The sequence below is a fragment of the Zophobas morio genome, unplaced genomic scaffold, assembly GCF_036711695.1.
Source record: "Zophobas morio isolate AGI-343-1 ecotype UQ-CSIRO unplaced genomic scaffold, CSIRO_AGI_Zmor_V1 ptg000206l, whole genome shotgun sequence".
Taxonomy (NCBI): domain Eukaryota; kingdom Metazoa; phylum Arthropoda; class Insecta; order Coleoptera; family Tenebrionidae; genus Zophobas; species Zophobas morio.
In genome coordinates, this window is record NW_026972310.1 from 104,461 (window position 1) to 172,345 (window position 67,885).

The window sequence follows — 67,885 nt, forward strand, 5'->3', positions numbered from 1 at the left end:
TTTATCAAAATAAAGCCTAATCTATAAAGTGGATGAATATAAAAATATAAGTAAGCTTGTAGCTTTTATACATCCAAACCGTTTTTTTCTAACCACACTTTGTTTGTACGTCAGCCAATACTGGTTATTCTCCATACAGTTTATATATAAGTGCTAGTGATCGTTTATTGCCTTATAAATTGAAAAAGTGTACAAATTACAATATTTTTGCTATCCCCCTCACTACTTTTAAAACCCATTTATAATAAATTAAATGGTGTCGGAGGGTCTGTGCACTCTTGCTTGGCTTATAAATTGTGGCCACGCTGCCACAGAACCAAGCTTTTAGTGTCACACACGGTACAACCATTCGAAGAAGATGGCGAAACGCAACGTTTTTGAGAAGTTAGTAGCAGCTTAGAGGATTTAGGACTGCTCCAGGATTCTTTTGGAGCCGTACACTCGTCCGTTGAAGCTTGTCCTTCTCTTCCGACTTTTAAAAAATTTGGTAAGAAAAGAAATAAAAGGAGCCATAGCCCATATTGCTGTTATTTAATACCTTCTATTCCTCGGCGCAAAGCGCAAATGCCGGGCTACAGAGTTAAATTAGTTAGACAGTTTTTATAAAGTAAACAAAAGAAATTACCCTCCTCTCTAAGTTAACTTTTTGTGAGGGACAAATCTCTTTTCGCTGGCGTCCGAGTATATAACGATATTTAGTGTTCTCAATTTTTTTCCATTTGTAATAGTATTGAATAATACATGAGACCGTTTTGGAGGGGATCTATTGTTATTTGTAATGGCGTTTAAGCTGATAAACTTTCTACTCGACTAATAAGAAAACCAAAAGCTGAATCAAATGAAATTTTTTTCCATGCAATAAAAATCCTTTTTCAAAATTAGCCGTTTCGAGTTCGCTCCATTCCGGATATATACCCCATTCTTCAGTGGCTGTACCACTAAAAAGATCGTACAGAGCATTCTGTATTAAAGAGAAGAGGGAGCAATAGAGTAAAGTAAACATTAAGAAAAACCATACTGGGAAACTGTATTTGTTCTGATGGAGTGAATACAAGGCGTACTCTAATCGATATCTGCTGCACGTCAAGAGATTGGAGCGAACAATATTGCAGAATTCATCAACTAAAAAGCTCTACGTTAGTAAACGAATAATAATATATCAAAGATATATAAAAAACAAAAAAAAAATTACGTCTTTTTTCAAAAAGGAGGGGCACAGGGGACCATATGAGCAGGCTTTTGGACTGAGGAGAAGAAAGCAGCCCTGTTGATTCTTTAAGGTTGGCTTGATACTTTTCTCCGACGCGCATGTTTGTTACCTCTACTTTTCTAACTCGCTCACCTGTTTCCGTTTCACATAATTGAAGATAACAGTCTTCTTGAAACATTTCTTCTAGGTGTGACAAAAAAATAAAAATTTAGTATGGCATATAAACTTTTTAAAAAATAAATGGCTCAGTAATTAACTTTTTAGTATAAAGATAAATATGAGCATACTATAAATCATTATATAAACTAAAAAAAAATTTATATATATCAGGAAAACAATTTGAACTTTGTGAACACAATACGGTATTTTTTTTAAGCGCTCTTTTAAAAGTTATACCGGAATTACTGCCTTTTTTTAAGTCCTGAAAAGTCGTTCTTAATATTTTTGTTAACTTGAAACATATTTATTAAGTTACAATCTACCCAAAATTGCGACTGCAACTTCTTATAGCGCTCAATGGCTAATAACTACAGCCTAATTTATTGTAGGCCACTAAACTGAGAACTGTAAACCCCAAAGTGTCTATTCCCGATGCTTCGATTAAACAAAGTTTGATAGTAGGAGGTTAAAAAAAAGAGCGAGTTACACAAGCCACTTTCACATACAAAGCTGCTACAGGAAAATTTGAATCCCTTACGCATAAATTTTGAAGGTCATCAAGTTGTGGCAACAACTATTAATAGCCGAGTGATTATTAGCGTAATCACCCTTTATATATCAAATCAAAGTTGCAATAGTATACATTACCCTTTTTTTTTAGGTTAAAATGTTTAACGTAATTTATTAATTAACTAATATTATGTTAAGTTTTTTAATTCAACCACTACTGTGCTCAGAGTCAAACGGCCAGTGTCAAAGCAAGCCATTGGTGGTAGCATTGCGTCTAAGACGGTAAAAGGATGAGAAAATTGTGTCCGGCAAATCTTAGTTTAAAGCATCAGACCGTATTCATACACGGTCAGCCATACAATTAACAAATATATATAATCAAATAATTAGCAATGTTTTAAAAATAACAAAGCACATGTAAAACACAAATTTTCTATATTTACAAATAAGGAAACTTTAAAATATATTTGTTATACTAAACAGGAAGTGCTCAATCTCATTGGACAAAACTGCTTAATTTGATTAACCAAATCTATTTGAATTAGTGGCAATAGTACTATATTTAACCCGAACTGCTGTTTCAAGCAAGTGTTATATACTTCATAGCTATCATATTTTATAAGAAATAATTTTTTTAGCTTTGAATTTTTTACTTTGTAATCACGAAGAAGTTACCAAAACACAGGGTGTGGATTATTTAAAAAGCTAATTACCACCCCAAGTTGGTAAAGGTACTAAGAGAGAGCAGTCAACTGCGGAAGTGGTTTTTAAATATTAAATTAGTATTAAATGAACAGAAAATAAATGATCTTTTCTTTATTAGGGAGCAGATAGGTGAAAAACTAACTTTTAAATACAAATTACTAAAGAAGGCTGCACTTGGAATGAAAGTTTTGAAGGGCAGCTTACATGGTGACGTAAAAGCAAAACTAAAACGACTAAACCGTTAAAAGTGCAATGGTCAAAAATACTAGTTACCCTGATAGCAAACTCAAAAGCACTGAAAACAAGAAAAAATGAAGGTAGCATATAGCGATCTGCGAAGAGACTTGATCATCTAGTAGCCATGATACGGTAGCGGTGTAAATTTAAGAAGATGGCGCCGTGCCAACCTAAATTTAAATATTTACTCAAAATGACTGTTTAATCTATCGAAGAGATGAAGAATATAATTATGACACGACATCGCTGTAACAAAATTACAGCAACGACTATGACGCATATACAGATGAAAGCGACCTTTTCGAAAACGCATGGGCCGCCACGACCCAATAAAGTATACGTCGTAACGCCAAATGCTTTATAAAACTTAATGCATACGTTAAAGTATTGGACACAAAGAGATGGCATACAAGTGTTATAGATGTAACGCGTTTCCAGATCACGAAAGACAGGTTAAATACGTAAAAACATCATACTGGGATCGATAGTTGTTGCCGTAGCTTAGCGATTAAGAGCATTGACGCGCAAACTCAAGGCCATGGGTTTGAGTCCCACCGACGTAGCTCTCTTCTCGGTCTTGGATGGTTGCGCATGTAACCTCACCCTCAAAAATTCTAGTATAATACTAAAGAATTTAGAGAAAATTATAGAAAGATATGAACTAATATAAAAATAGTATCGAAAAGTTTGAATAAAATACATAAAAAAGAAATAAAATTAAAAAAAAAATAAAGTGACAAAGAGATAATTAGATTAACCTATGCGTTTCTTGTTTACTCTAAAGTTTAATATATTATTAAATTATCTAAAATATTTAGTTGGTTCATAAATCATTTTTGATTAGATATTGAATAGGTACTTTTTTTATGCATGCTTTTAATTACATTAATTAAAAATCTTGTTAAGTGCTCGGTTTTAAACTCTACACTTAGTTGTTTTGCAATTGGTCGGAACAGGAGGCCTTGAAACTTAAACTCCTGTTGTAATTATATTTTAACTTGACTTTGCTTTAACTCTGCTGCCATAAAAAGCTCCGCTCTATGACCACCTCCACTTAGCAAGTTAACATACCAACTTGTTGGCCAAGACTGCTGAGCTAAGAAAAGAAATATACACTTTATAGACGAAATTAGGTCCTCTGAAGAAGGTAAGTTGCGGAAAAGTGATTTTTAGAAGAAAGGGGGCCTGTGGGGTTATCCACTATAAATAATAAAACTAACAACAATCCATAATCACTCCTTTAACGTAAAATGAACCTTGCCCTTTTAAGGAAGGGCGTATAGAGGATAGCGTTATGCTAGAAACCAGTAAATTTAACAAATAGTAGTATTAACATAAAAATAAAAAACATTATAATAATGGTTGTAAACAAAATAAATAAAGCGATCTCAAAAGCTACAATATATTTATGACTAAATCATATCAATAAAAAGGCTTTTGACATAAACAAAACCGTCATGTTCAACGCTAAGAAGCCTGATTAAGATTTTAAAAGATTTCTTAAAAACAAAATAAATAGTAATAATAATCTTGTTAGGCGTGGTATAGATAATGCTACTAATAGTTATACTACTAATACTAATAATAACAATTGTAAAATTATATCCACTTCAGAAACCACCAGCCTTCAGAATTAGAAGACTTCTCATCACTACTATGGAATTTACTAATAAACAAGTACTGACCACAAAGTAGAAACATAGGCGCTTAAGGATTAATACAAGGAATCCGTGTCAATGTCTCCTTGAGTTATTACGTGAAATATTATACAAATCAGGTTGCCTAGAGAGAAAGAGTTTAAAGTGGTTATTTGAGGTATTTTTGCAGAGAGTAATACGGAAAATGTTAAGTCAGATTTTGTCTCTCGGGGGTTTAACCCGTTTAAAGTGGCAAGAACGTAACAAGAAAAACGATATACTGAGAGCAAGAGCGTATAAACTTTGGCGAGTTATTTGCTAACAAAAAATTGTATTTATAAACTTCCAAAAGGTTAAAAAATCACTTTTATTTTTGTTTATAATTTTCTTTCTTAGATTATTTTTACAAATATTGCTCTTTTTTTGTACCTTTTTAAAATAAAAACGTGTTAATTAACTTTTCCCTATTTGTATTTCCGTCCCATAAAATTAGTTGTACGGAACTTAATTATTTGTTTCAATTTAATTCAAGTTAATTTGATAATAAGGTTTTTGTTAAGTTGACATGGAAACAACATTTTTATTAGTCGTAATTCTAATTTCAAAATGACCATTTTTTTATAAATTTTTTGGTATATTCATTGTTTGTTAGTTAGTTTTTGCGTTTTGTTTTATACGTTGCCTTTAAATACCTTGTTCATATATATGCAGTGTACATGTTTAAGTTCGTATGGTTAATATATCAAAGGTTTCTTTATGTAAAAGTGTGGAAGTTTATATATTTGCTATGTTTTTTCATTTTAGGGTGCGTTCATTTAAAAAAGAAAGACCACTACTTCCTCTTCTTCTTGTCAAGTTGCCTAAAGGCGAATTTTAAAGATCTTTAACCTAAAGAGTCTTGCTGTGTCGGTTAATACCTGAATTGAAGCGGGAGGACAGATCAGTGCCTACAACTGTGTTAACTTTTTGAACATACCGAAAATTACTGTATATTAAGCTATAAATGTGTCAAATGTGGTAATTCTAACGAATCGAAGACCTGCAGTAAAGGCGCGAACGATTAGCCAACCTGCGCCAATCGCAATGGAAGTGGGCATCCTTTAACTATAGAGGTTGCGTATACCATCCGAGAAATCCATCCATAAGAACTCAATAAATATATATAAAGCCTCAGAAAAATTAGTTTACATCGGAAAAATTGTAAGCTATGCACAGCATTTTAAACAGGTATTAATATAACTAATATGTCTCCCTCAAAGGATATAACGAACAAGTTTGTAGCACCACTCACAAATGCGATTAGCTTTCATTTAGCAAAAACTATACAGGGGTCATGTCAAACTTAAATAAATATTGTTATAATCAAGCGAAATTAGCTCGTAGATCTTTAAGAATTTGGCAGGAAATGCCAACGACTTCCGTTCTAAGATTCAAAATTAACAAGAACTTATTGACTTAATGGAACTGGATATAATTCTTAATTTTAAAACACACCTAAAGAAGATGACCGTCCTTGGCTATCTTTCAATCTGGTTACAAGTGCTGCGAAAGATAATGGAGAAGGGGGCGTGGTTGTATTATATGGAACATTATCACAATAAAGCGAACTACTTTTTCCAAATGGTAAGTTTATAAGTTGTCGTCGCCAAGGCAGACTCTGTTGCGAGGAGAAAGAGGAAGTCGATAAAATTACTGCTTACAAACTTCTTCCCAAGTTATATATAACATTGATGTTAACTAGATTATTGCTGGTTCCTTCAGCACGTTAGCGTTAAGTGGTAAAAACACTTTGTGAAGAAGCAGGGTTAAAAACCCAAAGTAAAAATGTTGCCGAATATCGGCTCAAAAGGTCCCAAAAACCCTGTAATCATCGCTCAGAACGACGTTTAGACATCGCGGTAATAATTATTTAAGAACTGGCAAATTAATCTTTTATTTGAACACTCTTTTGATTACAACTTCATCCTCTTAGCGATGGGAGATAATACTGCGTCGGTTAAATGTGTTAGCAAGGTAAATAGTTGGTCAGTCAACATTTCGGGAGCATGACAAAAACATAGGCTTTATTAGGGTGCACTCTGTTAAGAAATCTTTGGACTTAGGCAGGGCCCCTTCTCAATTGGAAGTAGCTATAAATGAAACCCATTGGAGGTTCACCTACATGCATTACACAATTCATTATTATAACCTTCCGGATCATATTAGGTAACTAATTAAAAGAAGGCGGAAATTGAGAACCAAATTTGACTTTTTGCTTTCCTGGGGATCAAAAACTTTAGTCTCGTTTTTCAACTCTCGGTAATTAAACCAAGCTTTTAGTTCCTTAAAAAACCCTAAATGTAAAAGCTATCTCCCTGATGTCAAGGTTAATTAACCATATAATTACCACCATGAAAGTTAGTTGAAGATAAATAGAATGAAAGCTTAAGTTTCGTTAATTCCATTTATAGTCTGAGGTTGTCCTTATTATCTATCCTATTGTGTTCTTAGATAATTAATTTTGTTCTGTGCTTGTCACTTTAATTGTTAATGGCACGCCCTTCCCTCATATAGAAGAAACAACTTCTGTCTGGCTCGTTAAACTATAAAAAAATTTCATATTTTCTAATTTAGAAACTACTAACTTATACTTATATTTATCGCTATTTTTTTAATATATATTATTGTATTATAAACTTACTATATATTGATAACTAGAAATTTTGCGTATATAACCTTTATATTATTCAACTAACTATTGGAGGTCTGATATTTTTTTCTGGTTAGTATAAAAAAAAGTCAATATAAGTGCAAACTTCTTTTATCTCCAGTAAAAATGTCACTGGTAACTAATGACCTGGGAGCACTATTAATTCTTACCTGTTTTACAAAAGTTTTAACAAGCTGCAAAGTTTCTTTAAGATGCTTCGTACTTTATTTAACAACCCATTACAATAAGTTATTATCTAAGCAAATATTTTTCTGGGTCTGCTCTAAAGTTGAATGCTTAGAAGACTTTTTATAAAAATGTTTATTGGATATTAAGGTACGACTAAAAGATGTTTAATTGTTTTCAAGGCAAGACAGCTCCGAGCAGGTAATTCTAAAATTTTGCTAAATGTAAGTTAGTTATATGGCTCCGCTCTTAAGTTGTTCCAAGCTAAGGAATAATGACTATTAAATATTTCTCATGAACCCATAGGATTTTAATTTTATGAAACCATTTTTGCAAGAAGTCAACTTTATTACGCCAATTACTTCCGGGCTTTAAGTATGTGATGAACTTAATTTTCACGCATTAGTGTCTAGGTACAAAAAAGAAGCGACCCTTAAATACTATTTGTACAATGGATTTATTGAGAAGATCAAGTAACTAATGTTTAAAGCCTCCAAGTGATTTTTTAGACTTTCAAAGATTTACTATTCGGTTGGATGAAAAATTTGTAAAACGAGAACGTTAAAAGAAAGATTCATAACACCTACCGCTGTTCTACGGTTTTGACTGCTCCTTAAGGGGGAATAATTGGACAAGGGAAGCCTCCAATTTGAAATATTTAAGTTTTAGCATCAATCACAGTAATTCCTCTAATAATCATTTGTAAGAAACCTTCTGTAAAGTTCCTTTTGTCGGTTAAAGTATTTTTCGTTTAATAAAATTACCTTTAAAGACTAAGAACCCTTTTGGTATTAAGGTAAAATTTTTTCTTGAGCGTGGAAGTTCCCTCTATGAATTTGTTAACCCGCAAGTACTTTCCCCCATAAAAGTAACATCTCAACCACCCACGTGCCATACTGTTTGGTTATGAATGTTAAATTAAAAATGGTATATAATAAACTGACAGTATCAACTTAACTGTAACGAAAGGTTACTATACATTATAATGGTTAAAAAAAAAGCTTATAAATTTCGGACAAATGCGTTTTTCAGTGTCCACAAGTTAAATGGAGCGCATGTAGAGTTTATTACTTGTCTTTTTTGACCATAGCACTGGGACAAACGCCACATCTCTTTCGTCTAGAGGCTTTAACCTTTTATTGAGATTCAGGTGATCCTAAAAGATGCGACTGTGGTATTTTTGTATTGTTAAGAGTCATCAAAAACACTTAACCGAAACCTCGAAATTCATCGAAGATAACAGGAAAAAAAAACTTTAAAATTAATAACATTGCTAAAAAGCTCGACGGAAAAAATTTTCTATAAATACCCTACAGCAAAAAGTACAAGGACTTACAGAATCAAGAAGTGTTTAAAAACTTAGAAAGATGCTTAGAAACCAAACGTTTTTAATATTATGATAACAAAAAAACAGTACCGATTTATATTTAACCAGAATCAGACACATTAAAAACAAAACAGCGAAGAAAACGCTAGAATATATGTCATAATAAAAAAATAGCAACAGAAAAACTCTCAGTTCTGAATTAAACGGGAATCTACCAACATGATATTACAACAGAGTAAAATAGGACTCTTGGGTAATTTTTGATGAGGTCTTGTTCTAACACGGGAAGCGTAAGAGTCCCCAGGGTAATAGTATCGTGGGAAGTAAACACAAAATAGACTTTGTTAACTGACTGACTTCCGTGCATATTAATTGTAGCAGTGATACTGGCTGTGTGCACCTCCCACGATTAACACGTGCTGAGGGACAAAAAGCGCTTTCGTGCATAGGGCTCTCGAAACTCTCACCGCATAGTATACTGGATTCAATTTGGGTAAATAAACCGTCCTGCAACTAAGGGAACGAAGAGATCTATATGAAAGTCGAATATAGCTCATTACTTAACAATGCTTAAGTATTGAAAAAACGGCAGGAAGGACAATTTGAAAACCGCTATGTTAGAGTTGGAAACAATAATGGAAACATAAGAGATTTACATTTATTCGTCAACTTCAACTACACCCTAGGAAGTCAAAATACATTAAACCACGTGAGAGTTTCGCGCAAAATAGCGCACCAAGTTACAACGACAGACCTTTTTCTTGCGAAATCTGCATTTATGTTCATAAACAGTTATTTTATTCGCAATATATACGCACTTTCATATATGCATATTTAGTATCCAAATATGGCACGTCTAAGTACATAGACATATTTAATAAAAGTAATAGAAATCACTATAACAATAAATTTTTGCTATAAAAGTTCTAAAAATAATTAGAATAAAAGAGGTTTTAAATACCTAATATCACAATAAAAAATAAAAATGATTAACAAAATATATAGATGCAAAAGATACGCTCGAGAGATATGTATTTGTTCGAATGGATTTTCTCTAGTGTCGATTAAGTCGCTTAACCATAGAGAGCTGGAATACTACACCTCTCGCCTACCCTCCAAAAAATAATTATAAGTTTTAATCAAATTATTTTTATTGAAAATGAATAAGAAGGGTATTAAAAAGAACGAACTCCATAGACTCCTCCGTGCGAAGTAATCATAAAAAAACCTCGTTGCCTCTTGTCCTTGTAAAATTCCTCAAGTCAAAATCGAAAAGTAATATACTGAAAAAAATAGGATTTATCTTAGCTACAAACATCTATAGAAATGAAAAACCGGCAATTTTGGTGTCAGTTATACGGACACACTTATTAATCTGCATTCAATATTCTGATGTATAAAATGTGGCCAGACTCACGATACCAACTTTCTACAAAAAGGGGCCAACAGGTTCAATATGTAAAACCATCATGTGGGAGCGAGAGTTGTCGTCGTAGCTCAGCGGTTAGGGTCATTGAGGCGCAAACTAAAGCTCGTGGGTTCGATTCCTCTCTTTTTAAGATCTTAAGTCTTTGAATGGTAGAGTATTTAGCCTCGCCCTCATAAATTTTATAGAAACCACCCCAAATTTTGTTTTCTGTGTGGAAAACACCCTCCCAATACCGTGGCTATATTATTATTCTATGAATGTACCTTTTTGGAAGGGAATAGCTAAAGACAGTTCTACTAAAGCGCGGACCTCGACAAATCTAAACAGGTTACATCTTTATTAATAACCATTATTACCCAAGTCGCTAAAGTCATTAATGATCTTTGAATAACCTAGACTGCCACTGATGATTAAAAATGTCATTATAAATTCTTAAATGCCAGAGGAGTTCAAGAAACGAAGAATGAGCTATGTAAGTTAATAACACCACTAACCCTTAGGCCTTAATATATTTTTTATCTTGAAAGCGTGTCTACAAGAAAAACTTTCGACCCAAATATAAGTATGCAGGAGACCGTAAAAATTACGAATGGGGTGGGGGGAAGCGGATATATTGAATTGGAAACCAAGACACTTGAAGCTATTGATATACAACTACGGTTGTAGGACAACGGCCAAATTAAAATATAAAACTCCAGTTATGGCACTATATTAGATAGACTTGGGCAATGTAGTATAGAACTGAGGGCTTGGACCACAATTTACAGACTTGTAATTACCCTCTTACAGATAATTAAGACGGTTTTACAACTTAGAAAGCCATAATTACTTCATTGTCAGCTTTTACATCCGTAAAGCGCCTTCTATTTTTCAATATTTATTTCCCTATATTGTAAAGATTCTTATTAAAAGAAAAATCATGAAATTAATATGCTCGACTTGAACAGCATCCCCGATAGAGTAAATTCACCAAATTATTTTTATAAAAATGCAAATTTTTCTCAAAAGCGAAGATGTTAACAATGTTATCATTTTAATTCTTTGAATGCTATTAAGAATGGCACTTATAAATTGGGCAGTTCTTGCTTCGCTTTCATTAATTCATATAACTAAGTTTCCTTTAGAAGCATGAATTCTATCCCATTGTAACTTTTCACCCTTATTTTATACGCTGCCGTAAGAATTGTTTCATTGTTTTAAATTTTTCGTATAAGTGCATTGTTCGTTAATTTTTAATTGGCTTCATCGCTATAGTTACATTATAGGAATTGCTTTCACACTTTAGACCTTATCACTTTTCATAAATTGAGTATTGATTGAATTATAATCACTCCAGCACAGGGGATTTTTGAAATTAGGGTTTGACCATAAAAGAAAGCTGATTTAGAGGCCTTAATGCAATAATGAGTAAACTTTCGGCAGTTGCGGCCCTAAAACCTTTTAACCCGCTTTCCTCAGCCAAAACCTCAAGGATCTAGCCATCCCGGTTTGCAACCCGACTGTTCTACGCAGCATGTTTACATTTAAAATCTTCGCATAGAATGACTGGAAAGTCATGCACTAAAGAGGGTCGAGATTGCACAACGTGAATGACTGGCCGGACGGTTTATAGATTGGTATTACATAATGGGCCCCTAGCTAGCCAGGTTAAGGGTAAACTGCCTCGATCCCTTGCAGAGCTGGTGATGCCCTTAAATGGTGCTGGATCTCTCGCTTGATAAGGATAGATACACCTCCATCAATGGTGTACAACCAATCATGACGGTACGTCGCCAAGTTGCAGGTGTTTATTGGTACATTAGAAGAGTGGTGCATTTTCGCTGACCGCACAGATATCTATTCATTCACATTGCATTGACTCCTGTGACTCGTGTTTTTTTTCTTCTAGACGCCTCCGCGTTCTAAACCAATAATCGATTGTGATTAAACGTTCGAATTTTAAAAGCCCTTGCAAACAAATTCTAAGCCTTTCAGGCCTCGAGCATGGTCGAGGGGTTTTGTCGTCAAATAGCTAACAGCTGCCTTCGAGCCTTCGAGCCTTCAAGCCTTCGAGTCGGTTACGATAGCTGTTCTTGTTTATGTTGAGTACCTGTGCCAGCATTATCAATGTTGGTATCAATGTTTGGTAAGATTATTCGCAGGGGGCACTTGGTGCTGTCTCGCTCTCATGCGGGAAGCATAGAATATGGTTGTGGTAATGCTAGGATCCGAGGTGGTAATCGGATGTCGTGGTCAAACAGGTAGGTCATCTGCAAAAAGTGCTCTCCACGGGTTTTTCGCCTCGCTGCATTTCGCACATCTAGCAGGCGAGTCTCGTGTTTTTGGTATACTACTAGGTCAAATAACCCTTACCGCATATGACGCACCAAAGTGCTGCAGTGCAGAAGCTTGCAGAGTAGCCAAAGATCTGGCAGCATTGGCACTGGCCAACGAGGTTGCTTTTTCGAAGTTCATCTATTTTTTAATTTGAAGATGGGAAGTAGTTTTCATTTCTAATAACTTTCGTCGTTCCGTTCTGGGTATATGCATCTGTACTAATGTACGGATGCTTCTTCCGCTCATCATTGACCGTGTCTCCTTGTGCGTTCGTGACACTCCAAGGGGTGTGAAGCCTTGCGCGCTCAGTTCCACTTCGACAGCGAAAATGTCGATTCACAATAAATTCCACCAATAACAATTTGAATGACCTTGTCTACTGAGAATTAATAGGTGAAATGTTGTAATTCTTAATTGCGCATTATCGCTGTTGTCCGAAATATTTTAATTCTGAGATGAGTATCCCTTGATCTCGGGGCCATGGCACCGGTGAATAGCAAAAGTTGTACAAGAAGAGTCCACTTTTATATTTCACAAAGGGTAATAGGGGCAATTTTCTCTTTACGAGTTCGCAGGGGAGGTGGGGGGAACCGCAGTAGCTAGCCCTTCATTGATAATAGGGGCAGTGTCAGATGCGCTGACCATTTCTATGTCAACGGTGTCGTGTAAAGCTCTTGAAGGCTTCTCTGAGTCTCTAATGACTTTCAGGTTGTCGGTCCCCTAATGACTGGACTATTATTATATCTATTTTAAGGATTATACTTATGTCTATTTTTTCTTATTACTATGAGTATTTTTATTTCTATTACTGTATATATTATATCTGCTTTACTGTTGTTGATATCAGTTATATTATTATTAATGACGCTATTATGGGAACTATTGACCATAAGACTAATGCTCTACTCTACTACTATTATTCTTAATATTAGCTATTTCACCGTGATAGCCTGGACTTTGTAACCTTTAGAGCCTCACAATCTTTCAGCACCACTTTGGAAGCATGGTTGATCTAAAATTTGACAGGTCGAAATAAATTTTTATTGTTAGTTATATTATTAAACGGTTCCTTTCGTCTTTTAGACTTATTTTTGTTCTGAGTGATTTTAGTAACTTCAAAAAGTTTTTCCTTTGTAGTCTTCTTCATTTATAGTTATAACTTAACAATAAATGCTCAAAGTCCTTCTTCAGAGGAAGAACACAAAATTAATATAAAGATAAACATATATTTTTAAAGAAGTAGAAACTAAAAGAAAATAAAATTATATAAAAAAGATAATTATGGTAATAAAGAAAATTAATATATATGTAAGGTCTGTAATATAAGGCCAGTAGTTATAATTTACGTATTTTAAAATTTCTAATATGTATAAGTATATTTTAAATAAATCGTTTTGTAAATAAGTCAAATATTTTATTGCAAATTCTAAGTTGAGATGCGCAGGCCACAGTTCATAGCCTAGCGGTTCGACAGAGCGAAAAAAAGTTATCCAAGGCGTAAGCCAAAATAGGGCGCACATATATATTATGTAGGCGCAATTTATTGCGAAAGGAAATTGTGCTTTTAGTACACAGTAGCGGTTAGAGGGCGTGAATTGCTGTTTTGAACTTAGTCGTAACAAACCCTACGTGTTGCCTCCAAGTTAGTTGCTTATCGATGAAGACGCCCAAGTAGTTAGTCTGAGAGGCCCATGGGTCTTAATACCTTCTGTGGTTAGCGGGGGTAGCGTGATGCATCTTGAGATGGTGATCGCCTTGCTCTTGTTCCCTTTATATTTACTCCCTACTGCCTATACCAGTGGGCAAGTGTTTCCAAATAACCTTGTAGGTGTTGGCGTAGTAGTGAGAGGCTCTTTAAGGATGCGTAAACAGCAGTATCATCGGCATAGAGTTCAACGCGGAAGTGAGGGCGCGCAGGGAGTTGAATATCTTGCATGTATAGCGGGAAGAGTAGGAGCGAGAGCAGAGAGTCTTGCGGAACAGCAGCTAGCAGTTGACGGTATGGCGAGAGCTCAACCCCAACTCTCACCCGAAGGGTGCGTCCGCGTAGAAACGACGCAAGTATGCTGTAGAGGGCAAGCGGCGTACGTAACGTACATTATTTGCGTGTGCAGTCAAAGATCTTTTTCAACATCGAGAAATACGACGGCCATGGGTCTCTTAAAATTGAATTTCCGAATTGTCTCAATAAAGCGGAAAAGCTAATTGTGTCGTCGCGTGACTTCTTCGGAATTCATTTTGAATTCTAGAAGCATTTTGTGTGTTTCTACATACTCTTCTCCTGTTGCATTCCGTCGTAAAAATGCAGAAACGATATCAGTGATTTCATCAAGTGAACTCGGTTTAATAAACCTGTCAACAGTAATAAGGGAGAGGGGTCCTGCGGAGTTTTACCTTCGTCCTCAAAGGTTAGCTAGTTGGAGATAAGGTATTGAGAAGCTAGATGGTTAAGAGCGTCGCCTTGTCTTCGTCGCTTATAATTATTTAGGCACCACCCTTTATTATATATAAGTAAAGAGTGTGTTTAATGCCACAAGTTTTCGGTTTTAAAACCTGACCGAATTTTTTTGGATAATACTGGTGCCCTACAATAACTTTTCTAGGTAAACAGATTAAATTTGGTTAAGAGCTAATCACCACCATACAAACAAGTTTGTTTATTTATTTATGCTGGCATAGTATGCAGTTTTCTTTTGGAATGACTTCCGGCCTTTCGACCTGGGGCCCCGGAAGGTTATGGGGCCACAGAAATGAGAAACGGACCTCTAAAAACTAACATTCACCACTATCTTAATTTCAAATAATTTTTACATAAGCGTTTAAACTTTTATAACTTTTATATATAATAGAATATAAAAGCTTTAATTCTAGTAGAAAGACTTACTTAAGAGGTATTCTAATTTTGCATTTAGGTATATAAAAAATAATTATTGCGCCAGCTGATGCTCAGGGAAATAGGTTAACTTTTTGTAGATTTAATTCTTTAATTTATAGACAAAAATGTGCTAAGTTTCTCTAAACCAGCCAGAACTAATATAATGCGGTTAACATAATTATTTTAAGAGCAGCTTTTTCAGAAGCTGAATTCAGCTAGTACAAGGTAAAAAACTCGATAAACTTGGTATAAAGACCTCCTCTTCGCGTACATCTTACGGATTAACTATAGCGCCGGATTATTAATTTTTAAGGGAAGGGTATTAGAACTCTTTTACCCATTGACTGCACTAGACCCAAAAGATTTTAATTCCTCGAGCGAGTGCATTGCTTTAAAGTTTATATACGCTACTTGAGCGAGCGCATATTATCAACGTGTTTATAACTAAAGGAATTGATTCTTACAACTTTATACACAAAATATTTAAATCTACTTTTAATGGGCTACATAATTATCCGTAACATATCATAAGAGCTCGTTATATGAAGTTCACACATAGCTAACAGTATAAAAAAAGATAAAAACACTTCCGCTAGATATAAAATTTATCGGACATTGCAGTGGAAAAACTTAAAATATAATATTTGAATAAGTTGAAAACGTTGCAGTTACATAACTTTTTACGTTTTCACCATTGGCGAAAAAATAACTCAAACAGCTATAACAGTAGGAGGCACAGTAAACGGGTTAAAAAGGACATTAAAATACCTGGAGAACATTTAGTATGTATAACATATATATTTGTATATCAATGCTGTGAAGGCTTAGGATACTAATGATGGCCTAGCAATTATGTTCAAATTAAGAATCTAAAGAGTTTAATGGCATCAGGAAAATTAATTATAAAGATAGCTACTAACGGCTTATGTTTAAAACCCCTACATGGGTACTTTCTAAGTTAAGCTTTTACAAAAATATATAATATTGTATTGCAGGTGTTATGTGTTAGATTTCCCACCGTAAAAAATTGAACGTCCGCCTTAAGGGGGAGAGAATTATTTATTAAAGTATCGACTCTTAACACGACCTATTACCTTATTAAATTAACTACAACTTTCTCATTTCTTTTTAAATACGGCTCATAATCCATTTATATCCTAATTTTAGTAAATAAAAATTTTTCTTGAGGGCGGCGGTGTTCTCGAAGCTGACTGATTAGACTCTTAATTAGTTAGATTTCTGTCGCCAAACAGGAGCGCTCACAAATTAAGAGTGAAACTGCTCTAGTTGGTGTCCAGCTACCCCCGGAATTTTAATTTATTTGTTATGGTAATTTAGAGATATGGAATTCGGCATCTGTGAATTTTTTAATCAGGTGAGGTGTGTTAGGGCTTGATACTTTAATAAATGATTTCTTGCCCCGTTAAAGCGGGTGTTCACTTTTTGGCGTGGTGGGAAATTCTAACATTACGAGGCACATGTTAATACTTCGACCACCTAATTTTCATGTACCCTGGTCAACTCAGAAAAAAAGGCTATAATTCGGCGTGGGCTCCTCATTTCTTGTTATATTCTTTACATTAAAAAGCGTCTTGCGATCTCTTTATATGATTTTGTTCTGGTTTTAACCTTCTTGTCTTCTAAGTTTCCTTCGTATAGCTGATTCTTTCTCTGTTTTGTATATAATAAGTTGAACTTAATATGCTCTTTTACACTTTAATTATTATTTACTTTTCTGTTTGTAACTTGGGCGCGCTTTATTATCTTCATAGAACCCTCAAGGTTACTTAAGTCATATGAGCAGGTACTAGTAGATGGTTATTCATCTTAAAGTTGCGTTTTGTAAGTATATTAATTACCCGGAAGAGCCTAAAATTTTTTTTATTAAAAGTCTATTTTAATAAAACTGACCTTATATACCTAAAAAAGAATCTTGTCAATTGAATCAAAGGCACTAACGAAGGACATTTACTTTCTTGTTATTTTACGTTTTTTACCTTTTCTTTTTTATTTATTATCACTAAAAACTGTTAACAGATTAATTATTTGGTTGAAAACTATATTTATGCTAGAAATAGTAAAAAAAAATTGCACTTAAGGGAACTACAATCTGAAACATACGTATTAAAAATTTGATTTGTTCACTTTTACTAAATATATTTGGGGTCAAAAAGCTGCTGTCTATCTGATTTTGTTCTTCTGATCGGTAGATCTAAAATAGCGTTAACATATACAACACATTTACAGCAAAGTAAAAGGAGTCGAGTCTCTTTAATGCTTTAATGACGAAAAGAAAAGCATATAGATTTTTTTTAAAACAGTTTATAAATAATTTTTTTTTTTTAGGCACAGTTCTCAAAATAAAAAGAAAAAAATAGTAACATATGTTGAGAAAAAGTTCGAGTTCATAATTATTAACGCAAATTGCCAAAATTAGGCCATATTTGTTTATAATTTAGATTGTTTCATTTACTTATTTTTGTTTAGGTAATCTTTTTACTATATAGTGAGTCGCTTCTGTTTTTATCTACGCTTTTTTGCTTGTAGCTTTTCACGTATGCTTCGTGTACATCTTTACTCTTTTAAAAGGACTTAAAGGTTTATATACCAGGTCGGAGGTTTTAATAGCAGCAAATAAAGGTTTAAATACTCTAACAGATAACAATAACGTCTGCAACAAAAAAGATTTCCTAAACCAAGAGTGTTAACAAAAGTGAGAAATGGGAAACGCTTAGATGTGACTGTTTTATTAAATAGTGCTTCGAGCTATTAGTAACCCTTTAGACCACTAATTAAGTTAGTTTACTTTTTTTGTTTGGCTTTGGTTTGAGTTTAATCAATTACTAAACCCTGCTGACAGAACGAATAACGACAAAGCAGAAAAGCGCGAAATACGAAAGAAATCCATCGATTTTTACTAAGTGTAAATTTTTACATATGTGCTCCGCTAGCGCAAAAATCGTACATGTTTTAGATTTAATAATATATATTTATAAAAATTGTATCATAGAATTCTAGCAGTATTTTAAAACCTCCAAGATTGGCTACCAAGGAATCTTTAAAACAGTGACAGACATCTTTGCAGATTATTGCTACCAAGTTAAGTGTTAAAAATGCTAATAAAACTATTAACTAGAACTAGTAAAAAACGTGTAAATATTTATATACCACTGTTATAATTGAGCAGGAGAGTGTAAATTTCTTTAGCGCTCGCTGTACAGTCTATTGCTTTCTTAATTTCTCTTTTGTAATATATTTTAACAGATCTTAACAATTTTCTTAACTCAATAAGAAACTTTATGGTTGGCTAATTGATCTCTACAAAAACTATAAACATTTAATTGCAAAGATTACTATGTCGTCTAATAGATTATTGAAAATCCCTTACTCTTTGCTAAAGCAATTATTGAAAAAAAAAATTTATAATATTAATTTTTAAAAGTATGATAGGTTTGGTCTTTAGCAATAAACTCTGATGATAAGCCATCACAATCCGCAAAGACAAGCAAAATTTTTCTTACTCCGTTATTTGCTGTGGCTTTACTACGTGTAGCCATTTACCTACAGTATAACTTTTTTTCTCGTGTAAAATTTTTTAACTTTATATTTATTATAATAAGTTTTTTTGAATTCTTAGTTGTTATAAAAAACTCCTTAGGAACCAATCATAAGGGCCGAAAAGCGAGCAACATGCAATGTATTTTTAAGTTAAAAGGTCAACAAATGACAAGATGGTACAGCAGTTAACTGAAAAAATTGTGATTAATGCACTGACGGGTCATAAAATACACAAAATTATTACTCAGTAAACATAACAGAGTATTATCCTACTTTGCGCTCAGCTGTTTGTTTTTGTCTGCAAGACTTAATATCAGTTGAAACTAAAATTAAAAAAAAAACCGAAATAAACCAAAAAGAAAAAACTGGTAGCACCCCGTTCATCTTTTTTACTTCAGGGAGGTATCCACCAAAGGTATTCCTGCGCTAACTAAAAATATCGCTGCCATAAATTGGGTAGCCACGCTCTGAACCTCGAATTGCGTCATGGTTTTACCCCCTTTTTTGTTCATTGATGGACTTTTGCTTGGATTCTGAATAGTATTGATAAAACCATGTTTCGTTACAGATTACACGGTGAAGACAAATCACCTCCAAATCATTCTCACATAACGAAGATAATCAAGCTAAACTTCCACCTTCTCCGTTTTAGCGGAGTTAACGTTTTGGTGCCCAACGCGCGCACACCTTGCTCTTTAGTAAATGAGTATGAAGGCTCAGTTCCTCTGCTGTTTTACGAACAACAACCTTCAAGGAGTAATGTTTCCATTTTTTAATATTTTTTTCTTCCGTAACGACAGTGCAAGAAGGTGTTGGGCGCTCATCTTTTATTGACTCTTGTTCTTCTTTAAAGAGTCGAGGCTATAGCATATGATGAAGTACATTGTGGATAGGTGTTGAGGAAAAGATCCCACCTCATAAGTTTTAACGCAAATTACTATTTTTAGGCGATTTTATGATTATTATTGATTATTTCATTGCTTAGTTGTTAGTATATAATGAAGGTTCACGAAAAATAAACCGGAAGGCGTGTAGATTTTTTAGTGCTTTTTTCGTTTTAGTCACATCTGTACATCTCTATATTTATAAATTTGTTTACAATTAATTCTAAAGGGCTTAAAGGTTTAGATACCGGTCAGTAAAGTTTTAAATACCCTAACATAAGTGGCCAATAATTTTTCGTGGATTTCTTTGACTCATTCACTTTTTTGCACAAGGTACTTATTCACAGTACGGTATTCAAATTACCAAAATGACAAGGTTTTCGCATGTCGTTGTTAGTTTGACGTTTGCTAAATAACTATTACGCCTATCATAATCAAATTCGACACATCAGCTATTAACATGTGTGTATACTTAAATTCCAAGTTTTTTAAATAACTCTCTAGGAAAATGTACATGTAGGTTTTGATTATATTAACTAGTTTTTTCTGTAAGGAATTAGGTAAATTTTAAAAACCGTAAATTAATAGTTGTTAGTCAGTACAGTCGATTAACTTGCTCTTACAACCGTTGGTTTTTCCCTTCTAGTTTTAAATGAGTAATGTTAAGATAGCGCTGAATTACTAGAAATATTGGACATTTCGCGCTCGCAGTTTTTGGCGGCGCGTATGAGTATATATCACTAGCTTCCGTTGCGCATTACCAATCCCTTTATTCTTGAGCCCAGAAAAAGGGGACAATAAGAAAGAAAGAAAAATAGAAACTAAAACCGGATTTTATAGATTTTGGGTTTTCCTTATAATCTCTGTGTTTGAGACGCGATTTTTTAGCACTTATCTTTTATAACTCTCATATGTGTTAGCCTATTCAAGCTATTTTCTTTAGTAAGCACTAGCGAATAGAGATTAAAATAACCTATAAATTATTCAATTAACTTCTCGTAATTATACACTAAACCCATGTGAACTATGAGCACCCCTCAAAGTTTTTATAATGTAATTATCTAATTATAAGTGGATTATTTACTTATAAAGTCAATTTGGTCTCTCACCTGTCTATTTACACCGCTGAGCAGTAAAGTAAAACTATGTAGAGTGTCCTACTTACAAATTCATTATTAAATAGGTCCACAAGTTTTCACGTTTTCAAACTTTGTTTATTAGTATAAATATAAGAAAAAATTGACTATGCGAAAAAAAAATGTGAATTCCTTCTTTATTATATTTTTTAATCTGACAGGCGGATGTATCCGGTGCATGGTTATTTTAACATTCCGGTTATTAGCCAAATCAATTAACCCAGAAAAGGAGCATAGTATTATTGTCGCCACTCATGAAATACCCTTCTTTCACCAAGAGCTTTCAAGCGCACTTACTCGCTGAAAAAAAAATTAGTGTTATGTCGTCTAGTGAAATAATCAATTTACTTTTAGAGTACAGCTAAATTTGGTATATATGTCTACCTTTCTCTCCCTGTCTGGCTCTTCCTTGATCTACTAAACGCTGCTGCCGCCAATTTGAAATTTCTACTTCTAAAACTGGTTATAACTTTACGATAACACGCCTAGAACGAGGTAGAATAGGCGACACTTTTTTGAGTATCTTGCTGTCCGGGTTTCATACCGCATGATGCCACCCAGCACCGAAAAAATTCAGGCGATATTAAAGCTTTACCAAAACGAGAAGAGTCTAGTTCCGGTGGCAATACTAATTCAGTATTAAAGCAAACGTCTTTTGTGGCGATATATTTATTGTACTGCACCTTTAACTCGGCCCCTTCCGACGTCTGGGAAAACGGCTGCTGGCGTTACGCTACTAAAAACCGCCATTACCTTCCTCACCGAATAAATATATGCCCGTCAGCCTTTTGTCAGTGGACCACAAAGTACTTGAGGTTCTCTACTGCTAGCGAGCGTGAACGCTTGCGATGCACTGCCAGAATAACAGTTTTGAGTTTCGGCAAGGACATTTAATGACTCAACAGCTCCTCCTTAGACAGAGGGGGATTCCGCATCTTTTACTTAAAAAGGCATCTGGAGTTAATCTCTTCACACCAAAAAAAAAGCGTTTTTAAGCGAGTTTGGCACGAAGGCTTGCTATACAAATTGCCAAATCCAGTCACCCGCCTGACCCTTACACTACGTTCCGATCTTTTCTGATAACTGCGTCTTCAGAGCGCGTGTGGGCATTGCACAGACATATCTGAAAACTTATTAGCGGAAGGTATTTTACCCCAACCCTGCCCTCTACCCTTTGCGTGTGCTACATGCTTTCGCAGGTCGACTACTACCCAAGGGTTGTCCTAATGCGGATACTAACTGCTTTACTGTTTCAGGCTCTGAAGGGCTTTCAAATGTTTCTTTTTGACTGGTATTGGTAATTAGAGTTTGCAATTACCACAGTGAAAAGCAAGGGGCTTTTTATATTTAAAGGTTCACTGTGACGCTATAAGCTGTGGTGGCGACAGCAACAAACTAATTTAAGTTAATGCATTCAGGCTAATAATGTAAATTATCTCTGCTGCTTAACTTACAAATCGTTGGGGATAGCGAGTTACTGTTTAGTGTGACAAACTAAACTGCTGGTTACCTTTAGCGAAGAGTGCTTCGGGAATACGATAATGGAACTGCTGCTTTTCCGACGCTAATTTAACCACAATTTAATACGTACATTTAATTTTTAAAGGCTCTTTGCTATAGTTAAACAGCTGATAGTTTTCAGTATGTTCAACAACACGGTTAAAATTGATCTACCAATTGACATATCACGCCATGGGCTTACTGAGGGTTGGCATGTCTACCTGGAAATTTATACAGTTAACCTTTACTATTGGAACCACTACAATCCGTTAACTGTTGGGACCTAATTGTATTTTTGTTTTCTCAGTACCCGGGCTGCCCAATATTGTTAGTTAATATAAATTGATTGTCTACAATGGGTAGCTGCAATATAGTTGTAACTTAATTCTGTATTTCATTTTTTTTATTAACAGAGTATAAGGAGGAGTCGGACTTACGGATCACCATAAAATACCTTACCGCTGGTGCCATTGCTGGGGCCGTCTCTAGGACTATTGTCTCTCCATTAGAAAGAACAAAAATTATATTTCAGGTGTAAACGTTAGTTTTCGTTTTTATTATATTTACACACGTTACAGTTTTTTTTTTAAATGTTATATAACAGAACTATTGCTGTTATTGACTATAATAAGTTTTATTAGGTTAAAGGAGAGTATTCCTCGGTATTCTCTTGTTTAAGTGCAATATACAAGTTAGAAGGATTTGAAGGTTTTTTTAAAGGTACTTATGGCGCTACTTTATTGTGCAATTATAGTGTTAAGAACACTGTGCGCTCTCTATTTTTTGCAAGACATGCTGTTTATTTATAGCTTTTTCTGCAAGGTAACGGAGCTAATGTTATTAGAATACTCCCTTGCACAGCTGTTCAATTTGCATCTTATGAGCAGTTTAAAAGAGTAAGAACCTTGCTTTACTTTTAAAAAAAATATATTTTCGGGTATATACTTTTTTTATACTACCTCCACATTTTTGTAAACTCTATTTTTATCCTAGATATTTTGTGAAAACGAATATGAAAGTAAAGCATATTTTAGCTTACTTGCTGGGGTTTTTGCAGGAGTCACTTCTGCCACCCTTACCTATCCGCTGGATCTAATTCGCACACGCTTGTCCGTGCAGAGACAGAGCGGCCAAACTTATAAAGGTATTCCTAAGACAACTTTGAAATGAGGAGTGATTATTTTACCATGAAATCTATTGAGCTAGCAAACATTACTTGAACTCTTTCGCCAAGTCTAAGAGTTTGCTTCCTTTTAAGACTACGCACAGCCGTTTTTAAAAGAATCAAGTTAACCTTTCTGCTTTCCTTTTAAAAAATCTTTCATATCACACCAAGATACTGAGCAGCAACCTTTGTATCTTACTCATTTCGAAGGCTTTAGCTAGGTTTACTAAGAGCGCACATACCTTAATAGAGATAACCAGGACTCAATATTCTAAATATCACATATTTAGTGGTATTTGTAGCATGCTTACGGTCCATTTGTGTGAGATCAGTAAAAGCAACAAGCTACTTTTTATAGAAGGACATCCCTGCATTCGTTGTTGGTTCAGTTAAAAGTAGTGTTTAAGCAGTGCAGACTGTAGAATTATATATATTATAAGCCTTTTTTTTTTTTTTACAAAAGTAACTAGGCACGTTCTTCAGTTTTATTAACCGCACACAAAAACGATTTTAAGTAAAAAGTTTTCCTAAATGCTTCTTATTTGAACCAACACTTTTGTTTATATAAGGCATAAATGATTAGAAATGACGCAGTATTATAGTCTATTAAATTTATAATATTTACACTTGGGTATTTTTTCTTTTTTTAATACTCTCGTATTTATCGTTTAGGTATCATCCACTGCGGTCGCACTATTATAGCAGAAGAAGGCGGAGTCTTATCTACGGCACTTTTCCGAGGTCTGGCACCCACTCTTCTGGTAAGTGCACAGTAAGGCAGCGTGCGATCGGGGCGCCGTACCGCATAGATTTTACATCAACTTTAAATTTTATTTTGCCCCCTCTTCTGCTAACAGCTTTTGAAATAAGGGCATTTCCCCGTACGTGGCCCTCAACTTTTCTGTCTATGAGTCACTTAAAAATCTGTTTCAAAGCTACTACTGCGTCGCTGGAAGCGACGCGCTTCCTGTGCCAATTCGCCTACTGTGTGGCGCGGCGGCGGGCGCAGTTGCTCAGACTGGTACGCCCAAGCTTTTGATGTTTGTGAAAAGTAGAATTAGTTATGCGGTATTAGTGGCTTATCCTTTGGATCTGGTGCGGCGGAGAATGCAGGTTAGAGGGATCTTCTGCGATCTACCTTTTGAGTATAAAGGAACCCTCAACGCGGTACTCACCATAGCCCGTGAAGGTTGGCTGGCAGTAGCTTAACAAATGTTTCAATACGTCTAACGCTCCTGTACAGAGGGACTGGCTGGGCTATACCGGGGCCTTGTTCCCAACTATTACAAGGTGGTACCGTCTATTAGCGTGTCTTATATCGTCTACGAATTCTGCTTGAAGCATCTTTTCTAAAAACACAAAACTGGATCACTTAACCCAAGATCAATAGGAAATTCTTTTTTATAGGCAAATTGTGGCTAATAATCATAAACGCCCGGCACTCTGTTGAGCAAAAGATGTCTTCACTAGCTGGAGCTTTGCTTCTTGTACTCCTATTTCGTTGGTTGTTATTAAAATATGATTTTTTTAAGCAGCGGATCACCTCCTTCTTTTCGCCGGGTAGTAGATTCCACAGTTGAATGAGATGATTTACTGCCTTAACTGTATTTTCCCCCCAATCGTGCTGCTCTAAGAACAAATCAAAGCCAGCCGGTTTCTTTTTGATTAGGTCTATTAATTTCACTGTGAGCTACAGAAAAGCGCAAAGAAACTGTTATAGCCCACCTTTTACGTTGGATTTCATTCGGTTAGCCTTTTCAACGTATTTCTAGCCGGAATAATTTAAAAGTATGAGAGGCCTCAGCGTGGCAGAGTCAAAAGGACGACCTCCTTAACGTCCTCAGCAAGGGCCCACCACTCGGAAGAGAATTTGGGACTGGCAATAGGGAGGGGCAGCTTCTCCTCCAAACCACCGTAGCGCTCTTTAAGGAAGAGACTGTAGGCTACCGGGTTTTTTATTTTATCAACTGTTTAAGCGCAGGTAATAAGCACAGTGAGTAAGCTTTAAAAAAAAACTCACCAAGTAAGCTTTTTAACTTTTCTGATTTCTCTTGAAAAACCTTGGCAATAAAGTTAAAATAACTTAAAGGGCAGACAGTATTGCTTGTAAAAAACTTTTCTTTCGCAGTCGAGCAATGCGTTCCACTTTCGCGCAACTTGCATTATAGCTTCTTTAGGCCTCAACCCGGACTTGTAGAGCTTTTGGAAATTGCTAGCTACATAGATTTGATACGGACTAACCGCTACCCTTTTCAATTTTTCTGTTCAATTGATAATTATAATAAAAGGTAGTACAAGCGAAAAACGGTTAAAATTTACGCTTGGATTTTTTGTTTTTAGAGCAATGGGAGGCCTAACCGTTAGTAAAACAAGTAACTTTTAACAGTTAACAAAGCAATAACAACGGTTATTTACTTCTTTATCTCGCTTACCCTCAGAATTTACTTTAAAGGACTTTGCTCGATCTAGTAAGACAATGAATTGCGTTCCCGTAAGTCAATAACATATGGATGCAGATGCAGTTAAATGAACTTGTAACTTAAAGCTTTTAACTAAATAAAATTATTTTAAACCTAAAAATCTTTGAAATGTTTGAGAGTTAATATTTCTTAAGGGTAAACATACACTTGCAAGGTTAGATATTCGAAAGAGGGGAAACTAAAACAAATAAATTATAAACATCTTACCTGTGTAATTTTTAGAGGTAAATTAAAGTAATAACACAGCTTAAAAGATTAATATGACATTTACTAAAATATAACCTCTATCATACGGTTTATACGGCGCACTGCCACCCCACAACTCATGCGCAGCACCTTAAAGAACTAAAGTTTTAAGCGAGAGCTCAATGCGAACTATATAGACCCCCCTTGAAGTAATGAAAAAAATAACAAAAATAGTAACCAATTAAATCACGGTAGATAGATGGCGCTAATTTTGACCGTCGCTTTTCATTATTTTTTTGTGCAGTTAGGGTGGGTATTGATATCAATATAAACTGCAGCTACCAGATAAAGGCACGTGCGAATACCAAATCAAATGAGATCCTTCCAAATGTATATAAACCAGCCTACTTTCGGTGTGGTTCCCAGGACGAGCGTGTTAACCGCTGTTCCCCCTTTAGTTAAGAATCTCGTTTTTATATCTTCGACCCCTTATAGGGGTTACTATGTTAACCCAGGACGGGCGTGTGAACGCTGTTCCGTCTTCAGTAAGGATCTTACTTTTATATCTTTGACCCCTTCTAGGTTACAGGTTACTATGTTTACCACTTGTCGCCTAGGTTCAATTCGTAAGAGTAGGTCTATGGAAACTGACCCTAAACGACAGGCTCGGTTTTCGAAACAATCTCTGGTAAGTTGGAGTGCCATGCTCTAACGAATTAGGAAGCAACCAGCAAAACATAAAAAAGTGGTAAATTTAGCTACCAGTGAACGTTAAGTTGAGCTTGTGTTACGCGGACTTCTTATATTGGACGAGTATGTATACCTATACTTTTAAAAAATAAATGTTCTAATTTTTTGCAGTTGTATGGCTTTTATAGAATACAAATTGATTTTTTTTATGTGATATTATATGCACAAAATAGGTGTAGCAAATATTCTTACCAGTAAACATTATAGATATATTATCATAGAATCAAATTTTGAAAACAAATATTGGACTCAGAAGTAGAGTTCAACATAAGAAGGGATTTCGCAGGAAAAAACAAATCTATTTAAGGCCCCAAAGTTTTGCCCGTTAAAGGGTTAATTAGTCACTAGTTTGATTTGTACCAAGTGTGAGGGTAAACAACTTTAAAAGGGTAAGGCTTTTGGTAAAGACCTATATACCATTGCTGAGACTCTTCCCGCATAATCTCTTTTAATATTGGTTTAATGGAACTGCTTAACATTATTTAAGGCTTGAATCGGGTAGGCATTATAGCGTTATCGGTTATAGGGCTATATTTTCGTAGAATCACTATAAAGATAAAGCTTAAGGAAAAATAGAGGGTAAAAAAACAGGATTACTTAAAGCTTTTAAAATATTTCAAACGTAGCGTAACTATACATACAACAAAGAAAAAATATCTTTTTAAGTGAAAGATTATGTAAAGATGTTTCTTATTAATTTTTGGGGGGACTAGTGCTTTGGTGTTGTACCTAATGTTGGCCAAGTACGTCTCTTCTTAAACACCGGAAATTAATTAGTGTTATAAAATAGTGTTAAAAACTCACGACAATAAAGTCAAACATCCGTGAATTTACTAAGTATGCGAGACAGAATGTTGAGGTACAAAGCGCTTGTTCGAGGCAAAGATATTTCAAGTGTAGTGCAAAGCAATTTAATCAAAAATATTGAATTGCCTACTTTTCGAGATAAGAAGCGCTGAAGATTTAACGATGGAACTAGCGCGAAGGGCATTTGAAAATAGCAGAGGTAGATTTTCATTCATGTACAGATTATGAGTTGGTGTAGCTACATAGTCTTCTTTAAATCTGTTTTAGTGCCAATGCCTATAAACTTGTTGAAATTTTTGCATCTTTTTTGGTATTAGCCATGTTTCGTTACTTTATAGATTTTTTTTCGTAATTTAGTTATTACCTATAATATTTAATAATAAATATTAAACTTTAGTAAAATTAACTTGAAGGTAAAGCATTTGTTTTGTAATATGAAATCTGCTATAAAAATAAGTTTAAAAGGAATGTGAAATGTGTCAGACCTGTAAAATAAAAAAACTGTCAATAACACATTTGTCTCAAGCTCTATGGCCAACTGCTCTATGTAGACACACTACAATGGGATTAACTTCTTACGATAGAAACAATTATGTAATAATTGGCATGGATGCAAAATGGATGCACTTAACTGTAATTTTTGTTAAAGCTAAATAGAAATGACCGCTTCATTTTTAAATAACATAAGAAACTACATATATACAATGAATAGGAAATTAATCAGGCTGCAGCATCTGCTGTCATAAATGAAATTAAGGCTTAAAAGTTCTAAATATTAAAAATAATTAAACGCTCGAAGGTCTTAATGGTTTAGGGACCCTAAAGGCACACATCAATAAGTGTTAAGTGAGAAAAGCTTCTAGACAATATGTTAACATGACGCGCTGTAAGCTCACACAATTTAAATTGCCCAGGTATCTTTCGGCTAGACGCCCTATGCAGTGTCACTTTTATCATTAACCATCCAAGCAATACAGGGTGGAAACTCACCAAATGATATATATAGTATAAAGGCCACTACAGTTCTAAATACGAGAGAAAGAGAGTGTACTTTTCTTTATTCTAATAGGCTCAACTGGTAACTATTACATAGTGTTTTTAAAAGCACAAAATCATGAATAGCGAGTTCCTTTATTAAAGTATCATATAGTTAAGTCCTCTACCCTAATTATGATGCAGCGGACGAAGTGGATGAACTTAAGCTAAATGACAATAATAATGGCAGTAATATTGGTAATAATTAATATTAAAAGTTATGTGAAAATAACCCAATTATAGCTAATTTACATACCGCACAACGGTTCAAATATGTAATACTAGCGCATGGATCGAATGCCAAGTGAAGATAGGTTATTTCTCGAATTAGATCCCATTTCATGGAAGTGGCTATCCTCTAAATTGAAGTATAAACCTGTTTGCAATTTGGAACCAAAACAAGCCCTTGGTATCAGGGGATACCCTTATTGCGTCTGTACCTATCTGCTAGTCGATTGCACCATCTTCTATCTTGATTTATACAACTATCGCGAAAAATTGTTTCAATATTTTACATTTCTTCATTTAATATAGAATAACATATCAATAACTTAAATGAATTACTTTAAAATTTATACACAGTAAACTCCTATGTTTTAGCTACATTTTGTTAATAGTTGATCTTAAGTGGGTTTAATATTCGAGAAGATGCGCTTCCAAAGTTAAAAGATTACAAAAAAAAATTATGCAGGTAGGAAAAATTTAATTTAATAAACGAGGTTGTAATAATTAGTATAGCTCCCTTTTCAGAATCATTGCTTGTGTCCTCTTTGGCATACTGGCAACCAGATTGTAGCATTGATCCGGTTTAATATTTTTCCATTTTCTATTCTGATTGTGCACATGTCTAAAGCTCGTCCAAGTTAGCAGACGCTGATTCGTACGATCCCAATTTTTCCTTTAAGGCCCCCCATGCATGCTCTATGGGTTGAGATTAGGAGATTGCAAGGCAATCTAGCAGTTGGAACGACTGTAATTGAGGCGTTATCCTTCTGAAAAACCATTTCACCAAGCCTACGGCAATACCAATCGCAGGTTCTGGGTAGGTCATTCTTAATAATGTTAATACGTGCTTGTGGTGATGCTCCCTTTTACCTTTTTCCAAAGATCCAGCCCTCTTAGATGTTATACAGGACCAAATCATAATTAATCCTACCCCCCATGTTTATACGTTTGCACCACCTGGTGTTCAAGTATTCGATTATCGCCGGATCGCTTCCAACATCACTTAATATCATCTGAATCATACCGATTGATCTTGGTTTCGTCCGAAAAAAAACACTTTTCCCCAGTCGGAAATAGGCTAATTTTTGTACTTCTTCGCAAACTCAAATCTTAGTCGCTTGTGACGGTGTGTCAAAGTGGGTTTAATTAACACTTTTTTACCCATGGAGATCAGCAAAATGCAATGCTATCGATAAGGCCGATTTTGAAACTGGTCTATCTAACCTTGTTTCTATGATTTTTGAAGCTTTCTGACCAGATTCAATTGCACCCATTGTCACTTGTCGTACAAGTCGAGCTAAAATCCCAATTTTTCAAGATCAGTGGGCGCCCAGGTTCGTTGGAAGAACAATTTTGAATCATATTGAGCTTTGATTCGGGATGCTGTGGTCTTACTGAACAACACATTCTTTTTGAGCTCAGTATAAGGCTTGCCTTGATCTAAAAGAGATTATATATCATTCCTCTCTATCGATTGAAAGTTTACGCACTTTTAAAATTAGTTTCTAAATAAGCTATCCTTTATAGTCACTCAAACGCTTTAATAAAAACCACCTATGATGGAGTGTTCCTGAAATTTTCGTATAAAGATTGAAACAATTTTGCACGAAGGAGGATCACGTGCAACGACGTTTCTGTCGATACTTAAACTTTAAAAGCGATAAAGACTTAAGAAAGCAATTTCTCTAATACAAACTACATTAAATATATCTCAATCTAAACTTATATACATATAAGGGATTAATATAACCAATAATTAATTAATGCATAGAATTTTTTAAGAAAAAAATATAAAACAAAAACAATTTTGAAGATAGCGTATCTTCTTTCTATCTTATAATTATTACTATAACGTACACTTTCTATTCCTCTATAAGCATATATTTAAACAATAATATTAACATCTTATTATAAATCTTTTTTAAAAGTATATGTCTATATAAAACATTCTTATCAATTAAAGAAAGTGTACAATAAATAACAAGTATAACTGGTTTTAAAATTCATAATAACGAAGCAAGACCTACTGATAATAACCCACGTAGTAAACTTCAATGTAATAAAAAACTAATTACATATAAAAAAACATAATGCTAACTAAACAACAATTAACCAGACAAACATATTATAAACTTTATAATAAAAATTATACAGAATCTAAACATAAAAAGTAGTAAAGCACAAAGTACAGAACAGACATATGTGATGCAAATAGTAGAAGACAGGAATAGTTATTAAGCTAACTAAAACTTACTACTAATAAAGAGAAAATATAACCAGTTTTAAAATGAGGAAGCTTATAATAATAATAAAGCCCAACTCATAGATAATTTATTAACAAAAAGAGCTCAAACATAGTTTAGGTTTGTTATCTTTTCTTTTAACCTTTTGTTTAAGTACTAGTAATTATTTTCCTCTATATTCTAATTATTTCATCATAAAAAATCTCCAACAATCCAGCGGGGCCCTTCCAGCTTTGAAATTTTTAATTTGCTTTCGAAAATTTAATATACACTTAACTGCCTACGATAAAATTATCATTATTGACGACTCTTTTCTTATTGTCTTTTCATAACCTTTTCAAGCAGCTTTGGTTTTGTCTTCCAGGTCCACTTATAATTTCTTAATATTATCGAATAATGTCATAGCGTTCTTTGCGGACATCTCCCAATGTTTAAATACTCTCTTTTTACAATTCTTCTGTAAACATCATAAACAACGGGTTGACTCCAAACAAAGTAGGTAGTATGCTGTCTATAGATGTAATAATTTTATATAGTAGTCCTTTCTATTTCTCTTTTATAACCAGATGTCATTTAAGCTTTTTTAATTGTTTTAATTGTCCGTTCACACAGACCGTAAGACTGATGGTAATCAGTGTTAATAAAATACTTTTAAAATCTTTACTTTTAATGACAAATTGACCATCTAAAGTTATCAATCCGTGTTGGTATTTGCCTTCAAAGACTTTTTTAAAATATTTTATAATTAATTGTGCTTTTACTTTTTGTAATGCTTTGGCCCAACCATAACGAGTCTATCTATCAACTATAATTAAAAAACTATCCTGGCCCTCTGTGGATGAAGGTATTACCATTATTCTAATGAAGTGTTCTAGCGGTTTTTTAGAAATCATTGTTAGTTGGAGGCCTGTACTTTGACAGAGTTCGCAACCATCGACAACCTTATCTACTAGCTTTTTAAAACCCTTATCCTTTATCACCTCTTGTAACTTCTTTTTTACTAAATGAAACTACTCTTGATGTATATTTTTACCTTTTGAATCTATATTTATAAGTTCCTAAGTAACACTTCCGCCTACTGTACGTATGTTTAACATGACCTCTTCAGCGGGTAAGCGAGATATTTAAATGGGTAATAACATTGTTTTTTCCCGTTTTTAAAAACCAGTAAATTTACTCATAGTAAATTTAACACAATTAATTCTCTTGCCTCTCACGATAGTGGCAATGTGCTCCTCCCGAAAGATATGGAAAAGGCTCTAGTGGTCAGTTTCCATAACTAATGACTTGCTAGGAAGTTAAATGCATTCCATAAGTTTGTTCAACACCTTGCTAAGGCTATCGCTTTTACATCGGTGATATCATACTTTTTCTGGCACCGTTAAATATAGATTTGATAAAATCGTCCATCATACCTTTGAAATTAAATTACCCCCCTCCCCCCCGGGTACCCACAGACAACACTTGCATCAGTTTACAAAATTAACTCAACAATCACTGTGTACATGCTCCACGCGCAACCTTCTTTTTAAAAACCAAAATATGGCGTTCTATGCAGGCTCTTGCTGGCTATTCCATTTAAATTTAGCTATTCAGTGCTTGAATAAAGCTTATCAACTCCTTATTTTCCTGTCTCGACATATATTAAACGCCTGTACTTTATCTTCACTCATTCTTACACCTTCATTTATGATCTCTCTTCCTAACCATTTTACTGAAGAACTTGACGAACAACACTCTCAAGTCTAATTTTATTCTTAAAGTTTTTATATCTCTTAGTTATGTCACACAAACTTCTATAATGCCCCACATTAAAATTGCCAGTCACCAAACAATAGTCATCGTAAACGTGTGTGCGTCTATAAGGCCAACAGTTATAAAATTCATGCTTCTCTGGTTTATGAAAAGTGCATTAACATAACTAAAAGGGAGTTTAGTTCAATGCACTCTCTTCCGTCCGCCATAGTAAAAGCAAAATATTTTTGATGCTGGATGTATCCTTTACCATTAGCTAAGGTGCTAAATATCTTTTGACCTTTTATCGAAATTTTGATATATTCCTCTCATTCGGTGCCTGGTATCTTTTGTTTACACACCTGTCATTATACCCTTATAAGGCACCACATATACCAAAATATTTCTCTGGTTTTTGCTGAATTTTTTCTGGGTTAGCACCTTTAAAACTAGACTTCTTACCACAACTTGCATATGATTCCATGATTTATTGGATATTCTAATAAAATTCCGCTATTAATAGTTTCTCGAACTCCCGCATTTACCTTGACCTTTATTTTATCGTTAATTTCGATTTAGACCGGATCGGCGAAGAGTTTTCTTTAATATAGACTTGCAAAAGTACCAAATTCATAACAATTTTAACTTCGGGTTCCACCTTAAATTGTATATCCTTCTGGCCAAAATTTTAACACTGTTTATAATTCTTTCGCATCTCAAGCTCATTTGGCCGTCAATCCTTTCCACATTATTAAAATTGGCCATCACTAGATCATCTGCCCTTTTAACTAAAGAGATCTTTCCTTGCTTTCTTCCTCTATACAGTGTTTTCCATAACAATTTCTTTTATTAAGAATAACAATACGAAACAAATATATTTCATAATGATTTTTTTCAAGAAGTATGTCCAGTCCTGTTTATAGTGGATGATCCACAACGTTTTACATTTCACCTCGAAAAACGCTATCTAATGACAAATTAACCGGCACGACAACTTAGGAAATATAGTCCTCCCTCCAAATACAGAAAACTTATCTTTTGATAAATAAGTCAACTTTTATGACCAATCTTGTAAAGGGATTTTCTTAATAAAACTAAAATTGGAACCAGGATCTAACAAATTGTGCAACCCCTTCTATCACACCTTCCGCCCGTTCAATCGAGTATCCCTCCTCTTTCTTTTTAACTTCATTTATTGGCGTCCTTTTCCATCCGGCGCGGTCTTAAGAGGGTTCCATGTCAATAAATGGGTATCTATCTTTATATAGCTGAGTGAACCATTGAATGGTTCGGTTTTACATTTTTTCCAACCATAATTTTTTATACTTTATTATACACACGTTACTATAATCTCTAGCAACATCATAAATTCTATTACTATTCTTATTAGCAGCATTACTAAAATAAGGGCTATTTCTACAACTTTTTTTTTTATAATTGCAATTACTACTATATTCAGCTTATTATACCTATATATCTACTATCATTAAATTGCTTACTACTGCCCTATCTTTTTTATAAGCTGTGTTATCTCAAAAGATATATATCTACTATCACACCTGTCCTAGTTGTGCAGCTCCAAAAAACTCAACGTTATTTTAAAATAGGCGTAAATCCTAGCGATATCATAGTTACCACTATTTCTCCTTTAAAACTTAGGCTTGCTTATAGGCTAAATTTTCATTGCCTCTCTTAAGTTTTCATCGTTTATTTGCTTCTCTAAAAGCCACCCATTTGTGTTTGAAAAAGTATTGCTTTAGCTTCTTAAACAGTTCAGCTCTTCTACATCCATATCTGATGCCGGCACATATTTTTCGGTATAACAGCAAATCCATTGTAGTTCTAAACCCCGTCTTCACGGAGTTATTACAATTTAACCTAATATTAATATAAGATAGGGGGTGCTTTAAACGCTGCTTGCGCGCACGCGCATATAAACATGCTTATAAATGATATCATTGGTTTCCACATGGTGTGTAACGCAATCTTCAAATTTAACTTTTAATTAGACAAGCATCCGACTAAAGTTAATTTAGTTAAACGCACATAGCTGACATCCATACAGTTTATAAAATATTTATTAACTTGCACTGTAGAGACGACAAATTACCTTTAATAGATCCTTATAGTTGAAATTTAAGAAATATGAGCCTCTAAAACTTTATCAGAATATTGTTTTGAGGATCTAATTATAATAGTAAAAATCTTTAAAATGCGTCTTTTACTTATATTTTAAAAGATATAAAGTTGGGAAGGCCTAGTAGGCTGTTCTTCAGGTGGCCCCTAGTCTAGGATTTGAAGGTGGTGTGCCAGTGTTAAAACAAAAAAAACACAAACAACTATTAGTCTTAAAGTTCTTTTTGTTTTATTTTATATTTTCTTTAATTTTAAAATATTTTATATTTTTTCTAAATTTATCCACTTTTATTTTTTTTTCTTATTAGTTTTTACCCTTAACTGGTAAGTACGTATATTTTTTTTGAGATCCGAAATTAAAAAAAAAGTATATTATAAGCTTTTTTGTGGATTGTAGATGTAAATAGGCTTTTAAACGCATCTTAATTTTTTCAAATTTTTATATACCATTTTTTTGCAAAAAAAAAGGTTATTTTGGTGGATTACAGATCCTTGTTAACTTAATTTATAAAAGTCATAGAAACAGTTGTGTTAGCCTTAGTGCAAAAAAACTTATTGCATTTTTTACATGACTTAACTTTCTTCTGGCACCTGGAATTTGGGCACCTCACAGGGTTTTTAAGCTTCGGACTTCAGCAGTGGCAGGTGTTTTCTTTTGCTCATAACTGCATTGTTGTTCTCTGGTAAAGTTGGGGCGGATCGAAATCGTTTGCTGACGAAAAGTAACCCTCAGATAAACAGTGCCAGGTGTACCAATTTCATACTTCACCTCTTCATCGTTTTGCGTTTCCTATTCTGCGATTTCGCGTTTTAAAATCGAAAAGATGCTTAAATCTTTTGTGTTTTTCACGAAATTTTAGGCGGTCACTTCGAAACAAATTCCAAGAATTTTCGATTGCCAAGTCAAAAAAATAAAATATTATTTTAACCAGTCATTTATTAGCTCTCGCAATAAATTATAAACTGAATGTTTATTTTAATGGACAGTAGGTCTCAGGAGGATATAGCAGTTTTGTAAATTGTGGGTTTGGTGGAAAGTTTTTATATAATTCATAATTTTACCATGGTAGATCTCAACAAAGGGTCTCCACAAAGGTTTACATTACATTCGCTGCTCATAGATCAGGCACGTTTATACTCGTTCAATCCTACAATTCTCAAAACTTATATATATATTTGCGCCAATCAAAGGGTTAATGTTTGTAGTAAATACCAGGGTTTCAGCGAGTGCTTATAATGTATTAGAAGTTGTAAGGGCAAGATTAGATATGCAACCAGAAAAGACAGTAAAAAAGAGCTGTGGTTTTGGAGCTTGCGCGTCAAAGGTCTTAACCACTTGAGCTAAAAAGATAGCACTCTCATTTCGGTTAGTATGATGGGTTTACATATTTGCTGTTTACCGTTTCCCTCGTACGAGTAACCCTCAGTATATTAGCCTTATTCAAAAGTAAGTGTGTTTGAAACTTAGAAAATGTTTTCGCCAGTTCGGTACGGTCGCTTTTTTAAAGGTCACCATCCTTAAAAAAAAATTCCTGAGTTATTTGTTATTCCTTCAATAATCTTTATTAAAAATAATTCTTATTTTTTATATGACAAATACTTGCTAAGGCTTGAATAAAGCGTCTAACATAGTTCGAAAAAGTGTTTTTCCCTTTACTTTCAGGTTTTACAGAGCCTCATCTTGCGGTAAGCAGTTCACTAAGATTATAAAGTAAATTTAATTTAATATAAAAAGTTGACTTATTATACTTTAAAATTTAAAATAACATTTTGTTAGGAACTCCCGAAGTTCTTCAACGCCCCGAATTCTTGGATCCTTCGGTTGGTAAAACAGGAGGTGTAGTTCTCGGTGTCAGTCTCGCGTTTTATGGTACCTCTTCAAATTTTAATGTATCTGCGTCATTTAGTACAAGACTAATTATTTTATTTGTATGAAAGCAATTGCTGAAGAAATTTTCATACTTGATAACTCTGAAAATGCGCTTCTCATCGCCTTTACTATCTTTTGCATAACAGCTTATAAAAAGATAGGGGGACCACTTTACGCTTTTCTTAAAAAAGATCTTGACGTAGACATTACCACAAAGCTTTAAATATTAATTTTTTTACGAATTTCTTATAAGACAAGAATTGAAGAATTTGCTGCTGTGAGAAGAAACAAAATTGCCTTTTTTGAAAAAAAAATAGCAAACTGTAAAGAGCAGCAACAATATCCAAAAGTTGTTGAACTTCTTAAAGAGATTGAGTTGGACGTCGCTGCTTTAAAGGCCGAATACAAATACAGAAAAATGGTCAACGGTTTTAGTTTACTTTTTGGAAAACTCACCTTTAATTATTTTTTCTAACTTGACTTTTTATATAATATTTTTGTTTTTGTAGATACCGCAAGTATAATTGAAGATCGCCTTAAAAGTATTGCTGAATTAGAGGCAAGTGTACGGAAGGCAGAACTTACAGAGCTGGTTTTGTATATTTTTTTAAAGAAAAACTGAATCACTATAATATTGTAGATTGCGGAAATGGAACGGAGTGCGGTGACACACTTCAAAAGTTTAAAGGTTATTTATAAGTTGCTCTTGCCTTTATTAAAGAATTAGACGTCCTTCCCATGAAATAGAGTGATCCTCTAATTCAGAATTGCTTTGAAGAGGTTTCTAAAGTTAAATTATTATGATTTTCATGTTGATTAATAAAAAAGACAATTTATACTATACTGTCAGCCTATATCTTGAATTATTTTAAGCCAGGGAGTATTAATTTGGCACAAGAAGGCCATCAGTTAATTATTCAAAAGCTTAAAAAAGCGGATTAGTGTAGAAGAAAAAAACTTACTTGTTGCCTTTTTTAAAGTAGCAAGCTATTGTGTAGGTAAGGAATGCAGGGATTTTTTAATCTTTTTGTACCGCAAATTACTAGAGTCCGAGACTTCTAATAAGCTTTTTTATATCTATTTATAACTCTTGTTTAATGATTAAATTCTTCCGCGTTATTACTGAATAGAGTACAATTATAAGTTATTTGAAAAAATCTAAACATTATCATTGAATCCATGTTAGCAATATTGATACAATTCATAAACTCTTGGAAGTGTAAACAAAAAATATAAGAATCAAAATAGCTCTGAATTACTGGATCTTTGTTTTTATAGTTAGCAGCGAAATTTGCAAGTTGTGAAGGCTTGAAGCTAGTTGAGTGAAAGACACGTGGTTAGTACTGCATTCACGTTGATAACAAAGAAGACGCCTTTTGCCTGGTCCTCGTAAGTTAGGGCCAACCTAATCTAGCTTGATTGATGCACAAACGAAGAATTTCCACCCCGGGACCGCATTTTCTCGTCAATAATTCTTTTAATTCTCTAAAGTCATTCAACGGTTTAATTCTGTTCTGCTCTTTACATTTGATCTGATTTTAAGTAAATATCTTTATAGGAAATTTTTTTGAGGTTCAGTTCATTAGTAGATGTCAAGAACAAGAGTGTATTTCTGGGTTATTTTTGTAAACTAGACAATTAAAAAGGTCCTCAATAGTCAGAAGTAATTTTAGCAGTTGTTTTGATGTAGTCTTCGCGTAAGGTGCTTTGCAACACGACGTAGGGCTTTTGGTATGTAGCGAGGTCAATTCTTAAATATATTTTTTTTTAAGCCTTTAATTTTTATAAATATGCAGTTTAGAAAGTATTTTTTTGTGGCAGCTAGTTCGTACAGAAGAACCATACTTAGTTAAAACATTAAACACCTTTTAAACAAGAATTATTTGTTTTAGTGTAACATGACTTATTCTGTATAAATACGCATATAACGACCTTACAGCTCTCAGAGCTCGTCAATATATTAATTTCTTGTAAGTTCAGTATTTCCGGAACACTTTGGTTTTGAACACAATGGAACTTTTAATGCTGTTAAATAATAAAGATATGCTTTTAGCTACATTAGTGTAATTTTATTTATGCACTTAAGAGTGAACATTTAATAGCTTTTAAAAAGATAATAATAACGCTACATTTGTCTACAAAAAGTGCAGGTTCCAGGCTCCTCCCTTCTGTGTGAAAAAACGCCAAGACTTCGAAAGAATTTGCAACAAGAGGATGTAATAAGTTATTTCGCTTTATAAAAGAACACACAAGCTTCTTTGCAATTTTATCTTCTATGCCGCTGATAAATGTAGCCTGCATGTCTCGATCTACCTGCTAAACTTGCTTTACTGCTTATAGCTTACCGTTTTAATCTTTACAATAGGGGTTTTTTATGACTATAGATATAAAATTTTTATACATATCGAATTTTAGTGTTTTAAATACCCTCTGTAATATAACTTATGTTGTTATATATAACCTTAAATTCCTGCCTATGTACACTTAAGTTATTTCGGTGGGAGTCTTTCTACAAGAAAAGGCTACCCAACTACCCTCTCCCTCTTATACAATGGTAAAGTCGTTAGCTACCAACTACTGGTTTTTAAAAAAAAAAAAAATAGCAATTCGTTAACAGAGATAAAGAGTAAACTTTGGGTAAACGCTTTAAAAAGTTAAGGTTGAACTATAAGCCAGTAAATATTTAAAATTTATATAGTTGTTTGCTTATGTCAATAGGTAAAGTAATTTCTAACAAATATCCCTAAGTACAAACAGTAATAGGAGAAGTAAGGTAACTATTGCTAGTAATAATCACAATCAAAATAGTAGCTGTACTAAAAGGGAAGGTAATTTGTTTTAAGTGTAAAAGTTTACAATCAGGACTGCCGCTATGAATGTTTAATCATCAGTTGGTCACTTTTCTCGAACTTGTAAAATATATTACTCTCCTAAGAAGTTTAAAGGTAATACAACCTTTATGCAATTTTTTTAATAAAAGGCGTGCTTATACTACCAGAAAAATAAGTAATAGGGAGTAATGCCAGGTGCTCACAGCGTACTTTGGCATAGTAAAAACATGTATTTATTAAAGGAAAGTTAAGTTATGATAGATAAAAGCAGGACATTCAGATACCTTTAGATAATTAAAAACTAGAAGAATGAAAAATTTTAGTTTTCTTTATTATGATGAGAACCGTATTCCTCGATACACTTTAATATTTTTGATTTATAGGTCTCGTAGGTTCCGTCATACTCGTAACAATTATTATCTTCAACAACCCACATTTCCAACTGGGCCTCCTGAATCAAGCGTGAGTCATGTGTGATGCACACGACCCCTCCCGTAAACTCCTTGAGTTAAATACTCAAATAAAAAAAGAGGCGACAAACTCTGAGGGGGAAAGCATTACGTTGATTGCTAAAATCAGAGCTTCAATGGACTCGATATCGAGGTGGTTCGTGGGCTCATCAAGAAACAATACGTGTGGTCGCATGAAGTAAAGTGCGGCGAAAACGACACGAGCCTTTTGTCCTCCAGAAAGATCTTTTATGGGAATTTCATGCGCATAACCTGGCCCCAGAAGATTAGAAGATTATTTCGCGCTATTTAGAAGACCATGTGTTTCTTAAAGTGTGACCTTCCAAGCCAAAGTTTCCCAGTTTGTTGCGCACGGACTGGTAGTCTGCGTCGTATTCATCCCTGTTGCAAAAAAGCGTATTTGGAAGCATTATCTCTACACTTTAGGTGTGCACAGTAACCTCAAGTATCGGACAGGTGTCTTTTCAAAAGGAAGTAGATCCTCAAAATGCTGATGATACTTTCCAACGCGCAGCAAACGGTTCCGCTCAATTGACCCTGCAAGCGAAGGACCCTATCATAAGGATAGAAGCCGGTACGCTCCAAGAATCAAACCCTTTGTAGGAGATAACTCATTGGTCAAAAGGCTCATTAGAGTGGACTTTCCTGAACCGTTTGGGCCCACAATACACGCACGTGTCTTTAAGGTGATGCCGAAACTGACGTCTTTGAATAAAAGCCTTCCGTTTAAATAACTAAAGGAGATCTAATACGTGGATAATTGACGCATATAAGGTCTTGCATTGAAAACTTTATTACTTCGTGGACGGTAATAATTGGTTCTCGAATCTCTGGTGGCTCGGGAAATGTGAACTCCACGTTGTACAAGCGTGGTCTCTCCATCAGTTGCATGGCGGTCGATCCTTCCTCCTTCTCCTCTGCTGCTTTCTAAAGCGCGTCAATACATATTAGAACAAAAAAAGTGGCGCAATGAAGCCATAGAAAGCACACGCGCTTTTTTTCCCAGTAGCTTCTCATCTTTGGCCTTCTGCTGCTTCTGGGTCTTTTCCAATGCTTTCTTAGCAGTAAGCCCACTATGCTTGAGCTGCTTCAGCTGTTTCTGTTGTTGTTTCCACTTCTTAAACTCTTGTTCGAAGTGCTGCTCATACAATTTTTTAAACTCGTAGTATCCTGAATAATAATAATATTAAAATTTTTCTAATGGTAATGAAGGGCACTGCTTAGTGTGAACAACCTCCCTTGTAATGGTTGAGCTTCTTAGCGTCGAGGTGCAGACAATCCGTGCAGACCGAGTCTAGAAAGTCCTGGTCGTGAGATACTACTAAAAGCATCTTTTTCCATTTTTGCAAATAGTCCTCTAGCCATATAACGGCATCCAAGTCCAGATGATTGGTGGGTTCATCCAATAAGAGAAGACCTAACGATTTTATAATCATGAAGGTTCGCACTTAGAAGCGCAGAAAGACCGGGCTCCATAAATAATGCTTGAGCCAGTGCAATGCGCATCCGCCATCCACCACTAAAGCTTCTGGTAGGCCTATCTTGGGCGTTTGCTACATAAATATAGACTTCGAAAGGGCAAAACATAAAACAGTTTTAATAAGAATGGTACTCTGAAAGCCTAGACCGTAGAGGATGCTACGCACTTTGCCCTCCGCGGAAGCTGCACTCCTCTGGTGTAGCAATTCATAGACAGTTTGCAGACGCGCGCTTAAGGCATTACTTGATTATGTGAATGCATGGACAGCGGGCTAAAGTGAACCTGAGAGATTCTTGTTTGCAGAGATCTTCCTCAATGTCTAAAGCCCGGTTTAGTTTGACCTCTTCTTCAAGCAGTAGCTTCGTTCGTCGGTCAGCCTTCATAACAGCCTACACTTAATATATGCAAATTTTAGAACCGCGAAAAGGAAACATAATTATGTTAATGACGCTCACCGCGACTACAGACTCTTCGGATGGCGCTTCGAGCTCCTGCTGAACCTTTGGAAGGAGGAGTGGATTAAGCGGGGATCTCAAAGCAGCCAGGTGTATGGTGTTAATACCAACCAGTAAAACTGTGATGTTCTCAGGGATGCCCACCAACGCTCTGCTGGCGATGTGTTTCAGAAGCGTTGTTTTACCACGACCGTTGGGGCCCAAAAGGCCATACCGTTGCCCCTGCCAAAAAAAGAGGGCGTCAACGTAGAAGTACTGCAAAGGTAAATTCCTTACTTACGTTATTGATAACCAAGGACGCATTTTTAAACAACTCTCGGCCTCCAACAGAAATATTGAAGTCCATAATTTTGACTATATCATCGCTCTGAGTTGAGTGGCCTCTGCTTACGGCTTGCGAAACAACAAATTGTGATCCAAGTTCAACTATTTTTAATATGCATATCTAGATAACTGAAAGTGACCCCGCATTTAAAAAAAAACACTTCCAGAAGCCTTATTTAAGGCGTCAAGTATGTCCTCTTCTTGATCGCTCTTAACTGAACCAAATTCCTGACCAGTAGTCTTGTTCTTTAAACGCCTCCCCTTCCTTTCTTTTTTTCGAAGACGATTGGATTCCAACTTTCCGTTTTTCAAGAAGAACGGAACGTCCAAGTCTTCAGAGATAATGCTCCGATTCTAATATATATTAAAATAATCATTTAACTTTACGGCGAGAAAAATAAAATAAGTAAAAGTTAGGAGGAAACTTATAGTTAGATCAAAGATGCTTAAAGGTTAAAGTTTTTATTAAAAACCTTCAAGGCGCGAGGCTGTTCCTCAAAAGTTAACTTTGAAAACTTATCAGGAAGGTTACTTTCAACATAAGTTTTATATGGAAATTCCTCAATCAACATAGCTTCACAAATTTCAGAATTTTTAGCTTTAGTCACAGATTGTTCAAATATGTTACCAGGTAATTGACTACTACTCCTCACTTCCACCGTTGAAGAAACAAGGTTTTCTGTAGTATTTTCTGATGTATTTCCTTCGAAGCCAAATTCCATGCGCCCTTCAACCTCAACTTGGGTAGAAGTAGGTCGCTTTACATTTTCCTGTAAAAAAGGAGCTTTGTCAAAAGTCGTCTCTTCTTTTCTTGTTTCAGTTCTTGAATTCTTATTTTCCTTTAACAATCTCCTATTACCACCTTTAACTAAAGCAGAGGAATGGTCTTCCTTTCTGTTATCAACAGGAAGCTCAAAATATTCCTCATCTAAAAATAATTCCTTTCCTTTTCGTGTTCCTTTTTTCTTTTTTGCATCAGTAACCAAAAAAAGTTCTTTCCTTTCATCAGCTCCACTTGCAGAAAAATTGACAGTAGGGAGGTTGTTTCGCCGGGTTAAAGAAGAAAATTCTTCGTCTTCTTTATTTATATAAATATCCGATTTTCTTTTATCACTTAAAAAAGGGGGAACAAAAGAGGTATTTTTTTCTTCCAAGTTAAGAGCTAGACCAACCATAACCTCAGGATGGGTTGAGGTGGTAAGATCGTCTTCAGAAGACGAATAATCTAATCTATTTTTACCCTTCCTATTTCTTTTCTTCTTTAGTTTTCTGTTATAGTTAAGAGATTCATCTATTTTGCTTTCAATATTGTTTACAGCCAAACCGAAAGGTTCTTCTTTATACTGCTGTTTATTGTCAAAAGCTATTAAATTGCAATTTATTCCTTCCTTATCCTTTTTGCCAAGAAGTGTAAATTCTTCGTTGTCAGAAGATAAATTCCCTTTTTTTCTTCTTCTAAAAACTCTCTTCTCTTCTTGTTTTTTATCCGAGTTTTCGACGGTAGATAAAGGGTTTTTTTGTTCTTTTTCTGTGAAAAAATATGCTTTATTAGCGTGGTGTTCAGTATATTGCACATCTTCTTCATCCGAGGAGGATGAGTCGCCTCTTCTTTTGCCTTTTTTTCTTCTTTTTTTAACCTGTTGAACTTTATTACTTTCAGTGGTAGCGGCAGAAGAGTTGGAATTTGGCACTTGTGACTTTTTGGCTGCACGTCGACCCCCTTTGTGGATATGGCTTTCTTCCTCTTGTGCGTGAAAATCTGTTCCTAAGATTTCCTTTTTATTCTTCCCTTTTCTTGGCGGCATAATAAGAGTCCAAAAAATTTAATAAGCAATGGGATAAGCCAGGCTGGACAATACTTGGAAATTTTTTCCCCTCCCAATCCAAAATGCACTCTTTGAAAGCCTGGCTTGTTGACACAACGTGCTACCCCCTTTTATTTGGCCATGAAGTAGTTGGGAAGGAGTAAAACAAAAGTATTCAGCAGAGTATATGCTAACTGAGAGCGGAAGAGGCTGCGCTCTTGACTGCAGTTCTTTTACTCTTGGCGGAAATTTTCTGATTCTATCTAAAATAATTATAACTATTACTACTATCATATGGCACAAGGTCTTGAAAAAGTTGGATGATTTACTGTGAATAATACTTCTTGGATATAAAAGCCTTGCAGTCAAACGTCTAAAAGATTTTAGTGTTTTTACACTTTTTGGACTATATAATGCCTTAAACCTAAATAGGGTCATATTACGTACAGTTAGCTTTACCATTTCTTGCTTAGTATTGTACTGCAACTTTTATTCTTATTGAAACTAAGGATATTAGTTTTCTTACCACTGAGAATTTAACTATAATTAGTAAAAAAGTCACTAAGTTGAGTGGAAAAAAGCATTAAGACTACAAAAAAAACCATTTTTAACTTCGGTAGATTTTTAAAAATAAAATTTAATACAAAATTTAGTACGATAACACACGCGTGGTTTATTATTTTAAATATCTTGAACTTCTTCATTTCAGTTGAAAGTTTTTTTAGCCTTTCTCCCCCTCATATCCTTTTTTATAATGTTAGGGCCACTGTACGGCATTAAAGCTTTACTGCCATTTCTAACAGCTTGGGAAAGTTTTTTATTGCGAAGGACTTAGATCTGGTTTTATACTTCTTGTTTGCAAGTACTTGAAGCCGGCAATATAGTGCTAAAATAGATGAATATAAAAGAGTATATAAAAGTATAAGAGTGAAAGTGGAATAAAAAAAACAGAAAAAGTACAAGTAAGACAAAAATGCCCAGTTTATTTATAATTATTAGCATTGAGATTTATAGTTAATAATCTAAGTGTAAAGATGGTTATCAATGTTTTACGTTATTTTAATTATAATAGAGAACTTAAAAATTGTCTATTATAAAACTTTGACTATAATTTTTTTGTGGAAGTAATCTTATTTCCGCGGTTGCAAGTTATATTAGTTAACAATTAGTATACTATAATTTTAATATTCCGGTATGTCGCTGGGGTCTAATTATTATCTCTCGTATGGCGAAGACCTGGGAATTATTAGTTAGCAGAATTGAAAAAATAGCATTAAAAGGGTGTACTCCCCCAAAGCTTTTATCTTTTTATCATAGTACATTTAGTAGTTCACTCTCCAAGGTCATGTCTAATGTGAAGGTAAAATATATTTAACAGGCTATATACTTGAACTCATTATACCGGAATAACAGTTGTGGTCGTAGCCCAGCGGTTAAGAGCAACGAGGCGCATGCTCTCGATCCCGGGCCCCTTTTTCTCAAGCCAGGGTCTTTCGCCGACTTGGGAGCCCTACCCTGATTTTTTGTGTAGTTTCTCACAGGCCAAAAGCTTCGGCCAATCTTGAGTGTCCCCATTGTTTACTGTCTGCCCCTCTGACCGGGGTTAAGCTTGCATGAGTGCTTTCGTTTGGCCCATTGCAGAACTCGTGCTTGTTAAATAAAAGTTACCATTGAACAATAATTGCTATCATATAACTTTCGTGTAATAACTAATCTTTTTCTGAGAGAGGCAATACTAGTATTTGTTTTTCCCGTAAAGCTCAATAAATTTTACCTATGACGTTTTGCTTCTTCTTCTTGCTCACGTGTTTTTCTTATTTTACTTGAGGTTTCGTTAATGTATTTCTAAATTATATAACATTTATAAACGTATGAGAGTAAGGTTAAATATGCAACATCAAAGACCGAAAAAAAAGAGAGTCACATCTGTGGGAAGGGAACACACGACCTTTAATATGCGAGTCAATACTTTAAACCCCTGAGCTACGACGAACTACTCTTAAACCGGTATGAGGCTTATTATTTAACTGGTTAATATCCACATCTCTTAACTTTTAGCTTGAGGCATTCCCGATTCAACAGTTTCTCTTCTGTATATATGTGAACTTTTCTTTTATAATCGGGTAACAGTCCACCAATTAGATTTTTCCGTAATGTCCACATAGCTTTGCTAAACACGATATATACCGCTTAAATCGTAAATTTATGGTTTTGGCCCTTATTTATATAGAAACTCCATATCTTAAAGTTTCGTTAACTAGAATAGTATGCCCCATGGAGATTTTCTGAACATTGGTGTCTCCCAAGGATGCACCTTTTTGGATTTTTGTCTCACGTAAGTAAGTATATGTTTCACTGATGACAAATGTGGATTGTTATTATTATGAACAAAACTGGGGGGGGGGGGGGGGGAAATAAACTATATTAGGTCGAGCAGTTAGTCATATATTAAAAAAGCCTTTCTTGATTCTTTGTAAGGCAGCCATATTTAAGCTGGATTATAATCTCCAGAGTTCTGTTTAAAATCGTTAATAAAGGCTTTATTGTTACTATTAATTCAACAGTCATTTTCCATAGACCTCAGATATAACTACCCAGCAGAATATAATGATTTAAAATTATTAATTTGCTTACGAAGTCGTTTGGTCTCGGTTGAAGAGTTCGTACTGATTCTTTTAATCCATATAGAGCTACTTTAATTCGTAGAGCGCGTTCCCTGTGCTTTTTGGATTGCTCTCAAGCTATTCTCCTTGACTTTCATCAAGTTGATCTTTTACAAAGGGAAAGCCTTGTGGAAGTGTATAAAAATTATTTTTTTAATTTCTTAAAAAAAAATTGCTTCACTAGGGGCATGTCACGTTTTATGTGCTTTGGCTATTAATGTTCTAAAAGTACTTTTGGGTAAACAGGTACATGCAAGCTATACCATTTATTTATTTATTTACAAAATAAGGGGCTATAAGGAAGTTAAAAACTACTATGCTAGAATTTAAAAAACTTCCATTAAGGTGCCACAATAATATTTCCAGGAGGCAAATGGTTTTATGAAGAAAGCTAGTGCCAATATTGTATTCTGTCTCTTATAATACTGAACCCAAATGATCGAAATAGTTAACTAAGAAATAAACCGAGTTTCTGGAGATATCATAAAAAGTTAAATATAAGTTAATATTAACGGATAAAAATTATTTTAAATAGTGTTCTAAAAATTTGAGGAAATGGAATATACCTTACAATATTAGTGCCATCTACACGGGCGTAGGCGTATCAAGAGAATGGTATAAAGGGAGTTATATGAATAAGTCATCATAGTACCCTCATTTTGTTAATAGGGTAAACCTTAGCCCTGAATTATTGTAAAGGAGAGTTCTCTTAAAAGTATACTACGGAAGTCTTGAACTATACACTTTGTTATAACAAACGTAGAAGTAAATAAAAATCTACCACTGCTTTATTAATAACAAAGGATTCCCAGTTATAGAAGGCTTAATATCTACTAAATTTATGTCAAAAAAAATCCTTCTGCTGGCTGGCGTTATTAGTGATTAGACCTGCGCATACAGCAACACAAGTTAGGATGTGGGTTTTTTATCTTTTTAAGTTTTGTACAGTTTTTATACCCGTTCGGTGTGATAACAAACTTCCTGATTACATGTGACCTCTTCACGAATAAAAAACTTATGTAGAGTAGCCAGAAATAATTTTTTAAAAAAAAGCGTTATTTAAAAAAGTCAAAAGGAAAACTAAAATTTTAATGTAAATTGAATTGTAAAGAAAGAGGCTGCATAACTAAAAGTTAGAATTGTTGAAAAGTTAAAAATACATAAGCATTATTCAGTGTGTTTATAATTTAAACGCTCCTTACCAGAATGTATAGCATATTTAATAATAAGATTTTTTAATAAAAACTGAGACATAAGTGACATTAACACTTCACTTAAAATAACACTCTCGTGTTGAATGCGCAGAGTAAACAAATATCATTTGCACAAGAAACTCATCAAGGCTCCTAAAATGTTGTTACTTAAGAGTTCAATAAAAAAAGTGGAAAGTAAATTACTTCTTAATAAGGAACTCTAATGTGTAACACTTTTTGTAAAAAATTTGTAAGGTTTAATGAGTGTACAGATAAAAATACATCAGTTATCAACAAAAAAAAATTTAATAAATAAAATTGCAAGTGCTAAGGGATTTTTTTTAAACTATTAACTATTTGGGGAGCATTGCTTACAATAATTTCTTCCGTCAACGAGATGAAAGTTTTGATGGAAAAAGAAATGAGATTTGCAAACAGCGCATGAGAGACAGCGCGCGTGGTATTCCTTTCCTTTAACGGTAACATACCTTTCCGCTAATGGCCAGAACAATTTTAATAATATAAAAAATTAATAAAGCAAATGTGCATATACAAATATTTTTTTAAGACGAATAATATGGAGGAAGTAACACAAACTCTTTTTTTTAAAAAAAGCGGATACAGAAACTCGATATAATTAAAGAACTTTTGGATTTGTAATAAAAAATTGGTATATTAGGTATACTCAAACTATCAACTGAGAAAAAAGTTTATGAAAATTATTTCAAACTAGCTTGCTGAAAAAGTTGCACTAAAATATGTCAAAACAATTTCATAGAAATATTTTTTAAACTCCTTATTCACACTACTAAACTATTCATATGTATAAATATGCGAGCAATCAAGTTTTCTCAGCCTTCTTTATATGTATACTCAATAATTATAAATTTAGTCTTTTTACTTGTATGAATTTTTTTTTAAATATTTACATAAAATGCACGAATTCTCTTAACAGAACAACCTTTTATTTCGTCGGAGCAAAGGGAGCACTTTGGCAAAAACAAAGTCGAATAACAGTGAAAGCAATAAACAAATCTTCCAGCAGTGATGAATTTTCCCGAAACAAAGCAAGCACACTTAGCGCAGTGAAAGCATTCCTCTAAAAAAAGTTTTATGTAAACAGAAACGACAAGTTTAACAAGAAATCTAAAGACACTCCCACGTGATTTTTGGGCGACTACAGAGAAAAGTGGTCGGCCGGAAAAAAAACCCACAAGATAACTAAATCTGATCAATATGACTTTTATAAGGAAAGTCCGTCTTAGAAAGCCAGACATGCACGTCTATGATAACGAAGAGAGGAAAGATTGGAAGCGAACCAGCGAACACCGCGCTCAAATTGGGGTGTTCTCCCTATACTTAGCTTTAACAAAATAAAATGTTTCCATTGGTAGCTCTTTATACATCACGTGACAGAAGTTCCATTCATGAGAAGCTACGTACGCATGAAATATAATGATATGTGTGCAGATTAAATTGAATAAAACTGAAATTATAAAACGGTATATATCAGTAATAAAAACCACGTGGTTTACGCAAGTGTCTTTTTCCTTTTAATTGCTAGGCGAATTAACCACAAAACATTCACGAAAATATGTTGGGAACTTTACCCGGTTCATGTTATAAATTTATTGCTGAAAAATGCAACAAACAATACCTAGTGCACATTACACGAAAAGGTATGCAAAAAGAAAACTAAGATAAAGTTGCAGCGAACTTTCAGTACCAAAAAATTGACACGAGATGGAAATAACTATAACAAAAATAAACAATAATTTATTTTATTAATAAAGTAATATAAACTATAAAAAAAAAGTAAAGCTAAAAAATTAAAAGGGATACAAAAGAGTTTAAACCATTTAAGAATGAGAAGTTAACTGTAAAGTGTACACGCTTAAGAAAGCGAAGATGGTCAAAAGTATTAAAAAACTGGATCTTTATTATCGAATGGATATATAAACATTTAAAAAAAAAGTCTTAACTCTTTTATAATAAAAAATTGGTAAAAAGTGTATAAACGTGCGTAATCCGAAAGTTTGATATAAAAAGGTTTAAAAAATATTTAAGAGAAACCATGCCACGTGTTTCCATCCTCTTGCCGGACGTACTTTGTCCCGGAAGTCGGGAGTAGGCAACTTTTGCACTTTTCAGTCGAGACATGTACAAGCTCACTAAGCGCTTTTTACCAAAAAATATTATATATATATAACATGTTCTAAAGAATTATATTTTAGAAGCAAATAAAAATATTATCCTAAAAGTTTGTCGTTATAAATCCATTAATTACCACTTTTGTATGCTGAATGACCCCCCAAAAGAGGTTCGATTGAAACTGGCGAATCAGTGCAAAGCGAAGGACAGTCAGGCTGAAAGGTGGTGTTGACTATTAAGTGAGTAATTTGTTCACGAACATGTAAAGATGGTTAATTGGAACTTAATATTATAAACTTTTCATTGTTACTAGGAAAAAATATTCTGATTTTGTGATAATTCCTTTTCTTATTGATTATTATAATAAGTATTTTTTTTTTAATGATATTAATAATAATAGTAATAGAAACCAGTTTCGAGCGTCTTTTTGCATTCAATGCAATGGAAAGGCCACTCTTGGGTAGAAATGTTCGTGCATAAAACACCACAGGAAGAACAGCTGAATAATAATAATAGTAATAACAGTAAATAATAATAATAATATAATAAATACGAGAGACAGCGGTTGTGATAATAAAGATTATCGGTTTTTGTATAATTGTGGTAAGTTCTACTAATTACTTCCCTGCAGCCGCTGCAGGTCAGCTCGCAGTCGCAGTCGGGACACAAAAACAAAAAGTGCTCCGAAGTTTCCGCTTTTTTATAAAGAGGTAAAAGATATATATACTTTATAAAATTTTAAAAAAGCTCAAAATATAATAATAAATAAATTAATTTTTGTTATTTTTTTGAAAAGGCTTTAAACTTGGATCCGCAAATATTAATCTAATTAAAAAGTTTAACTACTTTTGTATTATATATTATAGTATAATAATAATATAAAGTTATTATACTCAATAAATTCACTACAAACCTCAATAATTTAGATTATCAACTTTACGCCTAAGGTAAACTTTAAAAGTTTTTTACTCTAAATATATTATCGCTAGATAGTTTAAATTCAGAAAGAAAAATTAACAAACGAAATTTAAAATTTTTGTTTTATAGTAATAGTAATAAAAGTTATAAGCAAAGAAGTATTAAAACATGTAACATTAGAGATCTTAAGAAATTTGCGAATCTTAATTTTTAGGTTATTAACCTGTCTGGATTGCGGGCTCTCCAGGTATAATCTTTCGAGTGCACTCGTGGCAAGCTACGCAGTCCGCATGAAACTATAGTTATATATTTTACGGTGTAATTAAGACAATTATAGAATGAAAGATCTGTGCTGGGATTAAAAAAAGCATTATTTAGAAAATGAAATAAAAAATTAATCAATTTATCCGATACAAAAGAAAAGTAAAAAAAATAAATAACTTATGCGAACTTTATTTAAGAATTTATTTTAATTTATTTATTTAGTAAATGTGTTGCAATCAAATTTGTCGGTTTTTTAAATGAAATTTATTATCTTACATATAAAAAACTCGTCTGTTATTTTTGTTACTTACCAAATCCGTAAGAATTTGCACGGGCTGCGATTCTATAAACTCTTTACAAAGTCTGAACACAATAGCTATAAATTAGTAATAAAACGACTAACGCCAGAGGACTTGCCTGCAAGAGACACGTTTGCCGGTGGAAATAGAAGAGGAAGTTACAATATTTAAAGAGAATCCTGACTTTTGAGCACTTTCTTCAAAATAAGAGGACGCATCTTGAATTTATGGTATAATTTTAAAATAAATTTAGCAAAGAAAATTAAAAAAGTTTAACAGGATTTTTCCATTTTCTCCAACGTTTCTTTGTTGCCGCTAACATATGAAAAAAATTGATGGAAATTTTAAAGTTAGACAAAAAGAGTTTTTTTACCTGACAAGTTGACCTCCAACGGATAAAGGGGAATTAAATAACAGCAAAATTAGGTTAACTAACTCCTCCGCTAGGAACAAGGTAATAAATAAATAGAGATCTAAGTAAAAGTTTGCATAATAACTGTTGTGGCCTTCTAATATGTCGTTAGGGCTTAGGTTAGTAACAATATGTAAAGGTGGCGCAGCTAAATTCTGTTAGGAAGATTTAAAAAATATCGTGGATTACTAAATTATCACTAAAGTGAGAATATTACTTTTGAAACCTCTAAAAAAGCTTGATAGTTTTTTAATTTAATTTCAATAGTGTCCCCATTAATAACTTTAAAAGGTTTTCCTTTAACCGTTTTTAAAAGCAGTAAGCACAAAAACTTGGGATTCTGCAATGTCTGATTTCAAATAAATTTTAAATATATAATAAATAACATTTTTACAAAATAAGAAAAATGATATAAACCTTTAAGAAAGTCTCCTTTTTGAGAGGGATGCGAAAACATTTTGCTACTCTACTTCAAGAGTAAAGTTAATTCGGCTATAAAAGATTTTTAACACAGTTTGATAGATAACTATATATAAAAGCAACAGCTTGAGGTAAAGATTAAAAAAATCAAAAAAAAAGGAAAAAGAGTAGATTGGAACTTGATAAATTTTATATAAATACTAATAAAAAGACAACACAGGTCGCAAGCTAAATCCAACTTCTCTTCAAAAGATCCTTGAACAATCATACTTAAAAACTAAAGGAAAATTTAGCTCGGTAAGTATATTTATAGCTTATTAATTTGGCGTAAGAGAAACTAATAATGTTAACGGCTAATATGCTTTGAGATGAGGATGATTACTATCTTAAGTTAGATTTTAAACTAAGAAATAAGCAAACCTTCGCCCAATAAAAGCTTGGTATCAAGAATACTGTTAAGATCCTGAGGAAATTGTAAATAGATTACTAAATCTCAACTGTGGGGGGGAGTATATCTTTTTGCATTAGCTTTAAGCAAAAGCTAAATTTTTTATCATTTAAAATCAAAGCCTATAGTAAAAAATCACGTAAGACCTTATGAAATACTTTTTAAATTAAATACATGCGAAATCTTGCGCTCGTATAATACTGAAAACTTATAATATAACAATTGCTGAGTGATTCACAAATTTGAAAGGTAGTTGCTAACTCTCAGGTAGCTAAAATAATACGACAAGCAAGAAGAACTGATAAGTAAAAAGGAAGAGCTACTAGTTTTATTGTCTGTAGCTTTCATTAATGAATTTTACACGTGTGAAGAATTCTCTGTGAACCTCGCGGGAACAACTAGTTTCTAATTGAAGCATAGGTGTGATTAGCATTTTGATCAGAGTATGTAAGTCAAGTTTTTCCGATATAGAATTTTTGCATCTCCCCCTGTTAGTCATCCATAGGGTCAATGATCAAGTGATTTTTTCCTGACATCACCTGGTGGTACTATCGCTGCTAAAATTCCTTCATTTTCTTCATATTCATTTTGTATGGTCGCGCTCTTTTAGATGAATTTTCATCTGTTTTGCACGGGGGTTGGGAGACCTGAATTCTAAAGTATTTTTGGTTCGCTTGCTGCATGCGTTACCAAACAGACTTTTCCGTAAAAGTCACCAAGCGTTCACAAGTGCTAGATCAAGTAATGGGTAAAAAAACCCGAGTACCACTTCCTTTTTTTAAATTCCGTAAAGTCCAGTATGGCTATTAAATAATTCCACTCACCCATAAGCTTGTTAAATATGGCGATAATCTCTGGACCATGTAACATATATATTTTTCAGCTTTCTCTCAAATCATCGAACGGCGGTTTGTGGTCGCTGTACCGAAAATGTAGACATTAATTTACAATTTTGTTGTCTTTTCATGTAAAACAAGTAACAAACACCTTGACATCGCTTTCAAATTCAAAGGTTTCACCATGTTATTTTTTAAATGCTGCTCAGTGAGAAGCTTACAGTTAAGAATTCGGCTTCTTCTTACTGTCCCTAGAGATAAAATACCTAGGTTATAAAGGTGCGCCATAAAGGGGAAAGAAGTACATAGTTATCAAAGTAATTTACAACTTTGGAAATTTAAAAATTTTTTTGGCTAGACAAGCTACTACATTTGAACATCCCGAAAGCCTAATATATTTTATAGCCTTTCTTAATATCGTTTTCTTGCCCCTTTAATGCATGAACATATCTGAAACTCAATAAAAAAAATTTGAAGCCCCATTTGCGGAATTTGCTTAAATATACTTGTTTGGCGACCTCTTGGCGTCCTACCAGAGTTAGAATCAAGAAGTCTACGCTAGGCGGTCCTGGGGGATGGATTTGTTTCAAAAGAGAATACTTTTACTTCTCTGCTTTATCGTAAATAAGTTAAATTTTATAAACTAATTCAATCCTAAATTTTAGTCAATAATCATAAACTTTAGCTACTTCGGTGGAACAAGCTATTTTTAGAGTGTTCGTTAGTTTTGTTCTACAAAAGTGGGACTTTATTCTTAGTAATTGCGGATCCAATACCTTAATCTTACCTTGCTTATTAGGATGCTATGAAAGGGTTCTATGAATCCCCCAAGGTGAAACAACAGATCGCTAACCTGCCGAGACTAGTGCTCCTTACACTAGATAGTAAACTTGGTTTCAAAAAAACATAGAGTCTAGACTTTTCTACTGACGTGTAGTAATCTAATGTTTCTTTGCTAGCAGGAAGATTGTGAAGCAATTTTGAAAGGGTTATAGTTGGTTGCTACTTCAGTTAAGTAACAATTTAGAAGCGTTGTATGGCTTTCTTTTTTCATATGAAGATAAGTAAATATCGCCAAAGGATAGAGATAAAAGTAATTTCCTAGTGCTATTTTGGGCTTTTGACCATATAGTCGTATAATTGGTTCAAGCATTGATCATACTGTTGACGGGTAAATTACTCTAGTCGGCTAGAGTTAACCACATTTATTTGAAGCAGAATTCTACTTTAAAGTCTAGACCAAATTTGTAGCTAAGTCAAGAAGACAAGCTTTATCTAGTGGAAGAAAGCTGCACTCTGAAGCTTTTCGTAATAACCCTAGAGTGGGTACATAAATAATTTCTGTGGAGAGGCTACAATCGGTTACTTAACTGACTTTAACTTGGTTAAGTTAATCTACAGACTACATTACCTTTAGATATCGAAAACAAAAAAAAAAATAAACAATGGTCCAAGCTACTAATAACAATCTGCCATCGGGCTCTATTTCAACTCAAGGTGAAATTGTAGAAACATTTGCTCTAATGAAAGTAGTTTAGTATCATTTTTTGATTAGCTCGTCTGTTCTACTAAAAAGAAACAACACCAACTTACGACCGGTATAAGATTCTCTCTATTTAAGTAAGTTGTTCTCTTTGGCTAGATAACATTGACTAAAACAGAAAGCACTCTATTCCAACATAACTAGTTCACCGACTAAGCTATAACTAATAGAGGAGGGACCACATACAAATCACGGCTCGCTTCAAGCAAAGGTACCATAACTTACCCGGAAGATGTCTAGTTTAGCTTACTGGATAACTTCACTATTTAACAATTAACACCCTGGTTAGAGGCATTATTTAAATCTTTTCCGGTTTATTTTTCATAATAAAGGTCTCTAAAAATCATTTATAAAAGCATGGACACTCGTCTTCCTTCTCGTTCTTGCGCATGTCTCCGCCTTTTGTGTGGAAGGGCTAGGTGTTTATTGACGCGTTTATAGTATCAGATTTGCTTTTATCATTTACTTGAGGGGGGCAAATGTTTCTTATTAAGGTCGTAATAGGGGTTAGATGTGTCTATTTTTGTTTTATATCTGTGTCATTTTCATTCATTGTTGAGTGTATATGTGTCTCGTATTAGGGTCATGAGAGGGTTCAGGTGTGTTTATTGGTTCGTTTATTAATTCAGTTTTATTCTCGTTTAGCTTCATGTGTAGCCGTCTCGTGTTTTGGTTGTAGGAAGGACTAGGTTCGTTTATTATGTTGTTTATAGTGTCAGTTTTTATCTGTGCCGTTCATTTCTCGATGTATACGTTTCGTGTTTAGGTCTCGAGTATCTGTAGTCCGTATTATCGGAGGCCCCTATCGAAATTTTGTCCATGTATTAGTGGTTATTATGTGTTGATTTCCGGCAGTCCTTGTGTTGTAATGAAAAGATGTTTTCAAAGAAAGTGATGTCTTTTGATCTAATAATACGGTTTGTATGTATATATAGTATCGTGTACTCGTGTTAGTTGAATCAGTCGGTTTTGAAAGTAATATACCTTCAAACGCTTGAGCATCGGACTTCCGCTTATATCTGTTGTCATACACTAGAACCTTGCAGCCTAAAGGCTTGTATGGTTCTAACTTCTCAGTTTTAGGTCATATATTTCGTTTGGAGTTAGATGATTATGTTGTTTAGGGATGTATTTAATTATAAATACGGAGTCACGCATGGTTTCACTCCAGTATTCTATAAACCATGTCATGTTTGAAATAGTTTGTAAACTTCTTTCACTCAGCATGTATTGAGATGTGTCGGGAACTGAGCTAAGAAGCATATCAGATTTATAAATTTTGTTTTTAAACTCAATGGTGAATTCACTCCTTTGTCTGTGCGAACCTTTACTTTTAAGGCTGTTGTGGTGTTCTTGTTTAGTATAAGGTTTCTTATAGAGTTGATTTGGCATCTAACCCGGATTATAAGTTTTTCTATAAACTCCGGTTTGTTTTTAGCAAAAATGATTATTATATGTTTAGAACGTGTACCTGTCCCGACGATGGTAATGTATTTGTATTCTTCGTGTGAGAGTAAGTCCCATTCAAAGGAGTCTATGTATATTAGTTGTCCAGGTTTTCGATTAGTATGTGTTAGGCTGCATATACTAGTACTCCTTTATGCTTTTCCTGTTGGAGAGTGAAGGGTTGTATGTGCGGGGATATGGGCTTGAGAGTATTATAATTAATATGTCCGTATATCAAATTTTCAATTGGAATTTTATTTAATTCATTTGTTGTTTATAAGTTATAGCATTTGTGGTCGTCCTGAGTTTTACTATGTATAATCCATTTTCTTTGTTAGCCATTAGATGGTAGTATCATCTTTGGTAATAATTCCTGATTCTTGTGGAAAGTCTCTGTGTAACCGTTTTCATCTACTTTCCCTATAGAAAGCAGGTCGTGTTTTAAATTTAGAGCAATATATAATTGCTTTTCCTTAATCGAGAAAAGTTAAGTACCCCGTAATATATGATTTAAAATTGCCATTTATCGTGTTAATATGGTTTTCTTCGTGTATAAGAATGTGTAGTAAACTCTTTTTATATAATGGGGATAAGCAGCAGAGTCTAATACCCCTTCAAATTAATCCTCTGTAGTTTTTATTGTAGAAAGATGGTTTATGGAATTTGCAAGTCAAATGTTCTGCGTGTTTCTGTTTATATATACAGCCTCTTTCCGTGTGTATATGTGGTTGCAACATGGTGAAACAGTCCCCTTTCGTTTGCTAGTTAGTGTTAGTGTATGTGTGAGGTTTGTGGTAATTATATAGTATGGGGCGATTGACGGTGTATAGGTGTTTGAGTTCTGTTTAGTGACTTTTGTTTCTAACGTATTTCGTTTGGTGTATTAGAAATTATTATTCCTCTTTATATAGTGTTGTTTAAATATAGCACTTTGTATAGCCATGTCTAAGGTTGCACGGTAGGCTCTCGTCCTTATACGTAATAATACACTTTTTGGTATGGCGGCATCCAGTACATCCAATGTGCTTGTAGTCGCTAAGTGAGTTGCTGGGGGTCTCTTGTGCACAGCCTGTACTCCTCAGCATAGGCCTCAAGCATGTGGTCATTCGATTCTCGGCTCGGCTGTTCAGGTAAGATGCTTGCAATTGAGATTACTTTATTTTAGGGGTATTTCACATATTTAGAGTTTTTCTTTAATTCATCCAAATTTCGAAGGTTGGAATTTCTGTGATAATTTAATTTTTTTAAAAATAGGTTCAGGATAGCAGCGGGTATGCCTTTCTTGTTACAGCCCTCATATGATTTTTAATAATCGTTAATTTCACAGGCTGTAAGTCTTCGAGAACTTGTATATTATAGACAGCAAAGTAATATAATATCGATATAAAGTATATTTTAGACAATAAAGTAATATAGTATGAGAAAGTCGAAGTACTAGAAAGCACTATAAATTTATTTTGATTATTATAGACTACCAGACGAACTAAACCCAACCGCAAAACAAACAAAGAAAAAGAAAAAAAACTGTAGCAGGTGCGCGAGCCGTTATATAATCACATTTGCACTTCTCTTGAACGCTACCCTCATACTATAAGCATAATATGGAATTTAACGTTGTGTTTTTGATTGGAGCGGTTTTGTAAAAATGTCTGCTAAGTTGTAACCGAAATGTAAGTATTTAATAAAAAGGTATGTAATACCTCCTTGGCGTAATAATAAGCAATATCATCGTGTCGAATCTTTTAGTTGATGCCTCCCCTTTTGCAATACCTTTCTCAGCTTCTCTGTCGGTGTAGAATTTTACTTTTATTATATAGCTCGGAATAATTTCACTAACTATAATTTTTCATGCGATGTTAGATACGGCATTACTCAATGTAATGTACTTTTCCTCACAAAATGTTTATCTTACATTTCTCTATATTTGAAGACCGGTGTACAGGACATCCGTTCAGAAGAATTATATGACCCATTGTAGTTCTGTAATCATAATTGTCTGCCCACGAAGAGTCACAGTAGCATTCAGTTAGGATTATGTTTTCTGTAAAATTTTTTTGTTTTATAAGAGAGATTTTTCATGTTATTAAGGTAGTTCAATTTTCTCAATGCTAGTTTCGTATTCTCCGGGGGATTTAAGTTTAGTGTTGGTTGATAAAGGTTTTTTACATATTTTTAAGATTTAAGATATATTTGTATAACTTAACAAATGTCAGAAACTTGCTTCTCAATAATTAAGTTTGTTACCTTTTTTTAAGTCGATTTCAAAGGTTATGTTGGTTTTGTTATATTCATTTAAACTGTATTCTTTTTTTAAATATTTTATAAATGTGATGTGGCCCCCAACAATAGTACAGTCCTTAGTGTTACAGTTATCTGAGTAAAACATACACTCGCCAGTTTTTTTTTTGGCGATAGCCATATTTTTTTGCCTGATAGAGGGACCCTAATAAAAGAGTCTTGCAGATTCCTTCAGGCCATAAAGAACCCCATTAATTTATAAGACGCTCTTTCTTTTTTGTTATAATGATCTATTAAAAGTTTTTCTGAGAAGTCTAACTTGTTCATGTTTAGGAACATACCTTGTAGTATACAAACATAGACTGGTGTATTTAGTTTCGTATATAAGAAGGCTGTTGTTATATCAGTGGTGTGGATGGGCATGTTTAAATTTTTTGATATAACAAATAATCGAAAAGATGGCTTTGAGAGGACAGGAGAAAAATTTTTTTTGATAATTAAAGTTAGGTATTTGTTGAAATCCTCTTGCTGTGAGTATAGTTTATATTGGGTGTTACTTTTTGTGTAGTCTCCATGTGCTCGTTGTAACTTTCATTTCGGGTATAGTATTAATGTCAATAATTTTAAATCCATCATGAACCATTAGTCATTCCAGTTTGTTCTTGGCCGCAGTTAAGTAGCAGTCTCTATTTTTTTCTGAATTCATAGTTTCATTGTAGGTTAAATAGTTATGTGCTGTAGGCCATGGATGTGTTTCGGTTTTTTTGCTTGATAAATATTACTTTTAAATTTCTTTTTTTGTTGAATGCTTTGTTGTTCCTCAAGTATACTTTAGGACGTGTTTTTATCTCAGGATAAAATCATTTTATTTTGAGAGAGATAATGGGATTAAGTTGTGGAAGATCAGTGATTGTAGGGTTTTAGATACTTTTTAAGTTGAAGCTGTTTGTTGCTTCTTGTGAAGTGACTTCAGTGAATGTGTGTGTTGTTTAATTTTGGAGTTGACGGGATTTTTAAGTAGGGGTCGCACGGATTAATTTCTCTTATATAAGTTGTCTTGTATAGTTACAAATGATGAGTTGTTTACAGGGATTTTATTAAAAAAAATTTGTGGTAGTGTTTGTGTTTTTATTTATATATTATTAGTTTAAGTTGAGTAGTGGAGGGTTAAGCTGTCTCCCTGTTGGTTTTTGTGAGTTGTCCATGTTGGGGTTGGGTTTTCATATCAGTAAGTAAATGTTGTTGTAGTATGTAGGTTGCCCTTAAGTGGCACGGTTTTTGGAGGAAGGTAGAGGTTTTTGTAAATCGTTGTCGTGAATCTCAGATTGCTCATATAATTTCTTTATTTTTATTTTAGTAATCGCATCGTAGTTTTTTAGTGGCCGGGGGGAGAGAGGAGGCTGAAAAATGGGTTTAATGTTAATTTTAGATGGGTAAGAGGGCTTGTTGATTGCATGTTAGCTACGTCATTAACATTATATGTAGGTTATAGGGGAAAAAAATCTTCCAAGCATTTTGTCTCGAGGACCTTACAAACTTGCCTTTGTGTTTAATATATTATATCCGTCATTAAATCAAAGGGTTTTGAAAGGAGAATACATTCTAAAATTCAAACTTGTGGCCTCTATTTTATAAAGGTTGCATCTTGAAGAGCTTCATTCTAGCAATTTATCGGGAGCTTTTTTTTAATATGCATCTGGTCATATTAGTGTTTGTGTACTTCTCGCTCTCATATATATTTTGGAATGTCTTCGGGAACTGTATGATAGTTTAGTACCCTCTTCTTGAACGTCTTGAAGCAGTCTGTTATTTATAAACTCACTTCCTTTATCTGTTCTTATTTCCTCTATGAACGCAGTGGATGTTTTACCATTTATTATGGGATTTTCTAAATATTTATTGCGCCCTTTAAGCCAATGAGTTAGTAACTGCTTGAAAAATTTTTATATTTGGCATATAATTTTATAATTCTTTGTAATTTTGCTTCGGTAGCAACAACTACGTATCTGCAGTCATCATAAGTGGGAATGTCCCAGTACATAGTATAAATGTATAATTAGTAGTCCGAATTTTAATTTATCGAGGCTTCCGCTCTTCTTATTGACCTTTTTTTCTTTTTCATTTTATATTTAAAATTGAATCACCTTTCAGCACGGATTTAAAATTTGAATATAGAAGATGACTACATATCATTTCATTTGTTAGGCACCTTTTAAATTCTATTGCTATATGTAGGTGTACATATATTATATGTATTATTAGTAAACCACACGTGTGACTCCTCCATTTTTACTTCTGTTTTTTCCTTTCTCTCCTTTTCGATTTTTACCCCGTCTTTAGTTTCTAGTTTTACGGTGGTCTAGAGGGCATTACATGGAGAAATTAGTAAATAGCTTAGTAGTCTAGAGGACACTAAGTAAATAATTAATTAGTTTTACTAAATATGTTAAACATTAAGAAACTTTATTCAAACATTTTAAACTTAAGACAAATTTCATAGTCATTTCTAAGTTAAGATACGTTTAGAAAAATTTAAGGTAGTGATAACAGATGTGGATGTATATGTAGTGCTCTTTAGGGGCTATACAGGGCGCCTCTTAACTTTTTGTTGTAAACATAGGGTAACTGCCAATGTAGTTGCCGGTACCTAAAAAGAGGATTCGTCCTATTTGTCCCTTATGCAATAATGCAGTCCTTCTTTCTATGTACAGGTTACTATTATCAACATGTACATTATAACCTTTTTTCACTTGTTTTACCTGCAGAAAAGAGGTCATGTTTAAAAATTAGTATTGAAGGTAGCTTCCCCATTATCAAAATAATTTGAATTTTTAGTTTTATAAGCTGTAGAACGACCGGTAATTGTATTAATTACAATTTTATCATACTTTTCGCTAGTTACAAGTTCAACTTTAATGTAGCTAGGATAAGCGCCACTATCTGCTATCATTTCATGTCCGACAGTACGCCCTTTCCCGTAGTTCTTGGTGGCGTGATGTTTCGATAATCTTTATAAGCAGGCCTCCTCAATGTGACCTATTTTCCCGCAAAATGAACAGGTCTCCCTGGTGTGGGGCAACTGGGATCTCAAGTCGGGGTCATCGCAGCCCTTGCATTTAAAGTTTCTTTTTTCACTATTGATAGAAGGGTATCGACCTATGTAAGATTAAGTTTTACTGATGGGGGTGAAAGAGTTAATTTCAGTTCCGTAGTCTAGTTTCCTCTTAAAGTAAAGCGTTAAGTGCATATTTATAATCAGAGAATTAGGATAATTGGAATAATTTGTTCTAGAGATATCGCATCAAGCTAAATTCGCAATATTCTTTACTTGTTCGTTTTTACTATTATATTTATACAAAGTAACCAATTGTTTTTTTTAATCATGATTTTACAGATTATTGGGGGTAGCCAGAAATGAGATGCTGTAAAAGTACCAAAAGTTAAGATCAACGAATGAGATCGCAGTCGCGTGTTGCAGCACCCTTTATCCGGCCTTGTTGAATATGTTCATGTTCCTTACAAAAACATTTCTTATACAGTCTTACATTACTCAGTAATCCTAACAATATAATATCCATAAGGGTAATAGACAAAAATATAATTTTAGTCAACTATAAGAGCAGGCAAAAAAAACTACAAATAGTACTAATAAATATAGCAAGGGATTAGTTATGTCTCATATTTATCGTAATTTCTAATGGGTAGGCGCGGTCCTATATGTTTTATAACATTTTTCTTTTTCCTTTTTTTCTTTGCCTCGTGTTACCGAGGCGATCAAAAAGTAATGTGTTAGAGGATGGATAAATATATTCACCAAAATAGAGGGAAAAGGAATTTAACTTTATAGTAGAACCGAATCTTTTGGAGAAACTCTTGAGGTTATCGCCACCAATGAGTATTAGGAGATAACCTACAACGCATTTTCGGGCCATAAACATTCGCGAGGGGTTGTTAAAGTTACCATATATAAAAATGCTAGATTTATAGAGTACATTTGTATCTAATATATGTCTCTGTAGTGCGCACTCCAAATGCAGCTTTAATTTTTAGAAAAGAGTGTGAGAAAGTCCAAAAAACCTGTTCTCTTATTACTCTTACTCTTATACAGCGCTATAGATTAATCGTAAGATCTACGCGATAGAAGAATTCGAACAAGCGCTTGTTAAAAGTTAGAAAGTCTAGTATCCTGCTCGAATGTACACTTAGGATTAAAGTCTATCTATTCTTTTTTCTGTTTTCACGTTTTTTTTCTTTCTTAGTTTTAAATTGCTATATTGCAAAATAAACATTTTAAGTAGTAGGTTTTAGCTTACAAGTTAGTTATTGACTAAAATTATTGTAAAATTTCTGTTATAACAAAAGTTATGCTCACTCTATAAATGCGCAGTTTACAAAAGAGATAGATTTTTAGAGTTGTTTAGTAAAGTTTCATTAGCATTGCAAGTTAGCTTACTAAGTTTTTACTATTATTATGACACTTTTGAGTACAATCTCATTAATAGAAATAGTTTTGGTTAAGAAAGTATACAACTTTTTAAGGCCTGTTGAAATATGTTTTATTTAAGTTTTGATCTTGTCCTCAATTAACCACATTTTTTTAATTTCTTAAAAATTTCACGCATAGATATTAGTAAATTTATGCAGAAAAACGGTCTAATACGGCTGAATAAAACAGCGTTTAAATTTAAAAACTGCAAGATTTCCCCGATATAATAAAAATAGAAAAGAATAACCTGAAGATATCTATTTATAGTACGGTTATGTTTATTAGGCCCAAATCACTCCCTCTTTATACCCCATAACATATTTGTAATGAGTAACATGAGTCTTCATAAGTACTGCATTATGCCCCGTTGAGATCATATGCGTTTTGCGTATGAGGTTAGTATTGCTTGCATTCAAATTCATTTCCCGCAGAGGTCGGTAGATAGGTACCTTTAGTTCACTGCTCCTTTTAAGGCTCTGGTGTTTATGCTCTACCATTAAGAATGCCAGTTCATACCGAGCTGTATGATTTACTAGGTGTCAGCCCGGAAGCAACTGACTCAGAAATAAGAAAGGGTTATTCTATGCTTTGAATTAAAGTTTTTTATTTTTTTTTATAAACATATGTCTTAGTTAAACTTATTACCGGTTTGAAAGGTTATCTAATTCAGGCAAGAAAATGGCATCCAGATAGATGCAGTACAACTGACTGCGAAGAGCGTTTCAAGAATATTTCAGAGGCTTACAAAATTTTAAGCGATCACGATTTAAAACTTATATACGATCAGTCAGGGCTGAAGGACGTGAAAGTTGCGCAACAACAAGCAGGTTTTGACGTAGTGGAACAGACTAAGGAGGTTTAAGTAATCTACTAAGAAGCATGTCTGGTACTCAGTTGCTGTAAAAACAGACTGTTCGTGCTCTCTTCGGCTTCGGAAAATTTGAAACTTTATTTGGGGATGTTACAACACTCCCTCTTTTTGTGAACGCTATTCACTTTCTTTCTGTACTCTATTTTTACTTTTTTTGCCTTAATTTAACATTTTCTTTTTATTTTGAAAAGACGGACGTGATTACTAATATATATTTATTAACGACGCTTTAAGAATTCTCTATCCACCTCTGGAAAAGCTCTTGAGGCTGATGAATCGATTAAACTGAGCTTAGAGAGAAAGGCGTTTTTATATACGGCTTATAATTATAAAGGACTAAAGCGGTTTTTTTACAGGAAAAGGAGGAAGCCGAGCGACAAGAAGAGCTTCTCACCACCAACTTGGCTTATATACTTAAAGCAAAAGTTATTTAGTGTTCTGCTATAAAGTGACTTTTTTTGTTTTTAAAGGAGCTTTATTATGTTGTTAATCTTAATTTTTTATCAAATTTTCATAACTTTATTGCTTCCTTGAGAACGTGTAAATAGTTTCTTAATTCTAATTAATAAAATTTTTATAACCAAGGTAAAGCCTTGTTTAGGGGGTCCAGAAGAAAAAGAAGCTTTTAAACAGCTGATCTATTATGAAGCCGTTCATTTAGTGTTTTTTTATTTATATAATATAAACCTTTTTTTTATTTATTGTCCTTTTATATATATATATTTTTAGTGCAGCTTTCCCGGCGGTAAGGATCTTTTAGGGTGTGTGGCTTACATCTACAAACAGGAAGCGAAGCAGCACTTGAAAAGATTTTTAGGGGTGGAGGTGTTTAAGTTACGAGATCTTTTTTAGCGCTCCGCTAGTTTGTTTTTATAGGGATTCATCTCGGAAGTGGCTGAGAAGAAGCACGTACTTGGCCAGAAGTTGGGCATTGCCTCCCACGCCGTTCGCTTGATGGTCACCACTAACAAGCTCCAGCGGGAGGTAAGGTCTCCGAGTTGTTAATGTCTCTTTTACTTACCAGTGGTGTTTTTTTTCTGAGCAGATGGACAAAGAAGAAAAACTCAAGCTTCAAGGACAGGAAGTGGTTGCTGCTCTTGTGGAGTCTTCTCCGTCTAGTGATCTCGCTCAATCCAGTACAGTGCAGAACAGCGGTAGAAAAGATTCTAAAGGCTTTTCCGTTCCGCCGGATGGGCTCGAGTCGACCACCGTAAAGCAACAGCAATTGTTAGAAGAGATTTTTTCGCAAGGTTGGCAAGTTGCCTATTCGAAGAGAATTACTATATTTAATGGTGGTATTCTTGCAGGTCTGACAGCTTTTTGGAAACTGGGAAAATACCTCCTTGAAGAGGTGCAAATTGCGAAGTAAAGCCTCTATTAAATGCGAACTCAACCTTGCACTCTCCAGAGAGTTCGAAAAGCTTGCGAGAAGATGATGGCGCTGGAAAGAAACCCCGATGTGCGTAACAGAGAAATTGAGGCAGTTTTGGAAATTGGGGAGATCTACGACAAAGTAAGTCGTAGAAGCAAAAGGCATAACACAAGCGGTGGCATTCTTGACTATGCGCACGAGAAAGTCGGATTACGGAAAAGTTAGCTTTGGGAGATTTTGAAACATCAAAAAATTTAATAGTTTATATTCTCCTCCCCCTATTTATAAACTTTTATTAACTTATAAAAAAAAGATCAGTTCAGCTGTTTGTTGTGGTTGAATAGTCCTCCTGTGTTTAGTTGTTACTTCAGCGTTGCTTGCGGTGTATTTCATACCAAAGTATAAAGATTTTGAATAAGTGTCTTTTTAAATATTCACGTCCATCCTGCTCATTACAGAAATATCAGAGGTAAGGATTTTTAAATTAAACTTCTATGGAATATGTATATCTTCACCAAATTTTAAGACCTTAAGGAATTTTATTATAATTGATTGTCGAATGCTTTTTAAATTTGTATTTGAGTAGGTAAGTAGTCAACTCGCAAAATCTTTTCTAAGTAATTAGTTATCAAAGAATTGATCTTGCTTTATTTATATAGTAAATCTTAAGATGGTATCCGTACTTGATAGAAATTGTTTACTATATTTTTCTTCCGCGCGACATTACTTATTTTTTCTACAAGTATTATGTCCAACTGGGCAAGATGCTTTGTATAATGCTAATTGTAATAGACTATATCCAAAAATCAATTTTATAACGGCCTTCAGTCAGGTATGTTTTTCCAGTCGTAAGTGACCTGTACTTCACCAGCGCGCTTAAATTTAATATTCTTACGATATAAATTAGCCTCGAAAGCTCCACATAGCTTAATTTTAGATTTTACAAAATTTATTGAATATAACACGTAATTTATTATATTCTGCTCATTATTGCTGTTTTTTATTAAGGAAACTAAACGATGAGGAGCTTTAATTATTTAATACTGTACATTTTTTAAGAATGAATAATCTGCATCTTTAATCTTTCCGTTTACTATTGTGAATAGCGAAAGTAGGACTTATGATCTAATAATCTTATTTTCTGTGGGCTTCAAAACTAAGACTCTCCCCTCGTGTGGATTCAAACCCTTATTTGCTCTGCTCATGTGGCTTTAGTTAATTTTCTTTTTTCCTACTGTTTGAACGCGTTTTTTAAAAAAACAGTAAAAAGAATAAAATCATATTGATTCTGGAATCAAAACATTACTATACTGCATGAAGGTGCCTTCAGCGTGGCTTAAGCTAAAAATAATAAGAGAAACTGAAAGAGAGATCTTTAGAATCGAAGATGTCTGGGTTCTTCATAGCTACGATTTATATAGAGAAAAAATAAACACGAAACTAAACGTTCTTAACGAGATTTATGGAAAAATAAGTTTCGTAAGTTGCTAACTTTCGTACAGTTGGACATATTCCGCAGGAAACCTGCTTTGAACAATACAAACTTGGCTGAAAGTAGATAAACAAAAGAAACTCACGCTCCAGCTCGGCCGGTTTCGTCGTATCCGTACCACCAGCTAAAAAGCATGAAAAATTAAAAAAAAAGAAATTAAATTCTTTACATTCCTGCAGTGCATTTCTATAGTACTTTTCATCGAGAGCGGTGATGCCGTAAAGAATGGCTCCGGGTACCAGCGTTAGCTCCTCCTCATCCGCTGCTCAAAAACTTATTATAAAGAATTACCCATAGTGGCAGTCTTGAGACCTGCTTGATAGTCGTAAAGAACTGTGGCAGTGTACTTGTTCTCCTTTGTGCAGGAAACGGGGGATGCACTTTGCTCCACATAGCCCTCTTCGCTGTGCCGTACTTGGTCATCGGGATCCTGGCGACTGGGCTGCTCGAACACCTCTGGAACCTAACAATCCCCCCTC

General features: G+C 34.0%; 9 protein-coding genes and 1 long non-coding RNA gene across 19 annotated transcripts in view; 3 read left to right on the plus strand and 7 right to left on the minus strand.

Annotated features, from left to right (window-relative positions):
* Nucleotides 1-178: 178 nt before the first annotated feature.
* Nucleotides 179-1,883, minus strand: LOC135146038 (REST corepressor 2-like). 3 transcript variants are annotated; one of them, XR_010283656.1, is made up of 8 exons: nt 1,607-1,883; nt 1,320-1,393; nt 1,193-1,264; nt 1,019-1,122; nt 824-961; nt 626-763; nt 539-572; nt 179-472 (listed from the first exon to the last, which is right to left on the minus strand). XR_010283656.1 is itself a non-coding variant. In XM_064078190.1 (7 exons), the coding sequence occupies exons 2-7, from the start codon at nt 1,386-1,388 to the stop codon at nt 288-290; spliced, it is 795 nt and encodes a 264-aa protein (XP_063934260.1). In that variant the 5' UTR covers nt 1,389-1,390; nt 1,607-1,883; the 3' UTR covers nt 179-287. The 3 variants fall into 3 exon arrangements, 2 of the variants coding, with proteins under 2 accessions (XP_063934260.1, XP_063934259.1); XM_064078190.1 differs by having other exon boundaries at nt 1,193-1,390; XM_064078189.1 differs by having other exon boundaries at nt 1,193-1,393.
* A 21,065-nt stretch (nt 1,884-22,948) lies between these two features.
* LOC135146048 (mitochondrial substrate carrier family protein B-like) lies at nt 22,949-24,955 on the plus strand. Its single transcript, XM_064078204.1, has 8 exons — nt 22,949-22,969; nt 23,000-23,078; nt 23,181-23,254; nt 23,352-23,502; nt 24,196-24,284; nt 24,394-24,544; nt 24,599-24,712; nt 24,767-24,955. Exons 1-8 carry the CDS (start codon nt 22,949-22,951, stop codon nt 24,874-24,876), a joined length of 789 nt encoding a protein of 262 aa, XP_063934274.1. The 3' UTR covers nt 24,877-24,955.
* LOC135146032 (uncharacterized) lies at nt 24,907-26,361 on the minus strand. 2 transcript variants are annotated; one of them, XM_064078178.1, is made up of 10 exons: nt 26,286-26,361; nt 26,097-26,181; nt 25,939-25,988; nt 25,843-25,876; nt 25,639-25,784; nt 25,544-25,583; nt 25,351-25,445; nt 25,249-25,291; nt 25,067-25,194; nt 24,907-25,016 (listed from the first exon to the last, which is right to left on the minus strand). In XM_064078178.1, the coding sequence occupies exons 1-10, from the start codon at nt 26,328-26,330 to the stop codon at nt 24,990-24,992; spliced, it is 693 nt and encodes a 230-aa protein (XP_063934248.1). In that variant the 5' UTR covers nt 26,331-26,361; the 3' UTR covers nt 24,907-24,989. The 2 variants fall into 2 exon arrangements, with proteins under 2 accessions (XP_063934248.1, XP_063934247.1); XM_064078177.1 differs by having other exon boundaries at nt 25,351-25,490.
* Nucleotides 26,362-36,449: 10,088 nt separating this feature from the next.
* On the plus strand, nt 36,450-37,830 carry LOC135146039 (uncharacterized). 2 transcript variants are annotated; one of them, XR_010283657.1, is made up of 8 exons: nt 36,450-36,627; nt 36,728-36,805; nt 36,897-36,989; nt 37,058-37,188; nt 37,243-37,410; nt 37,499-37,581; nt 37,630-37,677; nt 37,737-37,830. XR_010283657.1 is itself a non-coding variant. In XM_064078191.1 (8 exons), the coding sequence occupies exons 1-8, from the start codon at nt 36,591-36,593 to the stop codon at nt 37,791-37,793; spliced, it is 702 nt and encodes a 233-aa protein (XP_063934261.1). In that variant the 5' UTR covers nt 36,450-36,590; the 3' UTR covers nt 37,794-37,830. The 2 variants fall into 2 exon arrangements, 1 of the variants encoding a protein (XP_063934261.1); XM_064078191.1 differs by having other exon boundaries at nt 37,243-37,417.
* A 2,309-nt stretch (nt 37,831-40,139) lies between these two features.
* Nucleotides 40,140-40,905, minus strand: LOC135146049 (uncharacterized). The gene is made up of 5 exons (XM_064078205.1): nt 40,885-40,905; nt 40,745-40,827; nt 40,610-40,671; nt 40,382-40,542; nt 40,140-40,322 (listed from the first exon to the last, which is right to left on the minus strand). The coding sequence occupies exons 1-5, from the start codon at nt 40,903-40,905 to the stop codon at nt 40,140-40,142; spliced, it is 510 nt and encodes a 169-aa protein (XP_063934275.1).
* A 50-nt stretch (nt 40,906-40,955) lies between these two features.
* LOC135146031 (ATP-binding cassette sub-family F member 1-like) lies at nt 40,956-44,378 on the minus strand. Its single transcript, XM_064078176.1, has 12 exons — nt 43,023-44,378; nt 42,711-42,903; nt 42,506-42,651; nt 42,337-42,447; nt 42,226-42,270; nt 42,053-42,159; nt 41,903-42,000; nt 41,757-41,843; nt 41,525-41,707; nt 41,281-41,460; nt 41,089-41,217; nt 40,956-41,035 (listed from the first exon to the last, which is right to left on the minus strand). The coding sequence occupies exons 1-12, from the start codon at nt 44,352-44,354 to the stop codon at nt 41,025-41,027; spliced, it is 2,622 nt and encodes an 873-aa protein (XP_063934246.1). The 5' UTR covers nt 44,355-44,378; the 3' UTR covers nt 40,956-41,024.
* A 4,181-nt stretch (nt 44,379-48,559) lies between these two features.
* Nucleotides 48,560-51,650, minus strand: LOC135146050 (four and a half LIM domains protein 5-like). Its single transcript, XM_064078206.1, has 8 exons — nt 51,633-51,650; nt 51,503-51,575; nt 50,915-51,056; nt 50,772-50,860; nt 50,498-50,593; nt 50,284-50,388; nt 49,172-49,309; nt 48,560-48,705 (listed from the first exon to the last, which is right to left on the minus strand). The coding sequence occupies exons 1-8, from the start codon at nt 51,648-51,650 to the stop codon at nt 48,560-48,562; spliced, it is 807 nt and encodes a 268-aa protein (XP_063934276.1).
* Nucleotides 51,651-51,979: 329 nt separating this feature from the next.
* LOC135146027 (uncharacterized) lies at nt 51,980-52,411 on the minus strand. The gene is made up of 4 exons (XR_010283653.1): nt 52,340-52,411; nt 52,216-52,285; nt 52,120-52,157; nt 51,980-52,060 (listed from the first exon to the last, which is right to left on the minus strand). It is a non-coding gene; the product is annotated as an uncharacterized LOC135146027 (long non-coding RNA).
* An 11,669-nt stretch (nt 52,412-64,080) lies between these two features.
* On the plus strand, nt 64,081-66,188 carry LOC135146035 (uncharacterized). The gene is made up of 11 exons (XM_064078187.1): nt 64,081-64,246; nt 64,328-64,527; nt 64,581-64,676; nt 64,777-64,845; nt 64,899-64,967; nt 65,128-65,202; nt 65,272-65,367; nt 65,419-65,526; nt 65,588-65,792; nt 65,850-65,893; nt 65,951-66,188. The coding sequence occupies exons 1-11, from the start codon at nt 64,174-64,176 to the stop codon at nt 66,137-66,139; spliced, it is 1,224 nt and encodes a 407-aa protein (XP_063934257.1). The 5' UTR covers nt 64,081-64,173; the 3' UTR covers nt 66,140-66,188.
* A 1,037-nt stretch (nt 66,189-67,225) lies between these two features.
* LOC135146033 (drebrin-like protein) overlaps nt 67,226-67,885 on the minus strand; it is a 2,444-nt gene continuing 1,784 nt past the window's right edge. For 5 of the 6 annotated variants that reach the window (XM_064078180.1, XM_064078183.1, XM_064078182.1 and 2 more), the window contains exons 10-14: nt 67,719-67,869; nt 67,602-67,668; nt 67,492-67,530; nt 67,407-67,438; nt 67,226-67,320 (exon numbers count right to left, since the gene is read on the minus strand). In XM_064078180.1, the coding sequence (XP_063934250.1) occupies nt 67,256-67,320; nt 67,407-67,438; nt 67,492-67,530; nt 67,602-67,668; nt 67,719-67,869 (354 nt within the window). In that variant the 3' untranslated portion in view covers nt 67,226-67,255. Of the gene's footprint in view, nt 67,442-67,491; nt 67,531-67,601; nt 67,669-67,718; nt 67,870-67,885 lie in introns of all 6 variants that reach the window. The other variant, XM_064078181.1, reaches the window with a different exon arrangement.

Excerpts from the sequence above, each read along its gene's own strand:
- LOC135146038 (XM_064078190.1), bottom strand. The coding sequence starts at position 1,388 with ATGTTTCAAGAAGACTGTTATCTTCAATTATGTGAAACGGAAACAGGT. Across the intron at positions 962-1,018 it reads AGAACAAATACAGTTTCCCA|AATGCTCTGTACGATCTTTT; the intron begins GTATGGTTTTTC and ends TCTTTAATACAG. Across the intron at positions 473-538 it reads TTTGCGCCGAGGAATAGAAG|TCGGAAGAGAAGGACAAGCT; the intron begins GTATTAAATAAC and ends ATTTTTTAAAAG.
- LOC135146048 (XM_064078204.1), top strand. The coding sequence starts at position 22,949 with ATGTTATATAACAGAACTATT. Across the intron at positions 24,285-24,393 it reads GTCTGGCACCCACTCTTCTG|GGCATTTCCCCGTACGTGGC; the intron begins GTAAGTGCACAG and ends TTTTGAAATAAG. Across the intron at positions 24,545-24,598 it reads GGGCGCAGTTGCTCAGACTG|TGGCTTATCCTTTGGATCTG; the intron begins GTACGCCCAAGC and ends ATGCGGTATTAG.
- LOC135146032 (XM_064078177.1), bottom strand. The coding sequence starts at position 26,330 with ATGAGTTGTGGGGTGGCAGTGCGCCGTATAAACCGTATGATAGAG. Across the intron at positions 26,182-26,285 it reads GTATAAACCGTATGATAGAG|TTTCCCCTCTTTCGAATATC; the intron begins GTTATATTTTAG and ends TATTTGTTTTAG. Across the intron at positions 25,017-25,066 it reads TACCCGGCGAAAAGAAGGAG|GAGTACAAGAAGCAAAGCTC; the intron begins GTGATCCGCTGC and ends CCAACGAAATAG.
- LOC135146039 (XM_064078191.1), top strand. The coding sequence starts at position 36,591 with ATGTTTTCGCCAGTTCGGTACGGTCGCTTTTTTAAAG. Across the intron at positions 37,189-37,242 it reads TTCTTAAAAAAGATCTTGAC|ACAAGAATTGAAGAATTTGC; the intron begins GTAGACATTACC and ends ATTTCTTATAAG. Across the intron at positions 37,678-37,736 it reads CACACTTCAAAAGTTTAAAG|AGTGATCCTCTAATTCAGAA; the intron begins GTTATTTATAAG and ends CCCATGAAATAG.
- LOC135146049 (XM_064078205.1), bottom strand. The coding sequence starts at position 40,905 with ATGAGTTATCTCCTACAAAGG. Across the intron at positions 40,828-40,884 it reads TGAGTTATCTCCTACAAAGG|GGTCAATTGAGCGGAACCGT; the intron begins GTTTGATTCTTG and ends CTTCGCTTGCAG. Across the intron at positions 40,543-40,609 it reads GGGAAACTTTGGCTTGGAAG|GTTATGCGCATGAAATTCCC; the intron begins GTCACACTTTAA and ends TTCTGGGGCCAG.
- LOC135146031 (XM_064078176.1), bottom strand. The coding sequence starts at position 44,354 with ATGCCGCCAAGAAAAGGGAAGAATAAAAAGGAAATCTTAGGAACAGAT. Across the intron at positions 42,652-42,710 it reads CTTAAATAAGGCTTCTGGAA|TTGAACTTGGATCACAATTT; the intron begins GTGTTTTTTTTT and ends TATTAAAAATAG. Across the intron at positions 41,844-41,902 it reads CTACGGTCTAGGCTTTCAGA|CAAACGCCCAAGATAGGCCT; the intron begins GTACCATTCTTA and ends ATATTTATGTAG.
- LOC135146050 (XM_064078206.1), bottom strand. Across the intron at positions 51,057-51,502 it reads AGAGCCCGCAATCCAGACAG|CGGAAACTTCGGAGCACTTT; the intron begins GTTAATAACCTA and ends TTTATAAAAAAG. Across the intron at positions 49,310-50,283 it reads GGATGGAAACACGTGGCATG|AGGAATGCTTTCACTGCGCT; the intron begins GTTTCTCTTAAA and ends AACTTTTTTTAG.
- LOC135146035 (XM_064078187.1), top strand. The coding sequence starts at position 64,174 with ATGCCAGTTCATACCGAGCTGTATGATTTACTAGGTGTCAGCCCGGAA. Across the intron at positions 65,368-65,418 it reads AAAGATTTTTAGGGGTGGAG|GGATTCATCTCGGAAGTGGC; the intron begins GTGTTTAAGTTA and ends TTGTTTTTATAG. Across the intron at positions 65,894-65,950 it reads GAAAATACCTCCTTGAAGAG|AGAGTTCGAAAAGCTTGCGA; the intron begins GTGCAAATTGCG and ends TGCACTCTCCAG.